Source organism: Cygnus atratus, chromosome 13, assembly GCF_013377495.2.
Source record: "Cygnus atratus isolate AKBS03 ecotype Queensland, Australia chromosome 13, CAtr_DNAZoo_HiC_assembly, whole genome shotgun sequence".
NCBI lineage: Eukaryota > Metazoa > Chordata > Aves > Anseriformes > Anatidae > Cygnus > Cygnus atratus.
In genome coordinates this window covers 5,447,209-5,508,156 of record NC_066374.1, presented here as the reverse complement: position 1 = coordinate 5,508,156, position 60,948 = coordinate 5,447,209, and the positions used below count along the sequence as shown (strand labels likewise).

The 60,948-nt window shown below is 48.9% G+C and overlaps 3 protein-coding genes and 1 pseudogene across 3 annotated transcripts; 2 read left to right on the top strand and 2 right to left on the bottom strand.

Annotated features, from left to right (window-relative positions):
- The first annotated feature begins 6,738 nt into the window (after positions 1 to 6,738).
- On the top strand, positions 6,739 to 10,960 carry LOC118245447 (cis-aconitate decarboxylase-like; annotated as a pseudogene).
- Positions 10,961 to 13,983: 3,023 nt separating this feature from the next.
- Positions 13,984 to 19,014, bottom strand: GLOD5 (glyoxalase domain containing 5). Its single transcript, XM_050713366.1, has 3 exons — positions 16,346 to 19,014; positions 15,238 to 15,393; positions 13,984 to 15,025 (listed from the first exon to the last, which is right to left on the bottom strand). The coding sequence occupies exons 1-3, from the start codon at positions 16,484 to 16,486 to the stop codon at positions 14,873 to 14,875; spliced, it is 450 nt and encodes a 149-aa protein (XP_050569323.1). The 5' UTR covers positions 16,487 to 19,014; the 3' UTR covers positions 13,984 to 14,872.
- A 439-nt stretch (positions 19,015 to 19,453) lies between these two features.
- Positions 19,454 to 46,275, bottom strand: LOC118245383 (exocyst complex component 1-like). The gene is made up of 18 exons (XM_035541551.2): positions 46,230 to 46,275; positions 44,367 to 44,556; positions 43,099 to 43,226; positions 39,014 to 39,173; positions 38,275 to 38,468; positions 34,803 to 35,030; positions 33,963 to 34,095; positions 33,077 to 33,186; positions 32,057 to 32,206; positions 31,335 to 31,428; positions 27,683 to 27,801; positions 27,316 to 27,426; positions 26,672 to 26,742; positions 25,860 to 26,100; positions 24,840 to 25,023; positions 23,558 to 23,757; positions 21,192 to 21,386; positions 19,454 to 20,995 (listed from the first exon to the last, which is right to left on the bottom strand). Exons 2-18 carry the CDS (start codon positions 44,488 to 44,490, stop codon positions 20,840 to 20,842), a joined length of 2,598 nt encoding a protein of 865 aa, XP_035397444.1. The 5' UTR covers positions 44,491 to 44,556; positions 46,230 to 46,275; the 3' UTR covers positions 19,454 to 20,839.
- A 12,493-nt stretch (positions 46,276 to 58,768) lies between these two features.
- LOC118245372 (BTB/POZ domain-containing protein KCTD12-like) lies at positions 58,769 to 60,933 on the top strand. Its single transcript, XM_035541509.2, has 2 exons — positions 58,769 to 58,848; positions 59,991 to 60,933. Exon 2 carries the CDS (start codon positions 60,015 to 60,017, stop codon positions 60,903 to 60,905), a length of 891 nt encoding a protein of 296 aa, XP_035397402.1. The 5' UTR covers positions 58,769 to 58,848; positions 59,991 to 60,014; the 3' UTR covers positions 60,906 to 60,933.
- The last annotated feature ends 15 nt before the right edge of the window (positions 60,934 to 60,948 follow it).

Here is a 60,948-nt window from a genome sequence, read left to right as displayed (position 1 = left end):
GGCTTCAAACACCAGGGCAAGTGCGATGGCCCCAAATATGAAGGGCATGATGTAGTTGACTGTGGCTGAGCAGAAGGAGAGGATAAAGGAAATGGAAATGTAGGCCACCAGCCCTGCCACGGCACTTTGGCTGGTGGAGGTGAGGGCCGTGCCGGCAGGCAGGAGGTGGCTGGCATTCCCCAAGGGCAGTGTTGTGTTCTGCAAGGGGGGGTATGCGGCTGAGATGATGCGTGTGGCCCCATAGCTGCTCCACAGAGCAGAGAAGGTGAGAAAGGCTGCGCCTCCAAGGTGGTCGTACTTCCTGAAGGCAAGAAATCCTGCCAGGAGCTGGACAAAACCTCCGATCAGGATGAGGTGGACACCTGGGAGACACAGCAAGACATCAGGAAGGAAGGCTCGGCTTGCAGGAAGGAGCGCTGCATCTCCACGCTCTGGGGGGCATCCCACCACAGGCCCCACAGCCTTCTTATGACCCTATGGACTCTGCCTTCCCCTCTGCTCCCACCTTAACGACAAACTCCTGTGCTGAGCCTCGGTGTGTGGCCCATGAGGCCCTTGGTATGCTCAGCAGGATAAGGGGGTCCAGGAGCACCAGTCTTCCATCCTGCCCCTGGGAGAGGGCCTCAGCTCCCTAAGCCTGTTTCCTGTCGTCCAACCTGCTTCTAGTGGTGGCAGGGACTCTGAGACCCTTGTTCCACTGCAGGGGAATGGCACATGAAGGGTTTGGAGCAGATTCCTGTCAGGGTCTCTGGGGAAGGGGGAGCAGCTCTCCCAGGCAGCACACAGGCCTTCTGTACACTGGAGAAACCTCACATTTCTTCACCTGTCCTCCACGGCTGTCTACTGGCCCAGGGGGATGACTCCTAAAAACTCTGTCCTGCTGGTGCTCCTGGGGGATGTTCACCAAGACCAGGGGCCCAGGTGTCCCCCCGAGTGTTGTCGTCACCCACCTGCAAGGACATCCTGCACTCCCTGCGGCCCGAGGCCCGTATGCGCCGTGGTGAAATTCTGCAGACAGAGGAGGAAGGCGCTGACAACATTCGCGAGGAGGCCCAGCACAGCCGGCTCGCTGTAGAAGACGGCCGCGAAACCCGCCGTGCTCACCATGGCCCTTCCAGACAAAACAAGGGTGTCAGCGGTTGCCCCCACAACCTCACCGTCTCTCCACGCGTGTCTGCGTCTAGACCAGAGCTCCTCTGGCTCGGGCGCTCAGCCAGCGTCCAGAGCCATGACCCTGCTCCAAGAGGGAGAAGCTGGTGACAGGCTCAGGTGTTTCCACCGAGCCTCCCTCCTCATCACCCTGGACAAAGGCTCCATTCAAAGCAGAACTTTAGGTGCCTACTTTCCGGAGGCCTATCCAGAAAAAACACACACAACTTATTTAGGCTACAAAGATTTCTGGCAAAAACATGTTTAGGTGCCCCAAAGCGCTGCAGGTGGTGGTAATGGTTCCTGCCTCCTCTTCTCTGGGCTGCTGGAGATGGAGAGGAATGAATAGCCTAACACAAATGAACAAACATTCAGATGAAACCCACAAGGTATTTTTGAGCCAGTCCAGGACATTTCTTATCCACTGTTACAGACAAACAGGCAGGCACTGCACACACATACACAGTCTCCCTTCCAGATGGAATTTTCCAGCTCCATCCCTTTCTTGAAACCCCAGTGACTAAATAGTCTATTTTCAAACCCTTCATACTTCTACCATTAACTCGTCTATTTGTAAGCAGCCCCCACATTTCCATTCCTCTGCACTCTTGGGTACCATGAGCTGGAGCTTGCTCTCTGGAGGTTTTTGTTAGGAAACAAAAAAGAAAATAAAACAGCAATGTTCTTGCTATTTTGGTATTTTTAGAACATTTTGTGACCTAAAGGAACTGGAAAGGGAGAAGGTGATGTATTCTGTGCTCAGACATTCCAAAAAGCCTTTTGGAAAGAAAAGAAAGCAGAGCTACTGTTGATATGGGAAGTGAAGGGGAGTGAAGGAGCAGACTCTGCACCACCCAAAGGAGGAATAGCTTTGTGAATATTAATGAACCTAAATCCCAGCGTCTACTCTTAAACACACAGTATTCCTGGGCAGACATACACTATTTTGCAAATACTGTTTTGCAAAGAGTTCAGTGGCCTCTGAATTGTTCTGATCCATTAAAAAAAAAAAAGTTTCTCTTTTCTCTATTTATTTTAAAGGTTGCAATTTTGACAAGAAGCAAGAATGAAGGATAAACAGGCTGCATTGACTCCTAACAGCTCTGAACTGATTCAACAACTTAAACTCTCATGAAATAATTTGGAAAGGTAATATGTCCCATGTCTGGGGAACAACTAATTCATTCACTTATTTAGTTGTGCTAAAGGTTGGATTTTTCAGTTCAGAAAGCTGCACCAAGCCACAGCACTGCAGGAGGAATGCTCTCCTTTAACAGCAAACCCCTGTATGAATTATTGACCTGCAGGAGGCCCTCATAAATGGTGCACCCTTAGAGCAGCACACCTGTGCAGTCCATGCTGTTGTCACTGATTTTTATGACATTCAGATGCAAACAAGCAGTTTGGTTTAAATGGTTGTACTTGGAGGAGGGCCACAATATTAAGTTCCTCCAGATGTTTCGCTCTGAAGTAGCTCAGACAGTGACTTTCTGGGCACGCTGCTACAAGCCCCTGTTTTGAGTTGGTCTCTGGGGTAGGATGAGATGGGTTTTCTGGAGGAAGATGGCTGGCTGGGTGGTTGCTGAGCTCTCAGGAGTGATTTTCTACTTGCTGAGACTCACTTGGTTCGCAGTTACTGCAGGATTAACCACAGTAGAGGTTTTAGAGCCTGTGATATCTTGGTTTGGGGAAGGGTGGACAGGAAAAACCAATAGGGCTGTTTCCCTCTGCTTGCAGTGTCCTCCTTCATAGGACATCTGAGAAGTACCCAAAAGTGCCAGGATACACAGGATACAGAGGTATAAAGGGAAGGGAAGCAAGAGGATTTAGATCAAGACATGGAAAAGGAGGACGATGAAGGAGCTTCCCTTGGGAGGAAAGGCTTTTTGGGCTGGCAACAGGTGCAGACCTGCTCTGCACACAGCCACCCCACGCACTGGGGACACAGACGTGTGCTCAGCAGCTGCAAGGCAAAGTCCATCACCTCCTCCCCTACTTCAAGCAACATAACGACACACCAAATAATTAGTCTCGGTGGTAACAGCACCAGGAATGGGTTGCACCAAGACCTGGAGAAATGAGGAAACACTCAGAGGTGTTTTCTGTTCTAAGTATGCCCAAGCCTTGCTCGTCCCTAGGATGAAGTCACCCATCAGTGCTGTCACTATCTGTTTTGTACAGCTGCCGCCCTCAGCACTTTGTAAGGACCTGTTTCTCCACATGCACTACAGCAAATGGGTAGCATAACACCTCTGCTCCCTGCTCAGAGTGGCACAGCAGGAGGGAGTACCCACCAAGCCCTTCCTTGGCTGTCCTTCACCAGGACTCCTGCAGTGTAGCTCTCGAGGTAGAGGTGGTGCAGGCAATGCAGGGTGGTGTGGAGGCAAAGGAGAAAATGGGAAGTCCCTTTCTACTGTGTGTGGGCTCTTTGTACACATGGGGCACCAGCCAGCACAGCCACTGTCCAGGAAACCGCGAGGACGGATGGGGCACTGCCAGCCCATTCAGAAAGCTGGCTTTGCTAAACGGATGGGGCAGCCCCGGGTGATCCCTTGGGCAGCGAGGGCAAAGCCACAGCCACCCATCCTCCTCCATCTCCTCTCCTTTTCCCAGTTGCCCCTGATGTACTCCAGCCTGGGGTTTGCAAAAGTGGCTGGCGAGGCCCTCCCTCAGCCCTGGCTCTTCTCCCCTCAGCATGGCCTCCGAGCCTTGCCCACATGTCTGCAGCCTCTGAGCACCTTGTCCTCTGCTTGCTGCCTTGCCCACAGTAACTCCCCTTCTCTGCCCCCAGAAAAGGCCATTCCCCTCTGAGCCCCCTTCCCCACCTTGTCGCTATAGCTGGGCTTTGCAGACATCACTGCGGGCAACCACATTGCACCAACATCTGCTGCCCATGCTTGTTAACCTTGACTAATATTAATGGGAATATGCTGGTGCATGGACATTGTCCCCAAGGGAGGCTGGAGCAAGGCTTAGCATGCCATTGGATATATATAAAAATACCACAACATTAAATTTTCAGATACTTATTCCCCAGTGGCATTTAGCGATTGGTTTTCCACCCTACCTTATTAGTGATAACCAATGTTTACATAGCTCTGAGAAAACACTGTGTCTCTCAAGATAAGCATGTTAAAAGAATGAAACGGAATGCCTTTTGGACAAGCACACAGCAAGATTAACAGTGCACAACACCACTACACAGCTGGAATAAATATCACAGCCCTGCCTCTCATCTGGTGAAAAACAGCACAAAGGTGCCTGCGATGCATTGCTACGTTCACAGTGAACACGGGTCTGGCTAGTATTTAGTAAAAAAAATCAAGCTGGCTTTCAATGCAAGCTGAGATTCTGTACAGAATATGTCTGAGATGCACTACTGGACAAAGCAAGAAACCATGGCATTTCCCCAGAGTCCAAAGATCCATTTGGGGACGGAAGGTCCCAATGTCTCCTGGAAGCTACAGTCCAGATTTCACGTCTGCACTAACATCTCCATGAACCGGCAGCACATGGCAGGCAACATCACAGAGCTGGCTATTTACAAGAAGGAGAATTATGACAATATTCAGCCAAACGCTAAAACAGTGAATGTATTTAAAAAAAAAAAAAAGCATCAAAGAGAAACACCAATGCCATGCTTCTCCCTTTGCAGCTTGGATTACCTGGTTTGGTGACACTTCAGCTCAATGGGAAGATGCTCTTGTCCCTCTCATTTCCTGGTAAGTACCAGTTTTATAGTCCTCCTCTGGAGGAGGAGCCTGCAGCCAGTTGCTTCACACATTGGCACCTGTGGCATTTTGGAGACAGGAGTTTCCTTGAACTTTGTCAGTTATTGTCCTAAATCTTTTTTTTTTATTTCCTGAAACCAGAGGGGTTTCCCTTCTGTTCAGCACAGAAAGCCACCCCTCCTCATCTATTCCCCCCACCCTCTCAGTCCCCAGAGGCTGATGTCATCACACTTGAAATTCAGTTGCAAAAAAAAACAAAAAGCAAATCGCCTTTCAGAAGCATATATAAACCCTGACACCAAAGCACCTTTCAGACAGACACCTCTCCCATCCCTCGAATAGAGCAGTGCAGAGCTGGGCATTAAGCAGTGGGAGCAGCCACCAGAATGGTCTACTTAACTTTACAGGTAAATACTATTTTGTGTACAAAACCTATCTCTCATCTTTCCTTTCTCACTTTAAGGAGGTCGTGTCACTTTCCGGGTGGTTCCTCTAAGCAGTCAAAGCTGTCGTGACATTAAACGGGAACCTATCCCAACATTAACAAAACCGGATGGTTTTCGCAGACACTTTATTGACAGTTACTAACCCCTTCCTTCCACGCCTGGTCCTTTTACACATCCCAAGGGTGTTTCACCCCGTGCCGTGGGGGGGTTGTTGTTGTTGGGATGTGCTGCGTGGGTCTTCCTCCTCCCGTCCACCTGGAGCTGGTCCTTCTCGTGGCTGTAGGAGGATTTCATGGTAGGTCTGAGAAGTCTGCGCTGCCCCTTCCACTGCACTGCTTTATTTCCCTGGCTGTTCTTGGCACCCCTGCTGGACTGAGCTTTGGAAAATATTATTTTTTTTTCTCCTTTAAATATGTAGGCTCTGAAAGTCAGCTTTATCCACTCATTTGATCTGTGACTGTCTTCCAATGCCATGTTAGAGGCACAACCAGTAAAATGGCACTGAAAAAGTTCAAGCAGCTTAGGTGACAAATGGTCTTTCTCTGTCTTTGCTCTAGAAATCCCAGAAGATCTTGGCAAGCTCCCGGCAAGTGCATAAAACTGCTGCTCACGGTTTGTATCTCTGCCGAACAGCATTCCCTATCTTTTTTTTTTTTTTAAGAGCATCTCAAAATAATTGTGTCATTACCTATTTTTTTCTTTTTTTTTTTTTTTAAAGTAGCTGGGCTAAGCATACTGAGCTAGACTTCTCAAATTCTTGGAAGATGTGCTTAGGGGGTCTTGTTACGATAATTATTGCCCTGGGTGGAAAAAGTGGTAAAAATGTTGCTTACTAGCCCTGTGCTAAAACTGTCTTTAACTGATTGAGAACCAGACTTTCCAAATTCTTACACTTTGACCATAAATTGCAGATATTTGAATTGTAGCTCTCATTGCTTAGATTCTTAACTCTTTTCTCCTTACTTTCTCACATCTGATCTTGCTATTTACATTGCTTGAAGTGATTCACTGATAATTCTCCGTGTCTCACAGCTGCACAGACTCAGCTTCCCACTTCAGACAAATCAAGCACAACTGTGCAATGCACTCACTTGGTCTGTTATAAATTGTGTCCATTAACTCCTTTTAAAATGTGTTCTTAATGCAATAAGTGCAATTTGTGGCTCTTAATGAACACTTGGAACAACAGAAATAATAATAATCCATGCAAATCCAATTGCTCTTGGACAGGTTTATTAGACAGTGTTGTTTTGTGTTTTTTTTTTTTTTAAATAAAATTCTGCAGTGCAGCTGTCATAGCAGGATAAAAACACGGCTGTCATTAATGTCTTTAGTTGAAGGGTTAAAAAATATTGCTGATTACTGAAGTGACAAAGAGTAATTGATGATGGGAAGGAAGCAATGAACATTTTATGGGCACAGTGTGATTCAGGCAGATTTTCCTACAGCCTCTCCAATCTAGTTGGACCTCACATTCCCCCTCCTTGAGGGCGTTGGTGCTTCCATTTGCGGTCTACGGGAGATGCTCTCCACGTACACAGGGAAGGCACCGATTTTGGCAGCAGAAGGGCTTCCAAACTGCTGAGTGGTACAGATTCCTATAGAGATCCATTTCGCAGAGCCGCTGCGAGGGGTGGATTTTATTTCTGTGAGTCACAGCAATGATGACATTCTCAGCTGTGTTTACAAGTGGATTTCAGACTCCTAGGCTCTAGGTGAGTCCAAACACATTTTCAAGCAAACTGTGAGTCAGTAGGCATGACATTTACGAATGAATGCATCCTAGTGAAATTAGGGAATGGTCATTTTGTTTGATTGGGATATTTTCTGTTTAAAAAAATATAGTGTCATAAGTACCTGTTGATTTTGATGAGGTTTCCTCTAAGATGTTGGAAGAAAGTATTTTTATTTTCTTGCTTCATTCATCTTTACTTTTTTGTGTGATTGCTTTCATTTGGACATTAGTGCTGTCTCTTATTTGTATGCATGCATATGTCTACCCCACCACCATACACATATACATACATGGGAAATCATGCAAATACTAGATATATTGAATTTTCTAGTTTTCCTAATCTCACATGAGCTCTCAAAATGATATTAGAAACTATAGTGGATCCTAATGACTGTAACTCTATGAATTATAAATTCATCAAAACAAAAGCAATTTGTCACTGAAATAAAAATGGTCCCAAATTGGATATTTTCCACGGAATTTAAACACCTCCAAAGATTTGGAAATGGTGACTTCCAAATACAAAAGTGCCAATAGTCTGTGTTATCTGCCTAGCTCTACCTTACATAAATACAAACACTGACTTTTCCTTGGGAAGCGTGACGTGTTGCTTCTTGTCTACCAAAAAGGTGTTTTCAGAGACAGGAAAAAACTTCCCTTCAGACACCAAGGTCAGGTGATCTTCTGGTCTAATCCCCTTCTGAAGCACAGGCTAAAGCCTCTGATGTGCTGAGCTGAATGATGTAAGAACACACAAAGGCCTTTTTGCTTTTAATCACTAGCATCCTTCTGAGTGCGTAGGGCTTAAGAGCTTTACTGCCTGAGCCCAGACACCTCACTACCACATAGGGCTAAATTTACAGATAACTTACAGATAAATCCAGGCTTTGGGTCTAATGCTGCTTGCCAAAAGCAATGGAAGCTACAGAATGTAATTGGGGTTAAGCTTAGTTTGAGTTTTGGTTGATACACTCCCAACAGGGCTCCACTGGTAATGGGGCAGGGTACTTGCTCTGCTCCTTCTCCAGACATGGGGACATAGTTTGCATTGACACCACCAAAAGATGGTTGCTTGAAACCCAAGAGGGGGGATGTGGCTGAGCCCTGCTTCACTTGAACCCCCTTGAAACCACCAGAGGAGCGACCCAGAGCAGTCCTTACAGCACATGACAGCTGTAGGAGCCGGGATGCACCATGGACCTTTGGAAACCCATGGAGAAGGACAGGAGTCGCACTGGTCTGCTTGCCTTGAGCACCCTGCACTGCTGATGAGGAAGGAGATGCCAATCCCCTCCCCAGCAGCATCTCTCCGCTGTCTGTGAATCACAACCCATCAGCTCCCTAGGGCTGTATGAGGCTCTGTGACCCAAGGGACATGCTGGCCAGATCCTGTGCTCTCCAGCTGTCTTCTTCCTTCAGTAAATTCAGTGGGGCCAGAGGGTGAAGAGCTGCAAGCTGTCAGCACATGGCCCACGTACTTCTTACCCGCTCCCCCTCTCTCTTGGTTTTGCAGTGGTGGCCAGGAGTGCTCCCGAGGAGACCGTGACCAGCAGCTTTGCCTCCTTCATCCATGCAGTTCGGCCCGAGCACTTGACCAAGACTGTCCGTTACAGAAGCAAGAGGATGATCCTCGACAGCATTGGGGTTGGCCTCATGGGCAGCACGACGCCTGTGTTCGATATTGCTCTGCAGTACTGCCGGGTAGGAACAGCCCTATTCCCCTGGTTGTCTGTGGTCCCCATGGTGACCCCACCACCACAAGCAAGGCTTTATTTCATGGATGATGTAGGACTTCTGCCTTGCAGTAGGGCATCATACAATCACTCCTTCGCTCAAGGTCCTCTCCTGAATCTCCCTTTTTGCAGGAGCTGTACTCTTCAGTTGCTGTGAGCTCCGTCTATGGCAGGCCAGGCATGAAGCTCTCCCCGACACTGGCCGCGTTCACCAACGGTGTTGCGGTAAGGCAGGCTCTTCCAGGAGAAGCTCTGCTTTGTGATGCCTTCAAAACACTAACTAGTATTGCAGGAAGCAGTTTGGTGCCTGAGAGGGGCTATGGGGGCCAAGAAGTCCTGGGTTGCTCAGCAGTCTTGCCCACTGCTTTTAGAAGGGACCAACCAAGCACCGTGGGGACCTCTGGATGACTGGGTGGATGTTGTTACAGATGTAGCCTCAGCAGTAGTAGCAAGGACACCCTTGGCTCCTAGCCCCCTACACCAGCAAACCCTTGTCTCCATTTCCCTGGCAGACTCACTCCATGGACTTTGATGACACCTGGCACCCTGCTACTCACCCATCCGGGGCTGTCCTGCCAGCTCTCCTGGCTGCTTCCCAGATGCTACCTCCAAGCACCAAACCCAATGGCCTGGATTTCCTCCTGGCATTTAACGTGGGCCTGGAAGTGCAAGGAAGGCTCATGCATTTCTCCACTGAGGCTCACAACATTCCCAAAAGGTAAATCTCCTTTTTTTTTTTTCTTTTTTTTTTTTTTCCCCCAGTAGGCTGGTGTGAGTGACCAGGGCTAGAGGATGCTACAGCAATTTCAGTTAGAAAAACAAGCATAAGCACACAACTTGTCCCCTCTTGGTAGCTCACACAGCTCTGCAGGCTCAGGGCCACTGTGCCAAACCCTCATCACGATGACTGAGACCCCATTGTGGTCCAAGAGACAACATCAACCAGGAGCTCTTGCCCTTGGGCATGTTGCATGAGGCCACCTTCTTTGTCTGGAAGGGTGAAAGACAGGGTGAAAGTTTAGCTGTATGGACACAAGCCATGCCACCTACTCTTAGGGAAAATTAAAAAGTGTTTTCTGAAGATGTTGGCCTCACTGCGTGGTCTCCAATGAAGTTTCAAACAGATGTTTAGTTTGGCTAAATGGCTAAATGTTTAGTCAGGTGAATCCCATCCACAACAGAGCCATGAGGGATTTCCACTGGCTGACTTGGCTGTTTCACGCTCATACCTGCACTTTCTCCCTTAGGTTCCACCCTCCTTCAGTGGTTGGTACCATGGGCAGTGCCGCAGCCACCGCAAAGCTGCTCTCCCTCAGCATGACGCAGTGCGCCCATGCCTTGGGCATCGCTGCCTCGCTCGCAGGGGCGCCCATGGCCAACGCTGCCACCCAGGCCAAGCCGTTGCACATCGGAAATGCCACCCGCCTGGGCTTTGAAGCAGCACTGCTGGCTGCCCGAGGGATGGAGGCTAACCCTGTCATTCTGGATGACATCCCTGGTTGCTCTGGGTTCAGCGCTTTCTACAGTGTCTACCAACCCAAGCCACTGTCCACACCAAGTGACCATCACGAGTTCCTCTTGGAGAAGCAGGATATTGCTTTCAAGCGCTTTCCAGCCCACCTGGGGATGCACTGGGTGGTGGATGCTGCCTTGTCAGTCCGGAACCTCTTCATCAACTATGCAGGGTCCTTCTCTCCCTCTTTGATCCGCACCATTGTGCTGAAGATCCCAGTGTCAAAGTACATCAACCGGCCTTTCCCCAGCTCTGAGCACCAGGCCAGGCACTCCTTCCAGTTCAATGCCTGCACAGCCCTGCTGGATGGCGAAGTGGGCCTCAGCTCCTTCACGGAGAGCAGCATCCACCGGCAGGAGCTGAGAGAGCTGCTGGACAAAGTGGTGGTGGAGCACCCTGAAGATAATGTGGCCAATTTTGACAAGATGTATGGAGAGGTGGCACTGCTCCTGCACAGCGGGGATGTCCTCACAGGCAAATGTGACACTTTCTATGGGCACTGGAGGAAGCCTCTGAGCAGAGAGTCGCTCCTGAAGAAGTTTCGATCTAATGCCTCTCACGTTCTTCCTGAAGAAAAAGTAGAAACCATCATCACTATGGTGGACAACCTGGAGAATATGTCAGATAGCTCCCAGTTGGCCTGCAGCCTGTGAAAGAACAGGGAATGGGTTCTTGAAAAGGGACTTATTCCAGTGAAACTCTGATTCCTTTCTTCATTGGTGCTTTACTATTCATTTCCAATGGCAGGAAACTTCCTACCCCTTGAAGTCAAAGTAGACGCTTTAGTATCAAAGGAGCCCATGAGGCAGGAGGTGTGTCTGTGTGAGCACTTAGTACACAGATTCAGTTTTGACTTACGTTGATTCTCAGTAGCTGAAAGGCCACTACAAATATCAAAAAAATCCCATGGGAATCTATGTGAATCCTGGGGTATTATCTGGAAACTGGTCCCCCACAAGGGATAGTCTAGATATTTTTAAAGCTGAGCTCAAAGTTATTTTTGTATGGAATGCTTAATTGTTGACTCTGGGAAGAGGACATCCAACTGCAAAATGTGTGCTTTTCCCAATGCTCCTCCTGGCACTTTTTGGATCATGGTTAGGTAGTCTTTCTGTCCAGATGAAAAATCTATCAGAGTTACTGTAAGCAGCCCTGCCTGCAAAGCTCTCAGGCACAGAAGGAATTCTTTTTTTACTACTTTTTCAGCAAAAGCCTTCCATTTCTGCAGCGTTTGGGAAGTGGCTGTCAATTCTCTCTGCGCAAGGGATCATTCAATGACCCTTAAAACCTGTCTGTCTTTTCTGAATGAAAAGCAGTTGGTAGGTGAGGAATCGTACAGCAGCCCTACGTCTATATCCCACACCTCCTGCGAGGTGATCCTAGGGCTGTGGCACACCATCCCTCTTGGCTTTGGGCAGGTCACCCCGCACCTATTTAGAGCTAGCTTGCCAGAGGCCACCTCTGTAGTCAGTGAAGAGATGGGCACCTCTGGACGGTTGGCACAAGCACGCTGTGACTTGTGTTGGGAAATTCCTGATTCTCTCCCCTGAGAGGAGAGAAAGCATAAAGAGACTGCATCTCTAAATCATCTTTCTGGCTGTGATAAAATCTGTACTTGTGCTCCTGAGCAACCACTCACTGAAAGGCTTTCTTACCCTGCGTCCTTTCTGAACAGCAAGATGGAGAACTATGCAATATTCCTCTGTGTATTAAATACTGTGACTGCTGATCCAAAGGACCTGTTTCCAGTGTGATAATGATGTGGGTACAGAACCTGTTGGAGAATTCAGGGCTGCTTTCTGCTGGGAGATGGGTCTAGACAGGCAAGGAATGTGGGCTGGTTCCTTTTCAGCTTGGTGGTAGTGGGCTCTGCAAAGAATTTCCCAGTCAGAGCAAAAATGTTTGCCCACCTGTTGTAATCCACTCTCTCCTACTGTCTAAGCATAGTCACACTGAGTCTTTCAAAATAAAGAACTGAAGTAAATTCATTTTCCGCATAAAGATTTAATTCTACATCATGTAGGTTTCCAGTTTTAATCCAAACACATACAATACCATGGCTTTTGAATTAGAAGTGGAACATAGCAGAGGCTAGGACAGAGTGAGCTGAAGCTGAGAAGGTGACAAGGGAACTATCACCTTTCATCTATTGGTGCTGGAGTGGGGTGGGGTGTGGGATTGAGGTGGAGAGAACATTTCATTTAGATTTGGGTTTCAGGCTACATTTTGTCCATGAGATCCAGAAGATCTTCTAAACTTGATTCATCCTACTTGCATTCCAACACTGCCAGGTTGCGATAAGGTCTTTAGCAACACTTGCTACAAGGTCATTGGATTGGGAAAGGGGGAATACCTGTTTATACCTTATAGTCTGAGACAGTCTTAAATAAACCCAAATTCATGTCCCCACTGGGAAAATGTGCTCACTATACGCTCAGCAAGTTTAGTAGACACCAGACCACACATCGGCAAGAGCTGCAGGGAACCTAACTTATTAGGTTTCTCTGAGTGCGGCTCTCCTAGGTGCCATCACCCCTCTACAAGGGAGGAAGCCACTTCAAGCTTGTAGCGTTTGACATTGATCATTGTCAGTCCTTGGTCGGAGAGGGACAAGGCTCTTGTGAGGCTTGCACAATTACAAGGGCCTGAAGATCTGGTGTTGCTGCCAACATTACCAACTGCTCCCACTTTCTCAGCCTGCTGTCTCAGTTACCCAGTAAGGCACAATCCTGACACATTTCAGCAGAAAATGTGTAAAATAAGGGAGGGAAGGTTCAGGAATGCTGGTAGTGTACAAGCCTATCAGCTGAAGCAGTAACAGCTTTTCCAAAATATCTGGAAGCTGAAGGCATACTTGAGGGTTTTTTCTTTCATGGTATTTCTTCTATAAGCCTAGGATCCTGAAAACGCCTCCAGTCTCCTACCCCAGAAAAATGTCTGACATTATTTCCAGTTTCAGACAATGAATGTTTCATGTCTTTAAAAAATTAGGAGGCCTAGCCCCTTGGTAAGGAAAGTGAGGTCTTTTAAGAGCATAGGGAAAAATGGCCCTGCAGAAACTATAGGCCAGCTTGCATGACACTGAAAGTAATTCAGTAATTAATATGGTGCAAACAAAGTTCCTAACTTCTCCTGTCAAGTTGAATAAGAAAAGAGCCATTGTCCTTCCTTCTACTGATGTTCCAAGATAAATGATGCTTAAAATAAAATTAAGAACAGGAGACCTTTCTTCCCAAACATATTTACAGTAGCGAGCTCAGTGAGTAAAACAACACTTCCAGCACCGAGCCAGGCAGGACACCTGTCAGCAAGCAATCAGTAAGGACAAACCCAGGCAAAAAATGAACAGGGTAGGGCTGGAACAAGAGCCTGGGCAGGGAGAAGCCCAGGCCAGCAGAGCTAGGAGCTGGGGCCAGGCTGATAGGAGCGAGGATGCTTGGCAGCTGTCAGCACCCTGGAGAGCGGCCGCAGAACCGGGGCCCCTGCCCAGGGGCTCCCCCTTTCCCAGGGGTCCCCTTCCCCATGGGTCCCCTCCTGTTCTGCACGTACAGGGCAAAGGTGGTGAGTTGTGGTGCCTTCTCCCAGGAGAGCGCTTGTCATTCACTCCCACAAATGGTTCAAAGCGAGCTGCAAGCAGCTTTCATCCCTACCACCAGCACTGACACAAGATTTTGGTAATTGGAAGCACTGCATTTATTAGGGATTTGCTTTTTTTCCCACCATGGAGAAGATGAATTTTCCACGAAACAATATTAAAAAAAAAATCAATTCACTGATTATTTCAATTTTAGAGGTGATTTTGACTGTAGAGGTCAGAAGAGTTCTCTCTGCCTTCCAGCACTGTTTCCTTGATGATAACATTGCTACCGCAGTGTGGCCAGCTGGGGAACTGCTCTCCTGGAAAAACCCCAAGTAACCCCTCTTTGTTCCTTCATGCTTTTTAAATAAGTGAAGTATTAAAGAAAGAAGGAAACTCAGATGACAGTCCAAGACAACCATGCTGAGCTGCAAGGAGAGCCAACGTAGAAGTTTTGTGCCTGATGCCACTGTCTTAGCACCTCATTTCCCCTTCACCCCTGCAGAAATCTAGGTGAGCTCCCTGGCTTTAGAAACCCTCCCCTCCTTACAGCCACCTCCTTGCTGCTCCTCATTGCTGCTTTCTCCCATTCCCAGTGACAGAAACCCTATAAATATTCAAGTATTTATGCAGAGCTGAGTATGAGGCACAGAGCCACAGCTTCATGAGCGCTTTGGGTGTCAGACACTGAGGCGCAGTTCCCAGAGAGGAGGTAGGTTTCAGCAGGATGGATCTTCCAAGAAGGTCATGAAGTCTCCATTGACAGTGATTTATAAAAGTAGGATTCACATCCAGGGGTGAGTGCAGAGCAAGCTGGAGCTGATCCTGCTTGTGGAAAGCTCTCAAGGCTCATGCAGCTTTACAGCTGGGAGTTGAGACTTGTCACAGGTTTACAAAATGAAAGCTTGAATCTACATACTGACCATCAAAACCCTGGCCTCTGCATCATACCTCCTGCTGGGACTCAGGCAGAGAGTATCGGTTGTGGTTAGGGCTCCCCTCCGCTGACTGCACTCATGTCTGCGCTGTACCTAGAAACCTCAATCAGGTTCTCATCGGGGTCTCGGAAGTAGATGGATGTTATTGGACCCACGGCACCAGTCCTGGCCACAGGACCTTCTTCAATGATCACCCCACAGGCCTGGGAGGAAACATAATAGCAGGGGTTTAATGCTCAAGGGATTTTTATCAGGTCATTGTGCACTCTTAGCTCCAGTCTTAAAAGCATGAGACATTGTATGAGAAAATTCTGACATTCCCCAAAGCACAGACATTTAAAGTGTCACTTGTGAGGCTCTGGCCTCATGCCTCCCAGGGTTACACTGCCCTGTGCACACTCTACACCTTGCTCACCTTCAGATGACTCAGAAGCTGCTTCAGGGGTGCCTGTGTGATAAGGCAGATATCTGCAGAGCCGGGGACCGGGTAGCGAGCCTTGGGTTCAAATTCCTTCCCAACCTCATGCAGGTTAAATTTCTGGTTGCCAAAACGTAAAGCTTTGCGATTTCCCTGTCCCCGCCAAAAAAAAAAAGGAAAGAATCAATATCCAATGAGACTTACTGGGCTGGAAGCTTTCAGCATCCATTCAGCTGTGTAGTCCTAAAAGTCCTGGGGACATGGCTGTAGTCCTGCTAACTCTGGGCTCTTGCTGGGGTAACCCAAGGCAAGAGTTGGCTGCTGCAAGATATCCACCACATCCCTGGAGATGCAGTGACCCAAGAAAGTCCCATGGCCACTTGCAGCTGCTTCTAAGCCATAAAGATGAGAATTTTCAATTCTGGGCACCCTCCATCCTGCCTGTGGGACAGCCATACAAATAATGCAAAAGCTGGGAACTGCAGAGGGAACAAAGATGAGGCAGTGGGAAAACGGTGAGGAAGGAGGTTCTGACACCTCTTTTCTTTGCAGGCCCCCAGTATGTCTTCAGACTTATACGGCAACTGAGACCTGATCCCCACGGAAATGCAGGACAGTGACCTGCCATCTGTGCCCATCTGAAGAACAGACTGATGCTCAATGTAGCCTTGGGATGTGAGTGCAACTACTTTTAAGAGACCTGACAGATCAGGAGAGAAGGAAATAAGCTTGGGAGTTTACAAGGTGCAGTGTGTACCTTCAAAATGGCCTGAAGATAGGCCAAGAGATGCACTGGGGCTGTTCTGAAAAGGTTACCCATCTTGTATCCTGTTTGCCAGTAGAAATATTAAATAAAGAGGATTTGTGGATGTGAGGGCTCTCCTTCAGTCCTAGAAATTGTTTTTCAAGGAACAACCTTTTTTTTTTTTTTTTTGTCACTTTGTCTCCTGCTGCTGTTTGAAGATTCTTTTGACTCAGCTTGACTTCGTTAGTTCTACCATCCCCAGACCAAGGAGAAATCCCAGAGATACTGTCAGATCCACAGGAACCAGCCACTGGCTCAGGACTAGTACTTTAGGTCCCCTAGGCCTTTCCCCCATGTTACCTTGAAAGTCACCACTTCCATGCCCAGGACTTTGGAATAGAAGGCAACAGTGTCCTCAATGCTCTTAACAGTCAACACGAGGTGGTCCAGGCGCTGGATAAAACATGGGGGTAGACTCATATGTTCTTCCCTCCAGGACATCGTCTCAGGGCTGGGAACAGAGTGCAAAGCCACACAAGAGGAAGGTGAGAAGCATCCAGCTGCTCAGGGAAATGATCCAGGAAGCTGTCAACTGAACTGTCAATGGAGATCAAATGGGTTTTCTTTTGGCCTGCAGGTGGCACAAGTACAGAAGCAATAAATTCATATATTCATAGAATATCCTGTGTTGGAAGGGATCCACAAGGATCTCCAAGTCCAACTCCTGGCTCCATACAGGGCCACCCAAAAATCAGACCCTGTGTCTGAGAGTGTTGACCAAACATTTCTTGAACTCCAGCAGCCTCAGTGCCATGACCACACCCCTGGGGAGCCTGTCCCAGTGCCCGACCACTGCCTGGGTGAAGAACCTTTCTCTAACATCCAGCCTGACCCTCCCCTGTCCCAGCTCCATGCCATTCCCTAGGGTCCTGTCGCTGTCCCCAGAGAGCAGAGCTCAGCGCCTGCCCATCCGCTCCCCTCATGAGGGAGCTGCAGGCCACCATGAGGCCTCCCCTCGGCCTGCTCTGCTCTGGGCTGAACAAACAGAGGGCCCTCAGCCACTCCTCACACGTCTTCCCCTCCAGACCCTTCACCAGGCTCTCCAGCCTCTCCTCCCCCAGACTGTACATATAGACAGGGTTGCCCCTGTTCTATGCCTTGATTCAGTTTTGGGGAGGAGAAGTTTTCATTTCATTTCAGTTTTGGTTGATTTTACTTTCAGAAAGGCATGCCATGGAAACTAGGAGAGTTGTGATAGCAAATGGAGTCAAGTTTCCTTCAGATCTCTAACAACCCTCTACTTGCCTACATTTACTTCTCTCTCCAAATCCTGATACAAGTGACAATTCTTCCTTCTGAGACACTCACCAGATTCTCCACTGACACCGCTGCACAAAGGAAGTCCAACACTCCTGCTGCCTCTCAGGGAAAGAAATGGGTGGAAAATAAACCCTCTCAACACTAAGTCAGCACCAAGTGACACAAATCGAGAAAACAGCCCACAACTCCAACCCCTTTGCTTTGTTCTTTGTTTGTTCCAACAACTTGCTTTGTTCTTTGCCTTCAAACTCCTCAACGTTAGCAGCAAGCAGAGTGTGAGGCTGATGCCAAAGGTTCATGGAAATGCAACATGGGGGGGGGGGGGGGGGGGGCAGGACTTGGCAGTCTGGATTTACAGTGGGTCTCGGCATTTTCTCGTATATTGGGTTCATATCATCTGGCATTGCCCTTCTGCAGCAGAGTGCATAGGAAACAGCTGGAAAGGAGAGATTTCAAAGCCCCACTGACACAAGAGCAAGGTCAGCATAAAACCAGGCACAGCTTCACCGGGACATCTGGTCCTCACAGTCAGAGGAGCTCACTTGGAGCAGGACCCCATCGTCCTGCAGCACTCCTCCTTGTCACAGACAGCGTTTGGTGTTTGACAACCTCACCTCCGACCAGCCTGGGCTCAGAACCTCCACAAAGTCCTTCCCACCCAGGAAGTTCTCCTGGGTGCTCCCTAGCTGCAGGGCCCAGCCTGCAGCAAACCTCCCCAAGACAACCTTCCCCTCCTGCGTGACCAGTAAGCCTGTTGGCCTCTCTGCAAATACCACAAGGAAACCAGTTTGCAAAAATAGGCTGAGTACCTGCAGGAGAAGCAGAAGAGCTAGTGCTGGAGAGCGTGTGCCTGGCGTTACAACCGTCCTCCCACTGCCTGGAGCTGAGCTGTGGGAGGAGTAACGTCACAGGAGAAAGGGGAAAACAATAAAATAAACGTTGATTAGAAACAGGAGCTCTAAGCACTGCTCCCCACAGAGGCGTACTTTGACCTTAGGGACCTCAAAGTCCAACCACAGAGTTGCTTGAAAAAATCCAGGCTATTTTAGTGACTTACCTTTCTCTTTGCAAGGGAAAACTGAGTTAATGTGCTAAATTAAAGCACACTGTTGAGCTTGCTGCTCAGACTGGGGTGGCTTACTGTTAAGAAGATGGTAAGGATGTCCCTAGAGAAGAGCTGTGGCAAGCAGCTGCAGCAAGCCCCTTCCCCTGCAGCAGACAATTTTCCTCTTTGCCTCCAGAATTATTTTCTACCATGCAACATGCTGAGGTCTTATTGCCCAGTGAGACACTTGCCGTCCTTACAGCCAATGTATAGCAAGAAGCAATAGCAAAGGAACCTCAGGCTGATGTGCACAGCTTTGGACACCTTTTTGGACATACCTTCCTGCAAACAGGCTCCTCCAAGGAGGCTCTCCATGGCCTGAGGCAGAGTTAGTGATCTACAGAAAACAAACCTGCCAAAAATAGAATGGAGTTTTGAAAGGTCTGAAGCTCTCTGGGCAGTTGGCTCCAAGGGAGCAAATTGTTCAGGCTGGGGAAAAGCTGCCAGGAAGTGGTTCAAGGTACAGGACACACTGTGTTAAAATCATTCTGCATAGACCCTCTGCATGTAAACTGCCCATGCTTCACTGTGCACAGTGGGGAGGAAAAAAAAAAAAAAAAAGAAAAAAAAAAAGCTTAATTTCCAATATGTGGAAATTTGGAAACATCTGAAAATGTAGTGTGATGTATTGCGTTCTGCCCCAAGTTGAGAGAAAGGACATCTGGGGGATGCTGGGAGGGAGCATAATGCCTGTTTTGTATCCTTTATGTACAGCACAGATTGGTTGGGCTAGGTGACCTTTAAAGGTACCTTCCAACCCAAAACATTCTGTAATTCTATAATTTTTCTCCCCCAGTTGTCTAAGTTAGCACACAGAGTTTCCCCCAAAGTTACTTTGTGGGTTATTTTCTGTCTCTCAACACCTGTTGTCAACCACAAAGGAACTCAGTAGATAAATTAATCCTGGGATATGCAACAGAACCCTTGTGCTTTCCTGGTTTTTAAGGTCACAGTTGGTTTTCCGATGCTGGAGAATGCAGAGCTGAGGTGGAAATGGGGCATACAAAGCAGGCTGATATGTGTGTGCTGCACAGACAGAGCTTGGTAAAAGGCTGTTGCGTTTATTTATTTATTTATTTATCCATTTATTTATTTATTTATTTATTTTTGGCTTCCCAAACCTCACTTTCATCTGAAAAATCCTATAATTTTTTCTTTATTAAAACTCTCAAAGCTCTTTTCACAGGTGCCAGTAGCACTGGCATTGAGGGCACTAATAGCTCTTATCAGCTCCAAGCAGCCTCACCTGGGGCTTCCACCCCACACCCGTGGGCCCAGGAGCCAATTTAAGCTCAGCTCAGGGCCATCAGGCTCTCTTTGAGTGATGATGTGGGGCTGCTGGTCTCCACCTCAGCCCCAAATGTGCTTCTGCCTGGCCATGGACCCTGCTGGCCTAGACTCCAGCTCACAGACTGCTGGCCTGGATCTTGACCTTGTCTCACCCTTATGGACCTGCATGGTGATGGTATGCTTACTGACCCATTAGACCCACATCAGGTAGTCTGATCTGGGGTCAACAAGTCCAAGAAGCAGCAGTAAGGACAGGGCTAACCAATTTGGGGGAGGGGGAAGGAGTTGGCCTCTCTTAGGCAGACTCTATGGAAAAAAGACTGTTCTTTGGGCTGGGAAATGACTCCTATCTGTTTTGAGATCTTAGGGAGTTCCTTGATATCAAACCATCCAAGTAGTGTGATCAGTGCTTTTATTTGCTTTGTATTGAACCAAGAAGCTCAGAGTCTTCAGTTTTTTAAAGACAAGGCTATCCTAGATAGAATGTCAGCCTCCAAGTCACCAACACAGGATGCAAAAAAGACCATATTTTTAAAAGCAACAACATAGTAACAAGCTTTGACCATCTTATGGGATGCTTTGTAAGAAAATGGGGTAGGAAAAGATATTCCTTGAGAAGCAGTTTCCCTGAGATGCTAAAACAGTAGCATTTACTTCATTCCAATTGGCAGAGTAATTGTGCATGCTTTGATATAATAGCACTGCACATACCTGGGTGGCTTCATGCACTGTGACCCTCTTGCTTCAGCACAAATTTACTGTAACATCTGAGAGTAGATAAAAAGGAGAGAGTCCTGGAGAGCAGATGGCTTTCATCATTCAGCTGTGTGGCACAGTAGGCAGTGGTCTGCTGAAGGTGCACAGCACGGGCACTCACCTTGGCAGAAACTTGAGGTTTGGGAGTTTTTTCATTGTCTGTACAATGATTTCTTGGTGGGGGGAAGCTGTGCTTTGGCCCTGGAAGCTCCACTTCCCCAAAGGAGATCTAGTCTAATACTGACAAGGTAGATGCATCTTGGTGTTGAGTTCAGAGCAGGGCACTGTATATCAAAATTCAGCCTGGGAAGCTTTACATTTCAGTTTAGCTTCCTGAAGGTGTAGCTGCAGAGGATCCCTGAGCTGGTCTCAATCAACAGCCTCTACACGCTGGACAGAGTGATGGAGTTGAAATAGCTCAGCAAGTCCACCATGGTGAAATCCATGGTGATGCCTGAGCCTGCGTAACAACGTTGGATCAGATCCTCCAGCTCTTGGTACTGACGTATGAGCTCCTGCTCCATGGCGTGCCACACCACCTAGGGAAAAACAGAGCATCAGCTTGTGGCAGCTGTGCGTGGGGGTTGACTGCAAGAAGATAAGCCATGCATGCTCTGCCACACTGTGACAGGACAAGCCAGAAGGAAGGAACTTCAAGAGGAGAAGACCCACTGCTTTGCAGCCCTGAATCTCCCCCAAAATCATGACACCGCACCGAGATAACACCACAATTACCGGCAGGAGATTTTCCTCTGGGGAAAGATACTTGTGGATTTTCCTGTAGAGGGTCTCGAGGGCTTTCTTTACTTCCTTGCCAGGGTATCTCTCAATGACTTTCCTCAGCTCTTGCTTGCTGTAGGCCAGCTGGAAGCTGACCTCCTCTTCTTTCACCCCCTGAGCGATGCGGGCTTTCACCCCTTCAAAGAAGTGCTGGAAAAGCAAGGAGACATCCACTGATGAGCTGCATGAAGGTGGACACCTGTGTCAGGGATGAAACCTGGCCACTGTCCTCAGTCCCCTTCCCATGACCGAGTGGAAATGAAGTATCAGACCACTTGTTCTCCAGGAAAGCAGGGCTGCTCTGCAGGCCCAGCTGCGCTTTAGGGCATTTCATCAATTCTACCTTCCCTCCCTGCTCAGCATGTGGGATCTCTAGGGGTGGCATTACCATGGAGCAATGGGACTGCTGAAAAATTACTTGTGTTCCTTGGGGCTTCATGCAGTTTTCCTCGCTAGAGAGGGTTTGGATTCAAATGACGTGAGAATCCCAAAATCTGTAAAACTGTAAAGTGAACTTCAGTTTTCTCAGTTCTTCCAGGATACTGTGCATACGCAGGAAAGGCTGCCTGCTAAGGAGGTGTTTCAAAAGGAGCGTATATCCAGCCACGGGCATGACTGTCACTTCTAGGAGCCCAGGGCAAAGCCAGCCCAAAGGGATACAGGCCCCAGCTAGTTTTCAGAAAGGTACCAGGAGCAGGGTAGCTCTGTGAAAGGCTCAATGCTGGTAGTTGTTTGTTTTTTTTTCTCCTGCATGTGCTTCTCTAGGCATGGAATATGTTGGGACCTCAGGCAGTCTCTAGTTCAGCCTCCTGCTGAAAGCAGGATCACCACTGCATTCAGACCAGGGTATCTGGAGTATTTTTGAAGGTGGGCCTTGAAAATCTTCAGGGACAGACTATTAATGCTTTATTATCCTCATCATGCTCTTTTCCTCTTTAGCTTTTTTCCCCCCTGGTCTGTAACTGTTCTTTCATCATTCTGCTATGCATCTTGGTGATGGACCTGGTTGTGTCTTCTCAGTTACCTCCTAGGGAAGGTTGCTTTTGGGTACGTACCCCTAAAGCTGTTTCTTCTCCAGGCCCAGCAAGCTCAGCTCACAGGACACATGTTCACCTGTTCCCTGACCATGTTGGTGGCCCCCTCGTGAGCTTGTTCACAATCTGGAGCCCCAAAGCTGGACACAAGATGTCAGATCTGGCCTAATAAAGGGAAAAAAAGAACTAACATCTTTCTTTAATCTGCTGCCATACAGCCCAATAAGCTGTAGGCTGTCTTGAGTATTTCTGCTGCAGTTTGTAGTGGAGAAATATCCTAAATCCTGAGGATTTTCAGGGAGAAGGAGGTTCCTAAAGTTATGAGCTCCTTTCAGAAACAGGTGTGGGCTCCTGTGTTACTTGGTGCCTTTGCAACTACTCTTTATGTTGAACTGAGCTCAAACCTGAAGAGCTACATGGGCTGTAAGAGATGACTGTCAGGTGTCTGAGCAGAACACCAAGTACCTTCATATGTTATTTGGAGCAATGAAATTATGCTTTCCCTCACAGAGGAAGGATCTGAAGCCATTGGCATGTCACTGAAAGCAGCATGAGATGCTGAACTGATCTTCCAGTCAAACCTACAAGATGTTTGACAGCGAAGACTGCAAACAAATTGAAAGGAACGGGTCTTATAAATAATTCAAGCTGAACTCCAGTCTGAGATATTTTAGGCCAGTGAGTGGGTCAAGAAGGAGCAGAGCAAGGAGGGGTCTTGAGAGCAGCCATCATCTCAGAGGGAGGGGGATGCCTGTTTGAGTTAGCGAAGCCAGATGCTTTTAGCTCAGTTAGCAAAGCAGTCACTTGGGAAGTGTGAAGCTCTGCTAGGCTTATTAGACCAGGCAGCTGTGCAAAAAGAAATGTGCATCTGTCAGGCACAGGCACACAACCTGGAGCAGGAGAAGGGGGCTGAGCAGGTCCTTGCACCGAGGCCATGAGTTGCAGAGGTGCTTTTGAGCTGGCCCTCTGGTCTTCCAAGGGGAGCTGGCAACATGCTGTACCATGAAAACCAGCAGTAAAGTGCTCAGAGGTGTGGGAACTTCAGCTCATGACCCCTGGCCTGTTCATCATGGTCACAGAAGAGGGGTTACTCCCTCAATCTTACAACAAGCATTCACAGATTTGAAAACTATTTTTCACCCCTTAGTAATCTGTTGCAAACAACCTCCATTCCATCCTAGGTCATGGTTTCTAAATTTGATTTCCCTCCTCTGGACCCTGTCCTGTGGATTCATAACTTTATGAATTACAGTGACCCTTTGATGGGTCAGTTTATTCTGTACTCACATTGAGCTTCTCCAGTGGCTGGCCCAGGTATGTGATGACATATTTCTCCATGTGCTCACTATACCTTTGCTTGGCTTCCCTCTTTTTGTCCTCCAGGCATTGGATCTTCTTTTGGGACAGGATGCAGTAAATGTGGTGGAAGTTCTCCATCATGACCATGTCTGTGTTCACTTTCAGGTTTGCCGAGGACAGGCTATTGACTTAAAAGACAGGAACAAATCAGGTATGGAGAGAAGACGCTGCAGGCTGGGCTAGGAGGGATGGGAGATGCAGAGACTGTCAGGCATGGGCCACCGGTGGAGCCCTTAATCAAGGGCTGAGGTGAGCCTCATCACAGGTCGTTCAGCTCTCCAACTGCCTTGCCTTCCAGGGCAGGGTACTGGCTTTGGAGCTGTGATATTTGATAACAATTTACCCAAAAGGGTGCAGAGACATCCAAGTCCAATCCAGCCCTGTCCAAATCTTTCTCATCAGGTCTCACCATGCTGCCAGCCACTTGCCAGCTGGTCTGGAGAGAGCAAGAGCTCGAGTAGCTCACTGTGTATGCGGAGCAGAGATGGCTCTTCTCACTCCTCATGGTAAACAGGTCATTAGGCCATCTTATTTGAACTGTCTCCCTCTGAAATACTGGAGGGAGTAACTATAATGCAAATACTGGCCCTTGTTCATTAGCTTGTTTCCCTATCTCACCTACTTTGCTGTAAAGATTGTTTGTAGCATGGTAGGGTCTGTTTATGCTCCAACCCCAAGCTCATCTGCAGATAGGAGCTGCCCATCTGCACCACCTCATGGTCTTGGAGGCTTGGACTTATTACTTCTGCAGTGCCTCAGGTCTTCTCCAGGCTGGGAAGTGGGGTCCCTGCACCCACAGCCAGGGACCTACTGAGAGCTGTCTGCCTGGCTCTCCCAACCCCTCTCCCTCTGTCTTAGTGCTCTGGGGCAAGTCACTCTGACTACTGCTGTTCCTGAGACCTGTCCTTGTAAGAAGTCTGATCTGTAGCGAGGAGCATGTCCTCTGTAGCGGGAGAGGAGAGACTGGTGTTAAATTCAGAACTAAGATTGTGTCCCAGCCTCTGCAAGCATCCCAGACACCATGCACCTCATACTCTATGCAGTCTGAATTTGTCAGATGCTCCAGGTCTTTGCTTGGGGAAGGCAGCTTCAGCCCAAGTAGTGGTCAGGAGGCAGGTAAGTCTGCATGTACCCTGCTCTGGTGGCTCAGCTGGTTGCTGATGATTCCTGAGGCTGCAGCCTCATGGTTGCCACCAGTCTTTGTACTCACTGCTGCTGAAGACACTGCTGGCCAGCCTGAGGTGTGCTTTGTCCAGCTCCCCTCTGCGCTGAGCCGTCCTGAACACCTCCTCTGAGAAATTCACAAACTCCTCAAAGCGGCTCACAGAGGGCAGGATCCCGCCTCTCATCTTGCTGGGTGCCTTCGCCTCCTTGATTTCTTTGCACAAGGTCCCCTGGCAGTGATACAAAAAAATATGCTCAGGTCTGTCATGGCCACAGCCTCATCTTCCAGCAGGCAAAGCCACAAGTCAGAAAACAAGCAAAACAATGAGTTGTGTACTGCTTTCTGCATTTACAAGGCTGGACTTGCAGCAACAGCCTCCCTTCATGAGTCTATGGGAAGAGGTGAGCTTCCTTGCCTGTGGCTGTGTCTGAAACCATGCTAGCTGCTCTGGAGCTGGTACACTCGGTCTCTCAGGCTGTGTGGTTCTTTGCTCGGACATAGTTCTGTCTCCTCACACATAAACCGAAAGGACAGAGGCTCTCCCCTCTGCCAATTCTGGCACTTCTCAAGCCAGTTTGAGAGCAGGCTGTCTGCTCCAGGTCTTGGCAGAGATGCTCTTGATGCTAACATGTGGCTTCCCTTGACCTCAGCAGATTCAGGGACAGGTTTTTCACTTCTGATGGGGTCTTGATCACTTCACATTCTCCTCCCTACCAATTGGTCCTTGAGTAAGTCCCCCTGTGGCAGCAGGAGTGCAGAAGGGCTTGGCTCCAACAATTCAATATGCAGCCATCACTTCAACAGCTTTCCAGAGCAGTATATGTGGAAAAACCCTTCAGTTTCCTCATCCTGATAAGAGCAGGCACATGTGGCACTTTATTTTATTGTGCTCCACCTCTCAGACATAATTGACAAGGGGCTAAGTCTTCCCAAAACCAGAGTCAGATCCATGTCTGATATACACCAGCACTGCCTTCAGTAAAGCCCATGTTAGAAGTTTAGAAGACCCTGGAGGAGGTCAAATGTCACCCATCTCTATTTGGCCTTACTCTTACCGCCACTCACAATGCACTTGTTGAAGCTGCTCTTGGCCAGGAGCAGCATGTTGCCCAGGACAGTGTTGAGGAAGGACGAGGGGGGAGCTGAGGAAGAGCCCCACATCTCAAAGATGGAGTCACTCAAGGTAACCAGGACCTGCAAGCAGCTGAAGGGGTGGGTCTTATTGCAGACATCCAGAAAGCCTCTCAGCTCAGGCTCCAGTGAACTGAAAATCTCGGCCAGCAGCCGGGTTGTAGCTTCTTCTAGTCTTAAAATAAAAAAAAAAGTGACCAATTAAATGGGGAGGAGCACTGATGCTGTGGCCAGCTGGAGAGGCATGTGCAAAGCTACATAAGGGAGAAGGAAAGCCGCCTGTATCACAGTAGAGCTTATTTATTGCTTGGGTACTCCTTCAAATCTTCCACATCTCTGTCTGTGGGAGGACACTGATGTCCTGTTTTCCCATCAAAATGAAAAGTTTCAGTGTTTTTATGCTGGCATTTTTTCTATTTTTTTTCCATAATATGCTTTCAGTTCACAGTCTTGCTATTAAGGAACTAAAGCTGATCAAAACATGAAGCCATGAAACCCCACTTTCTGGAACCCCCCTGAAGTGGAGCCACTGCACTGGGGAGAAGCACTCTGCCTCTCTGCAAGCCCAGCTATGATGCCTTTGGGCTCTGCTGCTGTCCAGGGTGCAAACCTGAGACCACTGTTGAAATCAGGATGGTCAGCAATGGCAAAATAATAATAGTCTCTCCATCAGTTCTTCTGGCAGTCCCTGTAGGACACTCCAGGCCATGCCCACTACAAAGCAATGAATTGCATGATCTACGTACTGGCTCCGAGGCTTGGTGCAAGGAGGATCCTCTGCAGATGCCATGTTTTCTCTTCCCTTAGAGGCAGGTACCTGAAAAGAAGAATGAGGTGGAAAGTATAATTTGTATGCCTCTCTCAGAGGAAAGCTTGACATCATAGAATCACAGAACGACTCAGGTTGGAAGGGAACTTAAAGCTCATCTAGTTCCAACCCCTTGGCATAGGCAGGGACGTCACCCACTAGATCAGGTTGCCCAGAGCCTCATTCTGCCTGGTTGTGAACACCTCTAGGGATGGGGCATCCACAACCTCTCTGGGCCACCTGTCCCAGTGCCTCACCACCCTCTGAGTGAAGAATTTCCTCCTAAAATCTGGGTTTCATTTCAGCAGAAGTCATACTGCATCGTACTGCAGTCCCACATTTAATGCTTAGAGATGCCGAGATCTTGCTGAAACCATCATTTAAGTTCAATTCTGTTTTGTCCTCAGTAAGTCTCAACACCACCAACAGTCCTGACACCAATGGCTATTGCCAGAGGACCAGAGCCCAGGAGAGCTCAGGTATGTGATAAAGGTAAGCAGCCACCCCTCTGCCTGCTGAGGCTTGTATCAAGCTAGAGGGATGGGCCAGTGGCACTGGAGAGGACCTACTCCCCACACTTACCTCCAGCACCTGCAGCTCGGAGGTGTTCTGGCTCAGGTGGAAGAACTTCTCAATGAACTGTTGCTCCGTGGTGCAGAGGGGCTGCAGCTCTCGCAGCACCTGTTCCAACATCTGCTCAGAAACCAGCATGCATGTTAAAACTCCCTTCCAACAAAAACTACCGACACATACTGAGGACACCGGGATGGGTGCCCATGTCCACCTGAAGTGACATCTAAGCCACCATGAGGAGAGTATCAGCAGTACAGAACAGCTCTGATTTGGCCCCAGGTACACAGCACTGGAGAAAGGGCCCTAGGATGGGCTGCAACACTGGGCACAACCCCTGCGGGACACATGAACGATCTAGAAAACTTCATCTCCTGACCTTGATGACATTGCCTCTGTCCAGTGTGTCCTCCTGTCCTTCTCTGCTCCCTGGGAGGCTCCAGCGAGAGTGCTGCCTGCTCCCCATCACCATCGGCTTCTCCAAGCCCTCCTGAAGACCTGCAACAGGCACAGGGTGGAGGCTGGACATCTGTCCCTCCTGGCCTCTCCAGCTCCTCTGATCACTTTAATGGATCAAAATGTCTTTCTTTATTCCTGATCTTTGGTGTGTTTTGGCCTTTTCCTATCAGATTTTCATCAGGTTCAAATATGCAGGGGATACAGTTTTGTTCTCTTTTTTTTTTTTTTTTTTTTTTTTTTAAGATCTACCTTCTCATCTGTTTTTCTGTCATTACTTTCTTCTTGTTTCCCTGTGATACTTTCCCTTTTGCTATTTAGGGCTTAGTACTATATATTGAGGACTGGGGAGTGAAAAATCCTGGGTGATAAGAGCATAAATCAGCAGAAATGCCTGCAGGAGTTTCAGGAGAAATGTTTGTTGCTTAGTTTTTATGCTAAATTGCCATTCAAACAAATCCCTGAAGGGGACAGTTGGCTTTTTCAGCAACTTGCTTTCTTAAATTATAAGTGTTCATCTGGAAATTAACATACTTTTCAAACACTACCAGTTTTACCACAACATTTCCTTTCCTGCCTGGTTTAAGTTGAAAAGTTGAAACATGTATTTGAAGTGTGCATCAAAAACAATTATATTCAGGGAAAGAAATCAGTGGGGAAACATCCCTATTATTTTCTAATTAATTCTAAAAGTTGGTATCATTCCACTAACCCCAGAGGTCCTGGGTGACTCAGGCCAGCTCTTTATTTTCTGTGATATCCAAAATATCCTTATTTGAGCCAATACCTGCAGGGCTTTTACCTTTGGAAAGGATTTGTCAGATGTCCTATGCAGCGAGAAGGGATGAGAGATGACAGACAGCCCTTCTCATCCCCCCAGCCTTGCAAAAACCATGGAGAAAATTAACAAGCTTCTTCCTAATATTTTTTCCCCACCCTTATGCAATGGGCAATGATCATTTCACTCGCTGAGAAGTGGCAAAACTAGGAAAAAAATTCTCCCCACAGCAACCAGGAAAGAATTGTACAGGTCTAAGGTTTTGTGTGGAAAATGGAATGGAAAAATGAGGATAAAAATTAATTAGTGACTCAATTGTAAAGAGCTTGGGGTTTGCCTTGTTAACTGCCCTATAATACTTGAAACAAGGCAGCGAATCATCAGATTGTGTATTTAGAAGGGATCAACATAAACAATCCTTTATGAGGCAGGGAAACAACCCTAAAAATTCAGTAGAAAGAAAGAGGCAGTGGGAGCTAGGGAAAGCCTGGGAGGAAAGCCAGGAGACACAGGAGTTTCTCCTGGGATTTTAGTTACTTCTGTTTTATGGGGCTTGCATGAGTGCTAAAGATGGAACAAGTGCTGAAAGGAGATGACTGGCTTCATGTTTACGGAGGGGGATTAGGCAGACTGGCTGAGACACGTGTCCTGTGCTATCTTTATTTAATAAGACTGGCTTCATAAAGGTCTGCTTTAACAGCCCAGCCATCTCTGCACCTGCTCAATGCCTGGGACACAAAAGGGTGATGATGATTTTCCTGTTGCCCAGCAGAACTGAAGTCCCTTGCTCAGAGTCTATCAATCACTTTGCAAATAGGAGCCAGGGCCTCTCTATCCTACACATAATCTTTGTTATTTCCTTCTATTTAAGTAAAAGCAATCATCCTTCTTCAGGAAATGGGGCTTGGCTACATTATCTTATAAACCATGGAGCAGTTTGCCTTCCCGCTGCCAATTCTCTGGATTTGCTTGCTGCCAGTATGTTCATATTCTTTTATCAGGAATTCCTATTTTTAAGCAAAAAAGAGCACGTTTCCCTAGGAGAAGCTGTGTCCAGGCATCAAGGAGCCAGGGGGGTGATAGGAAGGTTATCTTTTGTTAACTGTTTGTATTACCCTATCTGCCAGGCTTCCAGGAGGGACGTTCAGGATGACAGATAAGGTTGCAATAGACCCGTGGCAGAAGTGTCTTCCTTTACTGCTCTTATGAAATGCCCTCCTCTTCCAGAAATTCTATGTCTCAGTATTATCCTGGGATTATTATTATAGCCTCATTTTATTTTCCTGTTATCTTCTGGCTATAGGCTTTCCTGCATCCTCCAGCATCAGTGACAGCTTGCAGCAACAAGTACAGCAGGTTAACAGCATTGTGCACAAATGATTTCCTAGTACCAGTTTTTCAGCCTGTCCCTTTGATTTTATTGCTTGTTATCTTTTGGTTTTTAAATTACAAGGGTAGTAATAATGTCATATTGACTTTCTCTGCACAACTTATGCTTTAATGCTTTTTATGTTATTCTTTTTCTTCTGGAGAGTTCTTGATTATTTTTTTCATTCTGGTGATAATTGTCTATCTCTTGGCTCCATAGTTTGGCAAATCATTCTGGCATGGAAAAATCGATTTGTGGTGACTATAAAAAGTTTTCCTGGAGGTGTTTTCCTCCATTACTTGCAAAATTTCAAAAAAGGAAAAACTTTAATTAAGGGTCAGTACCTTAGCTTGTGGGAAAATCCTACTCCCTACCGCTGCCTGGCAATTGGGCATCGCAGCCCGGACTGGGGGTCAGAAGGGGGTGAGCAGAGCCAGCAGCTGGGGCCAGCACTGCCCTGGGGGAGCTGCTGCACCTGCCGTGATGCAGAGGGAAGCGATGCTGAGTGCTGCCAGCCCCAGGGATGCAGCGTGTGTCGGCTGGGCAGGAGGCAGAGCCCCTGGCTGGGCTCCTTCAGCCACCATCAGGCACCAGCCCTCTTTCCTTTGACCTCCGCCTCCAGCCAGCATGCATGCTGTCCTCTGGGATCTGGAGACAAGTGATGAAGTAGGTGCAGAGCTGAAAGCAGCCAGGCTAGCACTCTGATGGACTAAACACACCACGTGAAGTGGTTTCTGACATTCAAGCTGGGCCAAGCTGGCATGGAACTTTCCATTACAGTGCTTTGTTTTTCTGAAGGAAAATGTGATTTCTGTGCAATCAAAAACTTCCAGAGGAGACAGATCACTTTCTCTTTTTATCTTCAGAAACACCTGACTGGAATATTTTGAGTCAGATGCAGCCATTCCTGTTGAAATGATCACCTTGGGACAACAGCCCCACAGCCAGCTCAATGTGAAATCATTCTGTTCTCACAAATATCGCTATGAATACACTTGTGTCTTCAGGGACAGGCTTGGTGCCATCTCGTTACAGGGAGAAGTGCCTGACCAGCTCTGCTTGTATGAAATATGGACCAGGCATTAGCCAGGCACTCCTATGTCCCCCTCGCTTATGGCTCCTCAGGACATGATCCCAGCCACCCATGCATCGTTTGGGAGTCCTGAAATGGCAAGATACATGGAAGCTACAGCCCTGAGAAGCAGCTAAACAATGCTGAATAATACATGGGGTCGTGGCTCACACAGACACCACCTGGTGCACACCAGAGCCAACTTTGTCACCTGCTGCCAGCTGCAGACCTGGCCATAGGGCAGGAGGGAAGCTCATGGCACAGTAACACCCGTGATGGGGGATGATTGCCGTGTTCCCTACTTGCAAATAAATCACTGCTCAGCAGCACAAAGGTCACATCTGAAAGTCACTTACTTCCTTTTCTTCTTCCCAACAAGAGCATTTTGGCTTGTTCAAAAAAGGCTTTGATTTCCCTGTCATAGAGTCTGCTGAGGTTCTGGGCATAGACCTGGAACGACAAGACAGGCACAGGAATTTCCTCTGTATCTCATCTTCCCATGACCAGCTCCCATCTCAGAGCTTTTTCCTCAGCTGCCCAGTTAAAGCAAAGATCAGCAGATGGTAACCGAAATGGACCTAGAGTTCTTGGGGTGTAAGACCTTTGGAAAGACAAAAGACGGTAAGAAAAATAAAAACCAAGCCTTAGTGATATACAAGGAACCATCTCATTCACTCAACAATGTCTGTATTAGCAGAAGATGCCAAGGATTTTAAGGGCTTCCCAGAACTCTACAAATAAAGGACAGTTGAAAATACAACCAAGTGTTGTATGAATGATGTATGAATGAATGTGGTTCATCTTATCATGCACATTCAGTAGAGGGATGTCCAGATGACAACACCAATACCAAATTTTGGAATTTCAGACCTTTTCCTTCAACACAGTATCTGTCACCAAGTCCCATACCTCTTTCTGTCAAGCGCATATGTCCAGCCTAGGGTGGCCAAGCTGGCCAGACTCTCTTCTAGAAGTGCCAAATGCTGGAAGATCACAGCCAAGGAGGGATTTGGAGAAATGGAGCTCTCACCGTGGGTTGACCTGGTGGATGGATATTTGTTTGGGATTTCAGCCATACCTTGGGGAGATCAGAGAAGAGAACTGGGTTGGCGTTCCTCAGCCAGGCCGTGAGCGGGGTGTAGGGCACCAGTTCCTCATGGTGGAGCCCATGGCTTGGTGCAGAGAGCTTGTCAAAGGGCTGCATGAGAGCATCAACCTGAGCATTGCCCTAAAGCAACAGAAAGGGCAGAGAGTGTTGAATAAAACAGCCTCAGGAAGTTCTGGAAAACAGTTGTTTCCTAATCACCCTTGGATAGCTAATTCTGAATGTTTGAGAAGCAAATTTAAAGGGCAGAGAGGAATGTGCGTGATCACTTTGAACTCCAGTTTTAACCCTATGTTGGGTGAACAATTCTGAGCCCAGAGGAATGAGCTGGCCCATCAGTAATACGTGGGATGCTGTGGCTAAGTACAGTGGATAGGATAAGACACAGGGAGATCCCACAGATCCCTGCCAGACACATCTCTTCCCAGGTTCAACCCTTGAAAGTGAATGTTAAGCATCTAAGGCTGTCATGCTAACAATTTGGGAGCAACTCCTCTTCATGAAGTGAAATCTAGAAGAGTCACGTTGTCCTTCCAAACTTCTCCCCACCAAGTCCACTGTGTCTTTTATACTGCATGACAAACACTTGAAAATGTTAATCAAAGGCTCAAGGGATTGGGTTTTCTCCTGGGATTTTGTGTTACAAAAAAATGAACAGCCACCACCACTCCTGAATTAAAACAAGAAAAAGTAAAGCAAAAATTCTAAAGTAAAACCACTTCGCTTTGTAACGTGACCCAAGGATTAATGACTCATGGGGAGGAACCTGATAGCCTGAGAGATGCAGAGGTGTGCTGAATTTTTTGTGCATGCCTGCAAAACTAGCCAGTAAGCTGGGGGGCAGCTGCAGGGTGAAAGTATATGAAAAGGTGTCACTGGGGAGACACTTTTGGAGAATCCTTTATGGTGGCATCCCGTCACCACTGGTGCTAATTTACCAGAATATTCAAGTTCCTCAGAATGTTGTGCTGCTGTGTGAAGAGTGAAGCCCACCTGCAGCTCAAAGATGTTCGTAACGTGACTGATGAAGCTGTTTTCAAAGTTCTGCTTGAGCGTTTCAAACATGATCAGCTGCTCTGCCACAGCCTGTAGCTTTCGGTAACCTTGAGACAAAGCAGGAGAGGTGTTAGAGTGGCACGGAGCAGCACTGGGGCCTTTTGTCACCCAGCACCCTGACAAATGCAAGAGGTGTTCAAGGTGTAAGTTCTGAGGTGAATGCTGCCCCCAAAAGCCAACAAATGGAAGAAGGTTTGCTGTGATACTGTGCAAAGAGAGACAAGGAGGCAGTTTAAGTTTAAAGTGGAATCGCAAATCATTCGTCAATATGGTCCAGGACAAACACTCATGCCCAGATCAAGTCCCATACACCAGCAGCTCTCCACCACCACCCACGGTGGGAATTACTACACAGAATGACCATTCTTCCACTCTCAGGTACAGACCACTGGCTTGCCCCAAGACACCACAGTCTCTAAACACATCTTTCCACTAACTCCTTTTTGAACTCTAAGAGTGGTACACACAGATGGCACACAATGGTGCCTTTCACCCAAGTGTTTAGAGGAGTCGTACAGAAGCTTACCATTCCCTTGCCTCATTTTCAATGCTAATTTCAGTTTCCCACCAGCTATATTTCTCCGTGGATGCACAGAGGTAATGTAACATTGGCTTTCCCATGCCTCCTTGACTGTGCTTCTAGGTGAAGCTGCTGAAGACATGGAAGCTCCAGCAACATCTTCAGAAGAAAGCCACCTCTGCCAGCCTGTGTCCCAGCTCATATTTCTGGCTGTGCCGCAGGGAATGGTGCATGAGCAGCACAAGTGGCAGATAAGCTGTCGTCTCTGCCCTTTGCAGACGTAAATCTCTGCCCTCGCCTTACCAGGATGTATCTGGATGTTCATGCAGCCAGATAATGCCTCTGCTGCAGCAACACAGGCTTTCACGCTGCTGGGGCTGGAGAGATCTGCCCGGCTCAGGGCCTCGCAGTGCTCCTTGCCAAGGTCGAGGTGGGTCTGAAACAAAGCCAGAAGAGAGCAGGTGCAAACACATCCAGCTCTGCATCTCTTCCCATTCCACCTGGAAGGCTGCTGGCTTGAAACAGCCAAGTGCTACCTTCAGCTGCCAGGCTGCAATTGTCCATCGAGAAGGCTGTGCTGCTCTGTCCCCAGCAAAAACAAAGGTCTGCACAGTCACAGCAGCAGTGCCAGCGGAGGCGCTCAGCGTGAGTTTCAAATGGGCTGGCACCACTGGTATGGCTACTGGCAGCAAGGTGGATGGCAGGAGAAAGGAAAAGCTAAGGAAAATGCAGTGACTAAAAAATAAAAAGGTCAGTGGTCTAGAGGTCACCACAGCCAGTGGAAGTGAGGATTAGCTGTGCTATCACAGCACAATTCTTGCATTTATATTGTATTATTTTGGTAAATAGCTTGCCTTTCCATATGGCATTACATAGATTGAGGCTCACCTTACCCATGAAAAGGACCTTTGTGGGTCCCTCTACAGCACTGGGCCACAATGAGGGCACTGTGCATCGTGATTGCCACCAGTCTACCCATAGCCCATCCCAGCGGTGTGTCCGTCCTTATATTATCAAGACAAAGTTCCTCATTTCTAGGCCAGAGAAGCTCCATCGCCTTTGCAAACAGTTTTCAGGGTTTGGGGTTCACTGATAGCTTCTGGAACAGATTCAACAGGCTGAAGACTTTGCAAATCCACATACCGTGAGGAAGAGGATCTCATCCATCAGCTTCGTCTTGTTAGAGAGGATGTGATGTAGCAAGGAGTTCTCCTGGTGGATGTGGTCCATCTGCTGTTTCACGCTTCCCAGTAACTCATCGTAGACCTGCAAGGTCTCCTCCACTCTGGCCACTTCTGCCAGGGCCTCATCAATGGAGCTCATCAGCTTTGTCACCTGCTTCTCAGAAGAGATAATGGCCCTAAGGTTGGCCTGTGAAACAGAGAAACACAGGGCTTCAGCACTGTGCCAGGGTCTGATCAGCACCATCTCAGAGCCAGATATCCTGACCTTCATGCTCCCAAGTCAAAGCAGAGTCTTCATCATCATAACATGCAAGACAGCTGTCCTGCATTGCTTTCTTCACAAGGTCAATGTCTTATCTTTGCACTCAGCTAAACTCTACATCGGCAAGTCCCAGGTGCCAGGCTGTTGCCCAGCTGAGCTGCTCTGGCAGTGGAATTAATAAACAGTTAAATCATGCAGGAGACATGCGCATATGTGTGTCTCTAATATGGAAACTGAAGGCATTATTTGCCCCTGGAGGTCTCGGGCATTTGTTTTGACGAGTGGTAGAGATGTAACAGCATGTTAATTGTTGATGACAATCTCTGCTAGAGATTAACTGCTTCCAAATGTTAATTGTATCATTTTCAGGGCCTAAATACCACGCAGGATATCAAGGAAAATAATCTATAGACATGAGCATGGGAGGCATGAGTCTTCCAGACTGCTATCTTTCTCTGCATTAATCAAGCTTTTAAAGGAATTTGTCATTTCAGATATTTCAATTATCTGATGAGTTTTTTATTAAATGAAGGGCAGCATCTGCACTCAGTATGCCCCACACTCAGCTTTCTGGTGGGAAATGCTTGGAAAGGGAGAAGCAAAGTCTTGTCCACCCGAGTTAGGTTATCGTGGCTTGGACCTCCCCTGTGCATTGAATGAGAAGTGTCTGAAAGCTGGTTTCCTGCACAGTAGCTGCTGGCCATCTATAATCCCCATGTCAAGAGGTTTCTCTTCTTCAAACTCTATCTCCACTGCTAGTGGAGTAAAGATGGGCTGGTAGCTCCAGATCTAGAGGTGGTACATGCAGGACAAGACACCGGAGCATCACAGAGGTGCTCCTAGAATGCGTGAGAGCCACTCTGCAGCCCCTGCCTGGATCTGGTGGCTTCGATATCATGGGCAAAACATGTATTACAACCTCCCATGACAAATGCAGCACAGTTTTAGGTGCTAAACAGCTGACAGCATGGGAGGAAGGGCTGAGGGGAATGGCATCAGCTGTAGACAGATTCACAGAGGGTCTGGCAAGGTCAGAGAAATCCTGTAGAAAAGAAAAGCGTGAAATCAAAGCAATCTCTATCAGAAGGGAGAGATGAAGCTGCCTGTCTGCAAAGAGCTGCAGCTTTTCCACAGGGAGGCCCATGAAGGCAGGGCAGGCAGAGATTTCAGTTGCCAATAGGTCAGAAGTGGGGCTTTCTAGTCCATGATACTCATCTCAGAAAGCAACAACGATGTTAAGCAAATGTTCCTTTTGCCGGGAGCCCAGCCCAGCACAAGGACCTGTGAGGGAGCAAACAGCCCCGCTGCCAGACTGCCGCTTTCCAGCCGCACACCAGGGACCTTCGCATTGTATTAAACACTCCTAAACCACAGCCACAACCCTCTCACAAGCTGGTCACTGCTCTGCCTTCAGATTGACTCGTTAGGGCTTAACAGGAGGTGGCCGAGAGCAAAGCATCACCGGCAGCAGTGCCAGCAGAAGGGCTCCGGAACATCGCCGCTCGGGCAGCGGTAATCGCGCTCCCGCCAGACATTGTGCACAAAATCACTGGGAGACGCATGAATTCTGGTGTGTGCTGGGGTCCTGTGAGCACGTAGGAATACCAATGTGGAAATCAGGCCCCCCAGGTGCCCTGGCCATACTCTCCTTCCCTCTGAAGCCTCTAGGCTGTTGGCACGCTGCTTGGCCATCCCCAGAAGAGATGGGCTAGCAGAGGCTGATTAGTGCTGTAACAGCAGCACAAGGTGTTATCACTGTGGTGTGGGGGAAAAACGTCTAAATATATGCATGTGCTGGTCTAACTTGCTGCTATTAATTACACTTAATATCGTAGATCAAGCCTTACAAATAGAAACATCTCATTAATTAATTTGCATTAACAGTAAGCAATGTTTATTCATTAGAGGGCATTAAAATAATGTATTCGGCAGTGCCTTTTGACTCAAAGAACTTAACTTAGAGTTTTATTGGTTGCCCTTGCAGTGTGTCTTATAGCTGGGAAATGGAGTTGCAAAGCGCCTGTATGAGAGCAAGCAGGAACAGCCCTCAGGAGTTCGATTTTCCAGATTAACTACTTAAGTTTCCAAGCATAAGTCATATGGAGACACAAATTGGGAATACAGCAACTATTGGAGCTGAAGGAGGTTGGCTTTAGGGTTTGTGGTTTCTAGTACATTTTAGAATATTTCCTTTGGCTTTTTTTTCCTGTTTGTTCTCCATTTGCCTACCTATAAAATCCTAGCACCAGATACATTAGCAGGACTCTTTACCAGCGATAGGACAAGGAGTAATGTCTTTAAACTAAAAGAGGGTAGATTTAGATTAAATATAAGGAAGAAATTCTTTACTGCCCTCAGAAATCCCAGCCCCTCACTGCTACCATTCCCCCCACATCCCCATGCCTCTGGGCTCCGCAGCCTTCAGGCTCTGTGTGCGTGCCATTATTTTGTTCTACTCCTTCCAAAGCTGACCGACCGTGGGCTTCTCTGCCCTGGTGTGCCTATGGATGAGTGGGTCAGCCTCTGTTCCCCCTGCAGTCATTGGAAAGAGGCCACACAAGCTGATGTCCAGGCGCAGTGAAAACAGAGCTGCTGGTGCAGGCAAATATTCATCAGCAATGATGTTAATTCTGGCCTGGCTGCCAGGCTGCAAGGAGTGCTGGCCTCTGCAATCACCTGGCTATCTCCCAGCAAAAGCTGCTGGTCCTCCCTGAGCCCCACAGCCCGCAGGGTCTGTGACTGTGGCCGGGAGGTATCCCACCAAAAGCCCCTCTGTTGGGCAGCCCCACTGGTTCATCGCACATCACAGATGCTGAGACTGGCTGGGGACTCTCAGGCCGTGCCTTTGGACTCCTTCAACAACAACAACAAAAAAGCCTTCTGCTGCAGGTCTGGGAGCTCTGAATGGATAACCCCAAGGAGATGCTCGTTTAGACCCTGCCAGCAACAGGCATGGTGGGGCCACCATTGACCCTACGGAGGGGAGCAGCAGTAGCCTCCTGACGCCTGGGAGAGATCTCTTTTGGGATGAAGCAGCACTGCACCAGGACATCTTTGAGACCGAGTGCTTCCAGCACGTGGAAGGACTGATGATGCCCAGTGACTTGATCCAGTGCCCCTCCATGCCGGGCACCATTTTTCTGTTGAATCAGAGCCCTCGCCCCCGCACCTCATCCAGCACATGCAGGTCGTTGCTCAGCTGCTCGGCAAAGGCCACAGAGTTGTTCACAAGGGGCTCGTACTCCTCCATCAGCCTCAGCACATCCGCAGCCTCCTTCGGTGTCATCTCCTGGTAGGCACTGAGCTCCTCCTGGCTCTCAGTCTCCGCAGTGTCCTTCCTGTCTTCCTGGGGCCTTTGTCTCCCTGTGTGGACAGGAGAACACGTGGATACAGCCAAATTTTGTCATTTCATAAGCTCTGCTCTCCCTGGGGTGCCACTGAGTCCCATCTGGGGTCACAAGTGACACGAGTCCAGTGGTCTCAGTCTGCTGGTCAGTTAGAACAACAGCATGGAATAAGGAAATGTGTGGATAGGATAAAGGAAAGTCAGCTTTCTAAGGGACAAAATGGGCATCTGAAACTTAATTTGAGCTCTGGCTGTGTTTTTTACTTACTCACCTCTCTAGGACTATGTGTAGGGGCATGGGGACATGTTATACAAGGCTGAAATGAATTTCAGAGGTGAACAGGCTTCTTCTCGTCAAATGCACCACTAGTGGCAGGTTGTAAAATAAAATATATTTTGGTGTTACCAACACTTGACTGCCCAACCCAGAGTGCAGGCAGCATCTATGAGAAGCCCTCCAAAATCACCAGAGCATGTGACAGGTTCAAGGACAGAGGGATACAGTGATGATAAGAACAAACAACAAGAAAAAAACACTGAGTGTGACAAGGAAATGAATTACCTTCCACGGGACAGGAGGGGACATTCACAAACTTAATAGTCCTGGAGAGGAATCGGTGGTTCAGCTTCCACAAGCATCTGATAAAGGTTTTCTTCTCGTCAGAGCTGCTAGCAGTCCACTTGTAAACCTTATCGAAGTGCAGGTCAAAATCCAGGCTCGCCTAGATGTCAACAGTTAATTACCTCATCAATAATTAAACACTGCTTGCCTCACCGTGTACACTTAACACAGGGTGGCAGCCTGTTTTAATAACAGGCACTGCATGCTGTGAAAACAACTTGTGTGGGAGGAAAAGCAGGCATAGGCTGAAGGAGGAAGGAGACACAACTGTGCTGCAGTTTCAAGCTCTGGGAATTTCGGTGGCTCCAGGAAGCTGCAGCAATTACTGGCAGCTCCTTCTTTCCCTGTTATCTCAGGGCGACTGGGAAGGGTTGGAGAGGTACAGTCATGGTGCTTTGCAAATAATCCCAGGCGTGATAAAAGCTCTGAAAACAACAGGATGCGCAGTGATTCTGACCCCAGGAGAGGACCCTGGGACGCTCACAGTAGGTCAGGCCAAGCACTCAGCCAGTCCTGGTGTCCTGCTGCAGCACACTGATCTCTTTTCAGATTGCATAAATCTCTCACCTTTTGCTGCAGGTTTTGGCGGATGGATGCTGATCAGTTTTGACAGCAGCCACTAGCAGATGCTTGGGAGAAAAGCATTCAAAGGGCAGGTCCGGAGTGATATTGCCTTCAGGATTCCCTGCCAGCCTCCAGCAGCTCGCTGAGCCAGAGGTTGTACCACAGCACCGTGTTTAACAGCCCTTGAAGGACCTCCTGTCCCTGATTCCCTCTAACAGTTTTTTGACCTTATTCATAGTGTTGGTGTCTACAGCATCCTGTGGCAATAAGCTCTGCAGCTTAACGATGTGCTGGGTGAGAAAGCTTGAATCAACTGGAGTTCAGTGTTCAGAGTGAGCCCAGCACCTGCCTGCCTCCCACTGCAGATATTCCTCTCTGCAGTCCCCAGCCAACCTGGAATCTCAAACCTTTCTTCACTCGAGAATTCAGAAAATCCAGAGAAAACCCAGAAACAGTTTCACCAGAATCCCAGACTTGAGGTCCCCCAGCAGCACTGTGGCACTGTGCACACTTCACCTGTATCTCTAACAACCCAAATTGCTGCCAGGGAAGGGCAGGACAAGCTCTCTCGGGCCAACTTTTAATTGGTATGTCCTCCTTGCTGGCATGGCTTGGTGTATGGCTAGGAGGCAACACTCTCCCATGCCATAGTGACCCTGTGAGCACTTTTACCTGCTGCCAAGCATGAATCTCCCCTGTGTTCAGTCTCCTGAGAACTTCAGGTTACCCCAGCTACAGGCAATGGCTCAGGACGTGCAGGAACATGTGTTTTCCCCATGTGGTTTTCATCCATGTAAGCGTCCACAACTCTTTATCTCTGCGCCCAAAGGATGCAGTCTCACAGAGGGGGAACTCCAGCCATTGGAGACTTTGCATTTGCCACTAGTCAGTATGTGTGCGTGGAGAGAATAAGAGAGGGTGCTGAAGTAGGAACATCCCACAGAAAGAAAACCCTTCCTGCACCATCTCATTAGCTCTGCAGCACAGCCTGATCTCCTCTTCTGGAGAATTTAGAAGCTGCTCTCATAATTATCGGTACTAATCATCGTAACAGGCACAGAGTCTGTGCGGATTTATGCAGTCCTGAGATGCTTTAAGGGTCGCTTTCCAAACACCTTGCAGCAGTACCTCTCACCCCCGCATTGCTCTGCAGGCTCCGTAGCAACCCCTGCAGCGGCGCAGAGCGGCGATGCCTGGGGGGGGACTTACAGGGCGCGTGGTTTACAGCCTGCCTTACGAGGAGCTATTAAAGCAGGGAAGACTCTGCTAATCACTTCATAAATATTAATGCTGTTTTGGTCAAGGGAGCTGTAGCTTTAGCACCTCTGGACTTGCAGTGTCAGGACTTTGTTGGTGCCAGGGCTGGGGCGCAGTGGAGCAGCCCGACGGCCAAGCCCCTGCTGTGTGTACTAAATATCATCCCATGAGCTGGGGCCCCTGCTATCTGCTGGGAAAGGGTGGGGAGGTCTTATTTGCATTTTCATGGACCTGCCAAGCCATGTACCAGGGAAAGACTGTGCTGATTTGAGCACTGGGCTGTGCTGGGAAGCTTGTTTGGTGCTGGGGTCTCATGGTGGCACCGTGTCAGCATGCCTTGGCTGCAGCCTACAGCTGCTCCCCTGCCTGGGGACCTTGTGCAGCAGCTTCAGCTGGAGACTAGGTCCCATTCCAGGAGTGACAGGGACAATTCTCGCTGCCAGCATTCGGGAAAGGTGAGTTCAGCCTGGAAGAGGCAAAGAAGAGAGCTCCAGGCCTCATAAAGGGAATAGAGGTGTCAGCATGGAAGAGGAGACTGTGAGGCTGTTCTGCTTAACCTGCCCAAAGGAAGGTCAGTAGGGGAGGTGACTGCACACTAAAAATACATCCGCAAAGGAGAAAAGCTGTGCAATCTAAAGACAGGCACAACACAAGTGCAAATGGGATGATGTGGGTCAGAATCCAGGCTGGGGTCACAGGAAGGCTTTAGCCATCAGGACAAGCAAGTTCTCTGTTTGCCTCCCTGTTAAGATAGGATATGATCAGTTTGTCTCGTTGTGCTGGCAAATGAGGGGGAAAGGACTGGCAATCCGGGAGGTGTCTCCTAATCCCAGCTCCTCAGGAGCCGAGGCAGGTCAGAAGGTTTGGAGGAGCCAGGCTCATCCGCCAGAAGAAAGCTCAGGCAGGACGAAAGCATGCACGGGGAAATGTAAGACAATGAAAATATCAGTTCAGCTCTAACCATAGGATCAAGATGCCCTGCAAACCTGCAAGCGTGATTTGCCTTTCAGACATGCTGTGCAAATGTACTTTATTTGTCCTGGATGTAGAGCTGGGAAACTGTTCTTTTTCTCATTTATTTCTATGCTTGTGAAAACCCAGGCACTGCGCCAAGGCCCCTGGAACATTCACATTAATAAAAAAACTAATTATAACAACTTTAACGACACACTGCCAGCCCCAGCAGCAGAGTGGGAATATCTTGTCCGTGCTTTCTTTCCCAAAAACCTTCACGTCACCCTAAAAGCACAGACTCATGCTCACTCCTGTTCTCTATAATCCTTCTCTCAGCAAATGCCTCCATTTAATCTTTAAATATCCTATGCAAATGTCTGTTGAGAAATGTTGTCAACATAGATTGACAGATGGGTCTGACAGTGTGTCCTGCTGGAGATCTGACAAGAGCAGTGCTTTGCAGCCCATCTTTCCAGCCTCAGGGTTGCTGCAAAGAGCTTTGAGAGAGAGTTGTCCCAGAGGATAAGGGGGTCTTGCCCAGTGATTTTGATGGAAACTGTGTCGATGCAATGATCGACTACTCATTGCTCACACTACCCAAGTGTTTGGCTAACCTAGCAGAAAGAGAGGGAGGACTCAGTAGGGAGGACATCACTCCAGCCTCATCCTCCTGGATGCACACATCTCATGGAAGAGAAGAGGGAAATGAGAAACCCCAAAGCAGTGCAGCAGGATGGAGGAGCCAGCTAGGGATGGAGAGACCCCAGTGCACCATTCTCTGGGAAACAGCTCTGAGGGAAGGCAGAGGGCTTGATTTTTTATTATTATTATTTTTTTTTTCTGTGTTGATTATTTCCTCAAAATAAGAGTCATTCAGGCTGGTTCAGTCCTAGATGAGGAAAGAAGCACCCTTGCTGCCCTTCCCTCCATCCAGGTGCATGGGCTGAGCTGCAGAGGACCCAAACATAGAACAGACTCATAGAATTGTTCAGGCTGGAGAAGACCTCTGAAATCATCTAGCCCAACCTTTAACCTAAAGTCCACCACCACACTACTAAATTCTAAATCAAGAGGTTTCTTGAAGACCTCCAGGAATGGTGACTCAAGTGGTCCCCTAGGCAGTCTGTGCCAATGCTGCACAATACTTTCAGTAAAGAAATCTCCTCATAGATCCTGGCATGTGTCTCTCTAGCTTCATATTCATTTCCCTCGGCCATGTCCTTTGCCACAAGAAAGAAAATGAATCCTACCTGATCAAGAGTCTTGCCATCCACCAGCTTCAGCTCCACTAAAGGCCACTTGTAGGCTATCTTGTACTGCTCTCCTCGGTCTACTTTGACCTTCACCAGAAATGGCTTCACTGGCTTAAAGGCATCCACTGTGGATGAGAGACAGAAAAAAAAAGAACAAAACCTCACAATATTATTATAAACCCAGTATATAACTGTTCAGTGGGAGCGGATGGGTGCAGGTGGACAGACAGACACTGATTTTGAGTCGTGGCTGCAATGAACACTGTACGGAGAGGTGCTGCAAGGCTTTTCTCTTCATTTAACATTTCCATACTGGAAGTGCTCTCTGGAGTCTAATCCAGAGTACTTTGAATTCGATGGAGAGATTCCCAAAGAGTTTTAAACCTGGCCATTGTGCTCTGTGTAATGTGTAAGTAATATTTCAGCAAAATCCAAAGGTGACAGGAACGAGGAGCCCTGTTGCCACAGGATTTATGACAGCTACATGCCCTGTTGCAGGCCCTGTTACAGGATCCAAAAGCATCACCTTGTTTGACTGATACCCACATTAACATATCCCATCAAAATTCAATTCCAGTGTTAATTAGCTCATAGTCACCTCTTGGTTCATCAGGGAGGGATTCACTGTACCTCATTCTGGCTATTATAATTCAGATCTCCCACCTGAGCTAGATATCTCCAGAAAGGAGACATGGGCTATTCCAGGGGCAACTCATGTATTTTAGATGCTGCTAGTAGGGTGGCTGTATCATCCCTTGGAGACACTTCTCCTGCCCTCCATTGACTACAGAGGGTGCAGAAGCATGCCATTTAGGCCAGACACTGTGGCTAAGGTTGTCAGAAGTGAATGTTATAGCAGGTGACCGTGCTATCTGGAAGCCCATTGTCAGGAAAGTCTCTCCCCTCTAAGTCTGTCAAAACAAACAAACAACAACAACAACAACAAAACATGTCTGTGCTAACAATTTCTTAGGTGCTGTAGAGTGATGAAGCAACCAGAAGTGCATAGATCAAAGGAGATGCAAAATTTCCCAAAGCACGTGCACCTTTGGCTCCTAATCAAACATTTGGGTCCTGCTGAAACTTTCACCAAATCTATGAAGAGACGGAATGAGACTGTAATGCTGTGTTGTGTTAGAAGAGGTTTGTTGATGACCTTTAGAAACAGATTTGATGCAAAATATAATAAAAATGATATTTCATTGCTGGATGGTTGAGCTGGGTTTGGAGCTCAACCTGCCTCCTGGCCACCCTGGGGTTCTTACCCACTACGCAGAGAATGGACATTTTCTTCTTCTTCCCCGTCTTCCAGACACAGATGGTCTCCAGCAGCTTCTTGCTCTGTGGGTTGAACACATCTCTTTCCAGTGAGCTCCAGAGAGAGGCCATGGTGGGGCCCGGGGGCAGCAAGGGGGAGCTGCAGCCTTCCACTGCTGGTGTCCCCAGTGGCAGCTCCTGGGGAAAAAAAAACAGGCTGCCGAGCTGATCCCCACACAAGCTCCTGCACGCTGACAAAATGCATTACCCCCACACCGGTTTCCTGGACAAGGGTCTCTGCTGGCTTGTGGATAGCATGAGTCGTAAGTAACTTACAGACCTGAGGCTAGAACAAGACAAGCAGGACACTGCAGCACATCCAGCCCACAACAAAACTGTATCTCAGTTCCAATCATCCCATGGGGGGGGGTTAGCAAGTTACACATTTAATTCTCTCTAATTAGTCCCTCATTTAATTCTCCTTCCACCTTACCACACAGGCTGCCATTCAAGGAGCATTCACCATGCTCCAGAGCCTTGCCCAGCACACCCATTCACTGACAAGAGTTAGTGCCACAAGCATCTATCTCTTGTCTGATTTACACGAGTGTTTGTCAGGAATAAAGCTGTCCCGGCCAGGGTATGTGCTAGGATAGGCTGCTCAAGCCATCTGAACTGCTCTGGTCTGGGAGTAGCTGCACAGCTCACTGGGGCTTGGAGACACCGACCTCAAGGACATGGAGACACAGACCCCAAGGACTAAAGACAACCAAAACTGGTGGTAAGAAAAGTGTTTAAAAGTAAACGGATCTGCAAAACTCCAGAGTAGCAAGTGGCTATTTCTACATTTTCTACATTGAAGAGCTGTTTCCTTATTTCTGCAAAACAAAAGCTCTTTCATGACTCCAGCTGAGCACAACAGCTTGAGCATCAGGACCACATCCATGGGCAGGCCAAAGAGGAAGGCAGCTACAAGCAATTCATTGCCTGGTTATTTTTGTCAGACCTAAGACTCCTGGAGCTGTATTTCCACTGCAAGTCAAACCCAAAACTGTCAGGGAGGAGATGTCAGTTTATGTCTGTATAAACATGGGGAAAAAAAACACCAGTTATATTACAGTCCTTAAGTTAGGTGGTGATTGAATAAACAAAGTGACTAAGGCTAAAAGGTTATACTTAATGCAAATATTTTTGTAAGAATTAGGAATAAATAAAAACACAGCCTGGAGGAAAACAATAACATTAAAAAATAGAATTTTTGTAAGAGAAACTCACTGCTACTGAAATTTACAGGTTGTTTTGTGACAAACTGGAACAAATGAAACCTCCAGTAACTCCCTTCCTTAGTGACGGGGATTTCAGCTCAGCCACATAGTTAGCAAAAAATAAAATAAAATAAAAGAAGAAGAAGAAGGGGGGCTTGCTGCTAAAATGATTCAGTCCCCACAGCATCTCTTTGAATGTGATCCCTCGCCGGGTTATCTTGGTTTCTCCATCCCCACCAGCTTTTCAGGCTCTCTGATGGCATTCACCGGGCGGGACGGCAGCCTGCAGACCCAACCACTGCTGTCCTCAGACTCACAAATACAATTTTAATAGTGCTTGAGCAACAGCTAAAGGAAAATGATTGAAAGCCGAAGCAGCGGAGGGCTCGCTGCTGCCTGATAAGCTAATGCAGAAAGCACAATATTTCCCACCAGTGTAACTGAAAAGCTGTCTGTGTCTGAGCCACTTAACCCCTCTTTTCTGCAGAGGACCAGAAAGACTTAAATATCTCAGTGAAGCCTTGACATTTTCGCTCATCACCCATCCAGGCAGCTGGCAGAAAAGAAGAGAGCGTTAGTGGAAGGAAGGTTGTTCAAAGACTTTACCGGCCGTGTCTTGCTGGGGATAAATTGCGGGATTTCAGTCGCAAAGAAGCCTTAGAACAGGAAACAGTTTGTTGGTAAAATGAAAGCTTGAAGAGAAAAACAGGAAGCCTGAGGAACCTGAGCGAAGCCCGTGAGCAGGCGGCTTGAGGTCAAGGCAGGAAATCGTTCATGCGAACGTTGAGATCTGCAGAAACCAGGTGCAAGCAAAGTGTCGGAGCAGCTGGAGATGAAGGAGGTTTTGACTAAAAGCAGAGAAAAGCAAGGTAAAATGGCCCTCTGTTTCCGTTTTGCTTCTCTATAAAGTCAAAGTGTCGAATGGAGAACAACTGTTGTCTCCCCATTCCCTTACCTTCAACGAAGGGCCCCAGAAACAAACAGGAGTTGTGGGAGCCAGCCGGGATGCTGGATGCACATTACATGCCTTCGTTAGGCAAGACACATAATCATGATGCATAATTTAAGCATAAAAGAAGCCTTGTGCCTGGAAACCACATGAGCTGAATGGTGCAGGGTGACCTTTGCTATGAAGAAGGCAGACAGACCCATCTCTGGTGCATTCAGCTTCAGAACCAGTGTTAGCAGCCCAAAACGTGCCCTGTTCCCGCTGAGCAGCCCCAGCCACTCACTGAGAAGCTCTGTCCCAAGCCACTGCACCAGTTTATGTGTTTTAACATCGCTGACATACGCCTGTGCCATCCTTCATGAGAGCTCAGCATAAAAGAGCAAGTCGTTGGGAAGCGGCGATGGCTTCACTGAGACATTTACGAGGTGCTGGTGAGAACAGGGATGCTGCAAATCCCATCCCACTGTGACCTGTGGTCATTTCCCCTTCTCCAGCATCTTATGGTGGGACCACTGGCGAGGTAACTGAGGCGGTGTCGGACTCAAAGGTGTCTGTGTGTTAATGTCTAGGTGCTAAACATGACCGAGTAAAGCTGTATCTGCTGCACGCCTGCTGGGTTTGGTGCCTTGGAAAAACAGCTTACTTAATTTGTGAGCTTCAAGGACATTATGTGCACTCTGGAGGGTAAATTAGACGGGGCAAGCATTCTGGAAGAGAGAAAAATACGATCGCACCGCACAGCAGGACTGCATTAGCACAGTATCATTTACTGCGGGACAGTAAAGATGCTACGCCAGGGCTTCTATTCATGATTTCTGTATTATTTCCATAAGCTCACTCTTCTTAACCTCTTCTCACTCACAGAGTGGATTCTCTTCTCTTCCAGCCTGCGGTGCACATCTTTGTTATTATTTGTGGACCTTGCATACGGTTCAAGAGGGTAAATGCCTGCCTTGATTAATGCTTAGAGTAGAATACCAAGGTGCCAGCCTGGCACACAAGCCCCAGACATACAGAGGTGTTTTAGACCCTCCTGCTCGACTAAAAAAATCCAGGAGCAATGCAGGACAGAAGGGATTAGCATAGGGTTGCTGGCTTTACCCAGGAAGTGCCAGCAGCCTGCAGAAAGCTGCTCTGTAGCACTGCAGTCTGAGCACCGTAGCACCAGCGGCCAGACAGAGCATTCCCCGGCAATATTCCCCCGGAGCCTCACGTCTGATGCAGGCAGCGAGGTATCAAAGCCCGTATTTTAAGCAGAGAATACAGCGAGCTTTCTGAAGGCTGGGGAAGCAAAAGCAAACAAACCTCAAAAACGCCGAGCCTCTCTGGCAGGCATTTCCCTGCCCACATCTGCAAGCGGGATGAAACAGCTGTAAGAGCGATGAAAATGGGCAATTAATCTCAATTGCTGCAGACTCTTCATCCTAGAGAATTACTTTTAAAAATACAGGGAGTATTTAAACAGTTTTCACGCAAAGAGAAATTAGGAAATTGCGTGTCCAGGTGAGCTAATAAGGAAAAGGGAAAGGCAAGGGTGGAAATACAGTGTGCCTTGCATTAATTTTTCCAGCCAATTCCAAATGCAGCAATAACTTGGTTATTTTAACATTCACTCTCAAGGATTCAAAAACAGACACAACTTGAAGTGTCTGATTGCTGCTCTGTGACCAAGATTAGCAATCTGCAGTAGTTTCCTTTCCTCTTCCTTCCCAAATGAGGGAACAGAAAGCTGTTTCTGCCGCAGGGCACAGCAGAGAATTTAAGCTATTTAATTTTCTGCTGTGGGGATCTGTAGTCATCATTTGATGCCGAATCTTATTTTTCGTGCTTAGATAGCCTGCATTCCCAGAGTATTTTCAAGGTTTAATGGATGGCTCTTGCATTGCCCCTGTAATACAGGTGGCAACCTGGGCTTCCCAGGAAGGGCTTGCTGTGGACCATTAGGTGGTCCTCGGGAGAAAACTGAATCCCCACAGCCTGAGACAAGGGGACATCTACTTGTCCCCTGCCCAATGGCCTCCACACCCAGACTTGGGGCCACTTCGGTAACCACATCGTACAGAGAGGCATGCGTGTCACTCTCCATCTTCTTCACAAGGAGATGCTATTTAGATGTAAAATAGTAGAATTAATAAAACATAATGCCTTGTTTTTCCCCACTGTTTTCACCTCCTGTGCTCTCCTCTCACATTTTTGCTGGGCTGATGGTTTTCTTACATGCCCCAGATAACTCACTGAGTTTCATCTTCACTGCTCTTTCCACCCGCCCGCTCTTCTTTCATTTTTTATAAAGATTTTCTTGTTCCGCCAACACGTTCTTAATCTCGCTGGTAAATCAAGGTGTCTGTTTGTCTTTTGCTCTCTATTTGCTTTCCTGAGCACAGCGATAAATCTAGGCACTGTGCTGGAGCTGGACCAACGGGAGGGCTGGTGTTTTCCTTCTTCCTTCTTCCTTCTTCCTTCTTCCTTCCCCATTCATAGCTGCACACTATGGGCAATATGCTGTGTTTGGGATCTAAGAATGATCCCTCTCCATTTTCTTGGGTGAAATCGGTAAAAACAAGTAGAAAGGCTGAGGAATGCCCTGCGCCAGGCTCTGTCGGGTGGAACCACCCTAAAGAGATGTAATGTTACTCCAAGGGCCCAAAATGGTGTCAGCACAAAGGCTCCCAGTGATTTCATCTGATGTTCTTGGAGGTATGAGCTCGGTATCTCCTCCGCATCTTGCTCCTGATTTCACCAGATGCTGGATGAGGACCAGGGCTGCGGAGAGACCCACACTCATGGTAGCTTCCAGGTGGAGCCTGGCCCTGCGAACATGCCATGTGCATGATGCAGCTTTGTCCTGTGCTCTTTCCCCTAGAGGGATTATACATGGGGTAAAGCAAAAAAAAAAAAAAAAAAAAGGCAAAAAAAAAAAAAGGCAGCAATTTAGCAATTTTAGCTGGGTTCAGAGCAGTTTCATATGTCTGGAAAGGATATAGCAGCATAATCAAGATTTATGAAAGAAAGGAAATATTTTAGGGGAGGCCATTTGTTCTGTTCTATATCCCATAAAACCTCCAGAAGTTATTTGTCGGTCGATGCGGCAGCAATGCTCAGGTGGAGCTTGGGAACAAAAGGGCAGTGTGTGAACCAAGAGGCAGAGCATTAAAAAGCACAAAGCAACGTCTTCTCAGGCCAGATATAATTGCCCTGGGGAAGTCACTGCCTTAGGATCCAGGTCAGCCAAATGGCCCCACAGTTTACATCTGAGTTTATCTAAAGATAACCAGGGAGGGCTGGAATCCGCCATCCAGGCATGGGCAGCATCTTATCTGGAAGATCGCATCGATGCACGTACCACTCTAGCACTAACAGAGCCACAGTACCAAGAGAGCATCCAGCATTTGCTGCTGATGGAGAAAATAAATCAGGTCAAAAGAATCACTGGTTTGTTATGGGGCGGAGAAGGGGGTTATTTTGCCCGACATTCTTTAATAGCAAATTCCCACAGGATGACTTTTGATTCCTCCAGGCTTCTTGCTTGAGTCATGGGCTTTGTCACAGCTTCTCCTGCTTCACTTCTTGCCAAGCATCTCTGCTCTGCTCGGGGTCTCAGAGCCTTCCCCACACCCCAGACTGCCCTGGAGCCACCCCGCAGCACTCTGCTCTGCTCCTGCTCTGGCCGTGTCGCGCTCGAGGTGTGGAGGTTGCTCTGAGAGCTGGAAAATCTTCCCTTCAGCTCACTAAGAGAAAGGAAATGGGATGTAAAGAAAACAAGGGTGAAGAGATGGAGCCTGTCTGGCTGCAGCTATTCTGAATGTTCACCGCAGAGCAGCAGGACCCTAACCCTAACCACTGCCTGCCCGCAGCAGGAAAGCTCACATCCCAGTTTGGGAAATGGTGAGCAAACCCTAGGCATGTCCTGAGGTGCTTGGAGTATCCACCCACCCAGGAGGCAGGACAGGGCAGCAGCTCTGCTTCCCCACAAGGCACACAAGGGATGAGGGACTCAGCCAGGGTGGTGCAGGAGATGATTTTTGTTCTGCAATCCATAGACCAGCCCATTCTGCATCTCCAGCGCTCTGCCAGAGGGACCTTCACCTCTCTGTGTGAGCATCCCCTGGTGATTTCAGCAGACCCTTAAGTCACTAGCAGCAGAAAGGACTGCACATCCTCATCCTCCCTCTGCATCTCCGCTTTTAGGGGATGCTCGCCAAGAGCTGGACACAGCGGAGGTCCCACTAGAGGGTGCTGCCCAGCTCTGCTGGGAAAGCTCTGCCTGCTCCTGAGCCTCCAAGCCTCCTCATTCATCTCTAGCACAGCGAGCACTGAATGGATTGCTGCTGGCAGCGGGACAGATATGCCCATCCTTAGTTTATGGACCCACTTTTCTTTTGTCTCTTCCCTCAAGTCAACACAAACAATAAACCGCGTGAGTCCAAGCAGGGAATGGAGCTCACAGGGCAGCTGTGCATGTAACTCACCTTGCATCCTGCAGAATGGGAGCTGGGAACACAGCTTGCAGGAGAGCCTCCTCCTCCTCTCAGTGACCTGTAACAATACCAAACAGCCACAGGTTAACCCGTCCAAGCACCACCTCAGAAGATTGATTCCCAGGTGCTAAATATGTCCTGCAATACACATGAGGATGTCTTCAGGGGGAGCAGGGGGGACTTGGCCTCACAGTGACCTCCCTCCGGACCTGCTGTGCTTCTCTTTCCTTCCTGAGGCTGTACCAGGCACCCTTCGTGGTGGATGATGCCCTGGATGGGCACATCTGGATGTGCAGCTGGAGACCAGGGCTGCACAGCAAGCAGGATGCCGACACCCTAACCACGCCGTGTCTCTGGGGAAGATAAACTGCATGCCTGTGTTTTTGCATCAGCACTAAATTCCCATAAGCAGAACCTGCAGCAGCTGAGAGGAAAACATACACCAGCCCTTTGACAGGTTCTTCTGCTCATGAATGTGGCATCAAGTGGTGACAGATCTGGTTGCCCTTTGCTGACATTAGGTCCGTGCCATGCCAGAGGGCAATAAACTGTGTCTCTCTGCAGAGGATGGCCCCTCTGTCCTTGGTTTCTAAATCCAGTTGCTTCTAAATCGACGTTGCTGTGGGTGAGACGCGATGCCAAGCCTTTATTGGCAGCAAGGGACGAGCTTTATGAGAGAGGAGGTAATGAAGGGTAAAGGATGAGGGGAGGAGAGCCTTGTGGCTCAGGTGGTGGCCCTGGTCCATTTTCTGACTGTGCCACTAACAGAGGTGGCTGGGAGTTCTCCAAGAAAATGGAAATACTGAGTCATGAGCATCAGAACTTCTTTTTGTCAGGACAGCACTTTTGAGGGACATCTCCCTGGTGAAGCTGTCTTCACCTCAAAATGGAATTACTGCTCAAAAGCAGCATGTCCCACCCTTACATAGCTGGCCCCGTAGTGGTTTACATATGACAAAGAGACACACACCTGCAGAAGAACTGAATTCTCATCAAGGACTGAACTGTTCAGGCCGTGGAGATCTCATATTTTGTGCATGGAAAAACTCCAAAGCGTCTTGGCTTCTGCTAAGTGCCAAACTGCAGCATTGCTGAGAGCAATGCTCTCTTTGCAAGACATTACCTCCCCGGTCATTGCCACTCCTTGTGTCACCTTGGGGACACCACTCACCTCTGTGACTTGGGTCCTTGGGACTGCAGGATGAGGACAGGGATCTCAGCTGGCAATTCGGGTTGCAGTTACTCCATAGCAGAGATTAATTATTATAAGGGAGGTGAAAGCGGCTTTAGGTGAGGAAGAAGAGGCAAGGGGCAAAGCAAGGCCACTAGCAAAATGTTGATGGAGGGTAGAGCCATATGCTCCAGCCAGATGTGTTACAGGGTAATCACAGCGAGCTTCTTTAAATTCCTGCCTCCAATTTTATGCCCATTCAGCATTTTATCATGCTTCCATAGCCACAGCCCTGTGGCTTTAGTAGCTGTTGTGCTTTTGGCCCAGCGCCTGATGCATTCATCCCTCCAGAGGGGGACGTGATCAAGCATGTTCCTCCTCAAGCTCCCTTAAATATCGAGAGTGTGGACAAAGACACTTTTGATGCTCAGAAAGAGGGAAGGAAAAAGGAAAGAACAAAACTGATTCTGCCCAAAGCTGTGGAGAGGGCCCCTTGCAGGTGCAGGAGAGGTGGTTGGAGTTTGGTGGCACTCTGTCCCCTGAGATCTCTCACCTGTCCTGCAGACTGCCCGTGGGACCTCGGTCTGTAAATGCCTCTTTCTCCTTTGCAAGAGGACAGGAGGTCACTGACCCGTGTTTTGACATTTTTTTTGATGGAAATTATTAAACACCATCATTATTTGTAGAGGCTTTTTGCAGAGGTGCTGGTGTGCGGGTTGCCTAGCATTGCCATGGCACCATTTCTGGTAATAATTTCAGCTAAAAACATGGCAGGGCTGGCAGCTGAGCATTTCAGGCAGGTGATGCAAGGGCAAAGCCTGAGTCACCTATTCTAGCAGAGGCATGACCACTGCTGTCACTGTGCTCGCTATGGAAACACGATGGCAGGTACTCAGATGCCAGGAACAAATACGTTCAGATTTCCAACAGATCGCTTTGTGGATGCTTTAGGCACTAGTTAAACCCACTCGTAAAACAGCTCCTAAGTGGCATTTTGCTCCAAGGGGAGTAAGGTGATGCTCGGGTGGGAAAAGAGTGAATGAAAACAGCGATGAGGCTTGGGTGAGGTGAGCAGACAAAATGCCCCCATCATGCCCAGAGCCCATCTCCTGCCCACCCTGTTCCCCATAGCCCTGAGCTGCATCAGTGAGTGCCGCACGATGGGAAGCCCACCCAGGAGATGCAGTACCCTGAGCCTGGTGGGCTCAGCCTCTTCTGGGTCCAGCTGGGGATAATTTAACCAAGTTCTGTCCATCATTATTTATTTCCTTGTAAGCACCGCGCTGCTGTGCTGTGACGGACGGTGCTGTCACGGTCCCATGCAGTTTATCTGTTCCCTTGGCCTTAAGGGCAAGTGACTGTAGTGCCTGTGCTGTGTGTGCTGCAAGCAAGGCTCAATTTTTAACGTTGAAAATTAACACAACAGCCTATAGGAGGAAGCATTGCCCAGGGGTTGAAGCACAGGCATGGAAGGGCCGGGAGGTTTGGGGTTTCCTTCTGCTGCATGGTACTGGGAGGATAAAAACAATGCACATAAACCACGGCCATGGTGCAAAATTCAGGTGTGATTGTCCAGAACTCCTCCAAGTTCTGGAAACTGCTGCTGACCCTGAGAAAGGAGGCATAAACCAGCGTACCCTGCTGCCTCCAGCAGCACTGGAAAGGAAATGTTGGTGGAAAAGCTGATCTACACCTGCTGGAAATCTGGTCCTGAGGTGCTGCGGCCATCACAAGTCTTGTTCATAACCAAATACCCGCTGGTCTGTTCATGCAATGGGAAGAACCCACTGACACTACATGAAAAATAAAATAATTAAAAAAAAAAAAAAGAAAATAAACATGAAAAATAAAACAGTCCTACATCAGAAGGGGAAGAACAGCTTCACACTCATCACAAGCCTGACCGAGCTGTGGGCAGGAACTTTGTCATCACAGACGTATCTTTGCAATGACGTGTGTGTTCCTGTCGTCCTTCCGTGATTTGCAGGGTGTCCGCACACCATGTTGAGCCTACAGTATTTTTTTCTCATCTTCAGCATTAACACAGCACCAGAAATGTGTCTAAGCTGGGAGGAGGTGATTTCTCTGAGCTGAGAAGAGTAGAGTACAGGAGAGTAGAGGAGACAAGAGATCGCTCTGCGGTACTCTGAGTTTGCCACTGTGACCTGCTGCTCAGCATGTAGGACCAGCAGGTTTCTCCAACAGTGTGGAGAGATTCACAAGAGCTCCCTCCCTCCAAGGGCAACACCAGGCTGTTCCCTTGTGTTCCCCCACCCTTGTACAGTCCCATCCCCAAGCTGGGATGCACCGAGCAGTCTGCTGGTATGGTTTGCAGAAAACCTGGCTGTGAAACAAGCATGTGCTGAAGCAGATCCCTCCTTTTCCTCCACACTCGCACCAGCACCATCCTCAGGCTGCTGCTCTGCTGAGCCAGATGGCATCTTCACCCCAGGGCACCGCGTTGGCAGAGCCCAAGGAACAGCCTGCCTGCAGCAAGGCTCATGTAGCTGCCTCCCGCAGCCCACCTGCCATCCACCTTGGTCGAGACTTCAGGTCTTTTTCATCTTATCACGTCTCTCTGCTGTATGATGCAAGCTTGGGTCATACTGGGTAACACCTAAAAACATCCTCAGTGCGTGAAAATCTGAGTGTACGTGGGAAGTTTTATAGCACGGGCTGTTTCCAGCTCACTGAGTGATCCGCATCCTAGAAACACAGTGGACTGGATGTTTGTTTTTGCAGAGCACCCGGGTGCCTACAAGAGTGATGCTGCCATAAGGCAAAGGCCGATCGCTGCTTGAGCAAAAGGCAGAGCTGGCAGGGGCTGGGCTGGAGAATTTTGAGGAGAAAATCCTCCCGAGTGACCTCAGGGAGGGCAAGGCAGAGAAACACCTAACCCCCCTTCCCCTGGGCAACAACCCCTGAGTACCAAAAGCGTGGTGAAATACTCCCGAGACTGCTTCAGCATCCTTCCCCGTGGGACTTGGCTCGGACAGCACTTGCCCAAAATGCAGGGACGGCTGCAGTCCAACGTCATGATTTTAATTTACCAGCTTGAAAGAGGTCATGGAGAAAAGGTGGCGTGAGACATCCCTGCTTTAGGGATGAGCACTTTCAAAGTGTCCATCCAGTCCCTGACTCCAGATGGTGAAATGAGATCAGTGGCTATGTGTGTTCTTGTTACTGCTAACAAAAACTGCACCAGGATGGGAAGGGAGCTCCCGTGCCGTATTTCTATCATCCCAGAGTCACTGGTGGTGATGCTGGTTTGTTTCTTCATTGCCAGAGACGATCCTAGAAAACCCTCCCGTGGTGATGACACCAAACCAAAACCCTGAACCTCAGCAACTCCCACATTTCAGGAGGAGTTGGCAGCCTGGTCCCCATCTGTTACTGATTTCTAACTGCACTTTGCTGCAGAGACATCTGAGCTTCCATAATGAAAAGCCAATTAAAGCGCACCATTAAGCTCAACCTTTTTCCTTCCTTGTCCAAACCTATCTGTCACAGAAAGGACACAACGACTGTAGCACAAGTTGGCAGATGCTGCTAAAAATGGGGAAGGTAAGATGTATAAGTAAATTATTGAAATGCCAGCCTGAAGTCTCGCAGACATGGCAAACGGGACGGCGACAGCCGGGGCCAGAGGCAGGTGGCCGCTCGCCCTCTGTTCCCAGAGCTCCAAAGCCACCTGAGCTCCCGGCCCAGCAGAAGCAGATTAACCACTTTTTATAGAAGCTGGCAATAGCTGAAGGCAAGGAGCTGAGGAGCTGAGGCTGTCTCTGGCATGCTGGGGGGATGCTGCTTATTTCTGGGCACCTGGGGGCTGGGTGGGTGCTGCATCCTCCTGCCTGCACAAGGGGAGCAACCCAGGGGTGAGACCGCCCATGAGCCTTCAGAGAGCCTCACTGACACTTGGAAACCCCACGGTGGGATTTAATTAGCCCGTGGAGTGGGAACAACAAGAGGAAAGCTGAAAGAAGCACTGCACGGAGGAAGAAGAGAGAAGAAGATCCCTGTGCTCTGCCCTGGTTTGTGAATTCCAGCAGCGGCCCGGCAGGATCCGAATCCCTCTGTGCAATCAGCTGGGCACTTCTGACCTACAGGAAATATGGGATTTTTCCTCTAATAAATATTCCTCCCTTGGCTAGCGTTTTCCCCCTGTTATCTCCAGATAAGAAACTGACTGAGCAGACGTAGCAACGTCAGTCCTCTGACAGCATCCCCACAACGTGATGTATCACGAGATCATCACCAGAGCAGGGCGCATAACTGATTTTATTTTATTTTTTATTACTTTGGCCTTCCTAGCTGACAAATATATCAGGGAATGGAAAAACTCACGTCTTATTTTCAGTTTATAGTCCTTTCAGCCCTTAAAATACACATTTAAAGACCTTTCAAAGGGTTTTAGAGCAGCACAATGGGATTTTATCAATGCCGGGGGTGGCTGCAGAGGGCAGGACCCCCCAGCCTGCAGATGAGGAGGTCACTGCAAGGCGAAGCGAACTGTGCCTAAGCTCAGAAAACACGAAGAGCTGGAAATAGCAGCCAGAAAGCTATGCCAGTGCCTTCCTTGCAATCACCAGACCACATTCTCAGTAAATAACAGAGTGGTTGCAAACAAACACAAATTAAGCCCATTCCTTACTTCTCCTGGGACACGGATGAATCATGCTCACTGTTGTGGTTGATAAAAGTCCTCAAGAATCCAGAGAGGGACCCGAATGCTTGTTCCCTTCATTTTTGGAAGAACTCGTAAAAGGCTGGTTCAAGAAACCTCTTGGCGACGAGTTTCCAGCCGCCCTCGTTGCCTCCACGGCCCCAGTTGTCCTCCATTCCTCTGCAGATCCTGCTTCACATTGCTCAAGCCATGTTGGCAGTGGCCTGGGTGATTTCCATGTCATCTTGGAAACCTTTGCGCCAATCTGGGTCTTGGCAATGCAGAGGATGGTGCACTAAAGCACGTGGTCAGGAAGGCTGCTGGAGGCAAAATGAGTCTGAGAGACGGACCCCTCTGGTCCAAGCTGAGGCTGGAGGAAGCCTGAACTCTTCCAGGCTGTATTGGCACAGACACCAGGTAAATTCACACCTTGACGAGCTTGCCACAAGCCTGGAGCCATGCACTGAGCTGCTGTAGCAAAGTACGGCTTCTCTGGAGCTTCCCAAGACCTCAGCACCCACACTGCCACCTTGCCAAGAGTATTTTCTGCGAGGAGCCTCCAGCTCAGTCCCCCAGGGCAGCCTTGCTCCTGTAGCCTTCCAACAGCGTTATCAAAATCAGGTTATTTTTAGGCTCGTTTCCTAAGGAAACAAGATTAATATGATCCAGATCCAGGCATGTCTGTGTGCTGCGTGTGAAGCAGTGTGCCCCTGCCTCTGCTCTCCCCGCGTTTTGGATTTTTTGGGTGATTTCAGCGCAGTTTGGTGGAGCACCGTTGAGTCTCCAAAAGGCCGCTTTCTGACCAAGCTGGGGAAAAGAGGGGCGTGGGCAGAGGAGAAGCTTAATTTAAGTATTTCCAGCAAATAAAGGCTAGTGCACCCACCAGAGTACCCCCTTTCTGTACGGCTCAGAGCCTTTGTCCTTGCTGCCCTGCTGGGTTGTAATGCATCGCAGAGCTGCTCACATCGGCATCGGCACAGGTCCCATAGCTCCACATCTGGTGTCAGGGAAGGTTCTGAGACCCTGCCACCAGGATTTTGGCCAGGAAGAAGCACAGAGATTGGTACCGAGAGGGTTTTTTTGTGTCTTTTGCTTTTCTGCAAGTCCGTAATGGGCCAGGTGGGTGAGAGGGAGGATGGCCTCAAGTGCTGAGCCATTCACCTGGAATAGGGTTGGGGTCACTGCATCTTCTGGCGATGAAGAGCTGCAGCCCAGCAGACCTAAAACTTCTCTGGGAAACATTCATTGAGGCTGCAGCCACATTGGATCAGGCCTCCAGAAAAGCAAGACAGAAATACACCGGATCTCACCCTGACCCAAACTTGCCCACAGGCCATTTTCAAAGCGGATGCTTAAATCCCTGTTGACCCCAGCACCTCCATCACCCTAAAATTTCAAGGCAAAAAAGAGTTACAGCGTTAAAAAGTCCCTATTTCTCCTTTTTTTTTTTTTTTTTTTTTAGCGTGGGGCAGCTTTATGTTCAGAGTCTGATCATCAGCTGAAGTAGAAATTACACCATCCACCCTTACAAAATTCAACGTACATAAACTCACAGATAAAGAGGGTCAGAAGCTCTGTCACGGACAGATTTTAAGCTGCTTCCAAAAACTTTTAGGAAACGGGCAAATACTGCAGTGCCGCTTGCCATTACCATTTCTTCTCGTCTTTACAGAAATCCGGACTTCCCAACAAAGAGACGGATTCTGTCCTCGGGGCTTTGCAGGACGCGGGGAGGAGGCCGAGCTCCCACCCTCCGCACCTGGGGACGGGGCCGGGGGGCCGGGGGGGCAGAGGGGGGAGGCGGGGAGCGAGGGCGGGCCGGGGCCGGCCGAGGGAAGGCGCTCGGCGCATCCCCGGCCATAAAACGGCGGGGCCAGGGCCGGGCGGGCAGAGCGGAGCACGGCACGGAACGGCACGGCCCCGGGCACGGCACCGGGCCCGCAGCTGCCCAGCACCCAGCGGAGGTAACGGGGGCGGCGGGGAACCGGGGTTGGCAGCCGCGTTTTATTATTATTATTATTTTATTTTTTTTTTTTCCGGGCCCCCCATCCCGTCCCCCTCCCGGGGGGGGCGGGGGTGCTTTGTGCCCCCTCCCTCCCTCCGTGCCGCAGCCCCCAGCCGTGACAAAGGGCTCCTCGCTCCCGGCCCTGCTCCAACCGCAGCGGGTGCACGGCCCCCAGAAAGCAGACCGAGGGCTAAAGATGGATTTGGGGTGCCGGGAGCCAGGAGGACCTCGCCGATCCCCCGTCCCATCCTTGCAGGTTCACCCCTGCCCGAGCTGCTCCTCGCTCAGAGCTGATTCTGCCCAAAATTGCCCCGCTATGAGCTACAAGGAGATGCTCGGCCACGAAATGCAGCCCCAGCTCTCCCTGCCCAAAAGTGCCCATGGAGTTTTGTCTGTGCCCTCCAATTTCCCTGCAGTTTGCGTTCAGGTTCCCTTTATGCTGCTCCCCCGAAGCCGCCTGGCAGGACGTGGGGACGGTGCAAGGCTCGCCGCTGATTTTTGGCTGCAGGACCCATCTCCGCAGGGAGCACTGACCCCAGAGCTGCACCAGCATCGTGCAGGGCAGAGCTTCAGGGCAGCCCTGAGATCCCGCAGGGATCCCCCTTCCCTCCACGGCCCCAAATCCCCCGCACGGCGTGTGGGCTGGCTCAGGACCCATCTGCTGAGCCGGGTTTATGTAAGCGCTGATCTGTGGTGGCCGGAGATGTCAAAGGACCAGCTCGCCTTTGGGAAATGCATGAGGCTCTGCCAGCAGCCCAGCGTTTGCCTTGGTCCCAGCCCCCAGAGGACATCCCAGCCTCTCTCCCCTGCTCCTCAAAAGCACCCAATGGAGACCCAAGGCTGAGCACCAGGGGAATGGAGAGGTGTCCTCAGACCGTGGGCGATGCTCTTCCCCTTGTGTGGCATAGAAAAAAGGAAAAGGTGGTGTTAGACAGTGCTGCTTATTCCGAGGGCTGGGGATCAGGGATGACAGCTGTTTTCCAGGCTCCCAGAGGGACAGGGGCCAGATCCTGCACTGCTCATTGATAGAGGAGAGGCATTGAGCTGGCTCAGTACCTGCTGGCAAGCTTAACACGGGCATGTGGATGTTTTCTCTCGCAGGTGGGACGGCAGCGGTAGCTCACGATGGCCCTGGCAGACAACGCGGGCTGTGCCAAACCCAGCGAGGACTTCCCTTTCCCCGAGATCATTGAACTCAACGTGGGTGGACAAGTCTACATCACCCGCCACCCCACCCTGGTCAGCGTGCCGGGCTCGCTGCTCTGGGAGATGTTCACGCAGAAGAACGTCCGCTCCTTGGCCCGTGACAGCAAGGGACGGTTCTTCGTGGATCGGGACGGATTCCTCTTCCGCTACATCCTGGATTACATGAGGGACCAGCAGCTGGTGCTGCCCGACCACTTCCCAGAGCGGAGCCGCCTGCAGCGGGAGGCCGAGTACTTCATGCTGCCGGAGCTGGTGAAGATGCTGGCCCCCAAGCTCAGCAAGCAGAACTCTCTGGGAGATGACCCGTGCCAAAGCGACCCCGAGGAGCTCTCCCCCAGCGCCGATGCTGCACGCAGCCTGGCCCCTGCCAGCTCCACGCTCCCCAGTGCTGCGGCCGGTGGCCCCGGGGCCACAGCCACCACCGGCACTGGTGCTGCTGGCCCCGATGCCCGCAGGGCTGGGTTCATCACCATCGGGTACCGGGGCTCCTACACGCTGGGCAGGGACAGCCAGACGGATGCCAAGTTCCGCCGGGTGGCGCGGATCATGGTCTGTGGCAAGACAGCGCTGGCCAAGGAGGTTTTTGGGGATACCTTGAATGAGAGCAGAGACCCGGACAGGCCCCCAGAGAGGTACACCTCCAGGTACTACCTCAAATTCACCTTCCTGGAGCAAGCCTTTGACAAACTGGCTGATGCTGGCTTCCACATGGTGGCTTGCAACTCCACAGGCACCTGTGCCTTCGCCCACGACCAGACAGATGACAGGATCTGGACCTCTTACACCGAATATGTTTTCTATCGTGAGTGACACCAAAAATAAACACCCACCAAACACCAACTCTCCCTTTCCT

Excerpts from the sequence above, each read along its gene's own strand:
- GLOD5 (XM_050713366.1), bottom strand. The coding sequence starts at position 16,486 with ATGTCCTGGAGGGAAGAACATATGAGTCTACCCCCATGTTTTATCCAG. Across the intron at positions 15,394-16,345 it reads TGGAAGTGGTGACTTTCAAG|GGAAATCGCAAAGCTTTACG; the intron begins GTAACATGGGGG and ends TGGCGGGGACAG. Across the intron at positions 15,026-15,237 it reads AGCTTCTGAGTCATCTGAAG|GCCTGTGGGGTGATCATTGA; the intron begins GTGAGCAAGGTG and ends GTTTCCTCCCAG.
- LOC118245383 (XM_035541551.2), bottom strand. The coding sequence starts at position 44,490 with ATGGCCTCTCTCTGGAGCTCACTGGAAAGAGATGTGTTCAACCCACAG. Across the intron at positions 21,387-23,557 it reads AGCCACTGGAGAAGCTCAAT|CACTTCTTTGAAGGGGTGAA; the intron begins GTGAGTACAGAA and ends TTGCTTTTCCAG. Across the intron at positions 20,996-21,191 it reads CAGAGGAAAATCTCCTGCCG|GTGGTGTGGCACGCCATGGA; the intron begins GTAATTGTGGTG and ends GTTTTTCCCTAG.
- LOC118245372 (XM_035541509.2), top strand. The coding sequence starts at position 60,015 with ATGGCCCTGGCAGACAACGCGGGCTGTGCCAAACCCAGCGAGGACTTC.